This window comes from Lepidothrix coronata, unplaced genomic scaffold (genome assembly GCF_001604755.1).
Source record: "Lepidothrix coronata isolate B3197 unplaced genomic scaffold, Lepidothrix_coronata-1.0 Scaffold70, whole genome shotgun sequence".
NCBI classification, from domain to species: Eukaryota; Metazoa; Chordata; class Aves; order Passeriformes; family Pipridae; genus Lepidothrix; species Lepidothrix coronata.
The window spans coordinates 101390-173478 of record NW_016690250.1 but is presented as its reverse complement, the minus strand read 5'-3'; the positions used below and the strand labels follow the sequence as shown (position 1 = coordinate 173478).

General features: G+C 37.8%; 2 protein-coding genes across 4 annotated transcripts in view; both read right to left on the bottom strand.

The window, feature by feature from the left end:
• Nucleotides 1-42140: 42140 nt before the first annotated feature.
• Nucleotides 42141-66751, bottom strand: FHL5 (four and a half LIM domains 5). Of its 3 annotated transcripts, none has more exons than XM_017818714.1 (6): nt 63785-66751; nt 52605-52786; nt 50186-50360; nt 47640-47809; nt 45798-45984; nt 42141-44570 (listed from the first exon to the last, which is right to left on the bottom strand). In XM_017818714.1, the coding sequence occupies exons 2-6, from the start codon at nt 52761-52763 to the stop codon at nt 44419-44421; spliced, it is 843 nt and encodes a 280-aa protein (XP_017674203.1). In that variant the 5' UTR covers nt 52764-52786; nt 63785-66751; the 3' UTR covers nt 42141-44418. The 3 variants fall into 3 exon arrangements, with proteins under 3 accessions (XP_017674203.1, XP_017674202.1, XP_017674204.1); XM_017818713.1 differs by having other exon boundaries at nt 63510-66750; XM_017818715.1 differs by lacking the exons at nt 50186-50360; nt 52605-52786; nt 63785-66751 and adding an exon at nt 48670-48778.
• A 2097-nt stretch (nt 66752-68848) lies between these two features.
• UFL1 (UFM1 specific ligase 1) overlaps nt 68849-72089 on the bottom strand; it is a 20777-nt gene continuing 17536 nt past the window's right edge. Inside the window, exons 15-19 of the mRNA XM_017818712.1 lie at nt 71447-71577; nt 71225-71305; nt 70404-70489; nt 69788-69968; nt 68849-69088 (exon numbers count right to left, since the gene is read on the bottom strand). Coding sequence (XP_017674201.1) covers nt 68876-69088; nt 69788-69968; nt 70404-70489; nt 71225-71305; nt 71447-71577 — 692 coding nt within the window. The 3' untranslated portion in view covers nt 68849-68875. The remainder of the gene's footprint in view (nt 69089-69787; nt 69969-70403; nt 70490-71224; nt 71306-71446; nt 71578-72089) is intronic.

Genomic DNA, 72089 nt, shown 5'->3' with positions numbered 1-72089 from the left:
CCAGCTGAAGACATTGGAGACATATCCTCATGTGAAACTAATACAGAGGATACTTCCTTTTGAGAATAATGGACTATTACTTTCAGTTACTGTATATTATACCCTCAGATATTTTATAAAAAAAGGCACTCTATCTCCAGTAGGAATTAGGAGCTGGGAAGCATCCACCATTGTGCAACCTGCAGGAAGTATATCCAGTTCTACCACTCTGAAACATTAGTTTGACAAAGCAGTGAATTGAATTTGGACTTTTTTTTCTTGTTATTATAGGCTGATGGGCTTTACAGGAAACAGGCTGGATGTCTCTTAATGTTTTTGGTGTGAATGTCTTGGATCAGCATGATTTTGTGTGGGTTTTTTTATGTCTTACAGTGAAATGCACACTGCTTTAACAGGTTTGTATTTGGAAAGTAACAATGGGATTCATTATGGTTTCCTGAACATTACTTTGTGTCTTCCTTCTGTAATAGCAAAGTGAGAAATAACAGAAACAGTAACATGTTACTTTGTTACTGCATTTACCTGCTTGGTACATGTCTTTTAATGGCATTTGCTTTGAATTCTGTCAAGAATAAGCTGTAACTATTTGTCAGCTTTTCAAAGGCAATGTAATTCTAGCAGAATGAGGCAAATTCATGCATCTTCTTTTGTAATTTTTTTTCTTTATTTTTTTATTTCTGGATTCTGAGAAATATCAGGTAGTTACTGTATTAGAGATTCATTTTACCTAACTTTCAGCACTAATAGATGAGGGATCTAATCTAAACTACTTCCATGTGCTCTCTAGCTATCTTCAGGTGGTGAATCATCTTTTCTATCCAAGAAAATTATTTTAGAAGTATGAATCATTCTCCAGAAATGCCCACCTGCTTCCAGTGACTCTCGAGGAGGGTAAGCCTAAACGGGGGACACACACACACACACTAACTTTTGAATTTCTCAAGTGTGGTAAGACAAGGTTCATTTTTTCTCCCTCTCTTCAGCTGTGACTTATTTATTACCATGGTCATGTTTGTTTCAAACAGAGAGAAGAACAGATTTACACCATGGTTATCCCGTGGTACTTGTTCAATAATTTTACTGAATCAAATCCTCTGTGGACAGGGAAGTGAGATACCTCATATGGCATTCCTACTGTGTTCTGAATATGTACAACAGTCCTCTCTACTCAGATGTATAAAGAAGCAGTGGATTGCTTTAGTTCAAATTTTGACTGGCCAGGATTGTCTCATCTTGGGATCTTTTTTGCCTCTGTGTGAGCAGCAGAAATAATGAGCAGCTTGTTTTTCTCCTGTCTGACATTACTTAAAGCTTGCAAATGACCCCTTGAGCTTTTAGGTGACAGTTCTCAGTTCTCAGACTCTCCAGTGTTATTCTTATGACAGGCCTTGCAGGCACTCACCCTCACCCTTTTTTCAGGACTCATCAGATTTTACTTTCTTCCAGTAACTTGATCCATTAATTTTGCCTGTAGCTAACTTACTGTATGTTTGCATCATTGCCATAAGATTTTGACTTTTAATGTTAAAAAATAGGTCAAAGCTTTTGTTAAGGTAGATATTCCATCATTAGTATTAGTATTAATGATGATGTTGCTACCATCACATTCTCGATCTAATATTTATATTGCTAGTTATATTTCGGTACTATTAGACTGCTTTATAGCAGTCCCTGTTATGGTATGGGTATATTATATTGTTTTAGCTATTTTTTAAAAAAATTATTAATATAAAATACAGCACAGAGCAAAGCTTGCCTAAAGGTTTTTCACTTAGCTCCAAGCTGCGTCCAACAGCATTTCTTTTTTTCATCCAACCTCTCCAATGATATTTTTAATACCTTCAGCAAATCAGTCTTTCAATTCCACCTACAGAGAGTTGTCCTCACAATCTGGGACCTAAATATAGCCACAACACATCTTGTAATGTAGTGTGGTACATGAGTACTGTAATAGTTACTGTAATGTACTATGGGACTGCAGTACATAGCCCAGGTTACTTTAACCTAGTGCTGTGTTAAATAGGCAGAAGAAATAGTGTCTCATGTCATAGCATATGGTGTTATTCCCAGCAAGTCTGTGGGGTAAGCAAGATGAATTTCTAAGAACTCTTTCTAAACTTTAACAAGCTGCCATCAACACTGGTGCTCTTAGGCATACTGAGTTTGCAGATGCATCAGGAGGGTTTTCTGCAAGGTCTGTCCAGGGCACCAAATAGTTCTTCATCTATTGATTACAGGTCAAAATGGGAGTTGGTAACCAGGCAAGAAAGGAACTTCTTCCTTGCTATAAATGCTAAACGGCTAACTGATTTTAGCCCTCACAAGAACTGGTAAATTTGTTTGAAAACAGATGGAGCTGCAAAACATAAATTTTTTTGAAAACTATTTGTGCATGAGGATGCAGGTTTTGATCTGTCAATGTAGCTTTACTGTCTGAGCAAAGACAAAGGTGAAAATGGACAGAAATTTAGACAAATAATAGAACAGGATAATCCATATTTCTCTGGACATAATCTTATTAGTGAATGTCAACCATGGGAATGTGTAGGCAAACTCATTTGTGCCAGATATTGCTGCATGACTCCACTAGTGCCAACAAAGTCATACAGCTAAATTCATACCCCCACTGCAAGGAATGCAGTGAGGAACATTGTGCTCAATTCCTAAGCAGGCTGTTACATCTGAATGAAATTCTCACCAGCACCACATCCCAGGTCTGCTGTACATCCAAGGGGAGAGGAATAAAGAAGGGCATCTGAAGTAAGGGAACAAACTGAGTCTGTGAAGTAGTCATTGCCCGTGGCAGGTCCTGGAAGCGCGCTGGCTGCTTGGCTCTGGGTAGGTACATAGCTTGCCCCAGAAACAGTAAAAGAGGAAGCAAAGGAGAAAGTGCTCCCAGCTCCCTTTCCATCCATTCCACTTCTCTATAAGGCTGCCTTTCTGTTTTTCATAGAGTAGTGTCAATGGCTTATTTTCAAACTTTTTTAGCAGCTATTTCATTATCCTAACTAGCCTAAATAACTGGAGCTGGAAACTTAAGGATAAAGATGTCTTCCATTTTGCCTCTAGGTATGAAGAATCAAAGTACCTTGTTAGCCAATTCCAGTGCCATTTTAACCTAACTTATTACACTGGATCACGGCATACATTTCCATTGGTCATAGTTTCATTAGTAAATGGTGACTGTGCTTCTAATATTCAAGATGAAGAGAGTTTAATAAAATTTGAATCAATTGGAGTGGGTTTCAAAGTAGATTTCTGAAGCTATCAAGTAACAGGTGGTTCTTCCAAACTTAATATCAATCAATTTTTGGTATTCATTTCATGTGTAGCTTCTGTAGAGTTCTGTAGACCTTCACTTTTCTCGAGAGTGCAAATGATCACAGATCACATGATCACTTGTTTCACTTGAACATAAGAGATGTAGAGCTTTCCACACCCTGCCACATAGACAGCACATCATCTTTTGATGTCTTGCTTTTGTGTTCTTGTAGAAAATTATAAATTAGGGAGGGACAAGTTTGGATTATATTTTTTTTCACTGTGTTGTAATATCATTCCTTACCTTTCTGTTCAAATTAACAACAGAACTGCATGTTACATTAATGGGTACAGGCTGGACCATCTTTGAAATGAGACTAAAGGGGCTTTACAGAATTTTGGGAAAAAAAGGTGGAGATGGGGAGGCAAAATATTGTCCTTAGCATTTGTGCAGGAAAATACTCCATTCTTTCAAATTGTCCAGGCAAGTTTAGTGAAGCATTATCTGCCAATATGGAGGAATGTAGCAGATATTCTCTGAAGATGGGTGAAAACAGGTTTTCTTAAGCATTTCTTCTTGATGAAATCTGATGTGTAGTGCAAGTCTGATGTGGGGTTTCAATGTGCTTATGATGCTGTTTGAGTCACAAGGTGGATTGATTTCAAGACTGATGTGACTTTAACCCTCTGTATCCTTGCTTCATGCAGGGTGAGACTGGGTGTTTGAAGAAAAACATTCAAAACTTCCTACAATATCCCACAGATATCTTATTTTCTAATTAGAGAACCTGATATTAAAGAAAGTCTGTTCTTTGTTTTTTTTTTTTCCTACATATTCAATAGGCTGTGGCATTGTATGATGCTTTTCTAACTTATGATGCCTTAAAGCAGATTGCCCAGCAGTCAAACAGTGGACAGAGTATTTACACTGATCTGTGAAACAGTGACCTAAACACTGCTGTAGATAAGGCATGTTATTTTGTTATCTTTAGGGAGATTTTTTCAGAAGAAATATTAGGTAGGGCTCCAGGAGATTTTCTAGTCTTTCTGAGAGCTGCCCAACAAATTTTATGCTATATTAAACCTGAAGTGAATACATTACTGTCAAAGTAGTTCTTATTGGTTTACCTCAGTGTACTTCTGAGCAGAAACTGGCACTATAGATTCTGTCTGGGTGGGTGCTAAAGATGAACAGATGGATGCTTTTGGCCACATTTTATCTTAAGCACTGAATGAAATGGTAATGACGTATTTGACTACGACAATTTCTGTAACTGGAAGTCTCAGAAACAAAAAATGTTATGTCAGTGCATATCTCTTCCTAATTTATAAGATATTCTGGTTTGCTTCTTGATGACTGAACTTTTCTGCTTTACATGCTAGTCTAAATTTACTTATTAATAATATCACCACCTAGGCTAGACTTGGAAAGGAATAATTATTCCTCTGCTTGGAACCACAGGCAGTGTTTGGCATTATGTTGGGATGATTTATCTCCATCACATTAAACTGAATACTTTGGGTGAGCACTGGATTGTCCAAATCAAATAAGTCATGCTGTCCTGGAAGTTAGTGGGGTTTTTGTGGCTTTTTTTGTTTGGTTTGTTGGTTGGTTTTTTATGTGTTTGTTTGTTACTTTTTCCTAAATAGCAAGGGAGACTACAGAACTCCTCAATGCAGGAATGAGAAAAGCAAATGCTGCTTTGATAGGGAAACATTAAGCAAAATTTGCAGGATGGCTGTGCAACTTCTAAGGTGGAAGAAACTTTTGTCTATTAAGGTTGTTATGCATAAAAGATTTTCCAATGCCTCATAGGCATATTTTATTTTAGAACTGTATTTTAATAAAGGCAATTAATGATAAAATAAAACTATACAAATTCACAGTCTGTTACGGTTTTTCCTTAAAATTGAATTCATTATCAAATATGGCTGCCATCAGTTTCTAATTATGTCTCTTAATGTAATCTTTTATAATAATATTCATGAAATAGCCATTAATGGTTGGTTTCCTGTATTGCCAGTAAAATATCTGTGTGTCAAAGTGTCAGATAGATGATTTAGATGCTGCAAATTGTGCAAAAGAGATCAAAGTTAAAAAATTAGTTAACTGCTGCTCTTGATATTTTTATCTCCCATGTGTTGCATTTTTTAAAGAGATTAATAGTTTAGTTAGAATTGGCAATGACAGAGGGTGACCATCACTGAAATAGAGGTGGGAAAAAATATCTCCTTATTTTAGCTATCTGACTGTGTGGTTTTTTTCTTGAGGTCCATCTGCTACCGCTGGCTCAGAAATCTGATTCAGATGCATCACAATGCCCTTCCATTCCAGAAACTACATAAATGCAGTATTGAATCACAATCTTAAATCTAAGTGGGTGGAAAGCGCATTTCATTACACTACAGCTCGAATTCTTCAATTTCCTTTCTCTTCCTTCTGGGAAGCCTGAATGCTTTGCTATTCTAGCAGTGGAATTAGGCATAAACCTTAAAAAGCCTTCTTTCCTTGAAGGGAACACTACAAGTTTCCTGGTTTTTGCTCTGGTCTCCACTTCCTTTAGACACAGCCATTCATCTCCAGCTTGCTTCAGCTGAGTGCAAAGCTTTGCAGAAAAAAATTCCATCTTGGTGTTTCAGGGACTTTTCATGTCTCACCAACATTGGTTTCTCTACCCACACTTCTCCCCCAACTTGTCTGCATCCCCTCTCCAGCATCACTTATATCAACTCTCCCCCCTCTTACTGGCAAGGGTTCAAGGGTTGCAAAATTTTCTCATCTTTGACACACTGTTCAAGCAGCTGGTCCCCAGCTACAATACAAAAAGGCTGTGGCCAAACTTGGGACATCTGTTCAAACTTTGAGGAGCCTGCCCTCATCATCTGGAGCTCAGCGTCTGCCCCTTCAGGCTAAGGAAAAGAGCTGTTCATAGTTTCTGTAGATGACAGACCAGTCACAGACCAGTCTCCTGCAGTGGATGAACACCTCAATTATGCAAGCAGAAAGAACTTTAGGAAGAAATTCTTTATTGTGAGAATGGTGAGGCGCTGGAACAGGTTGCCCAGGAAGGTTGTGGATACCCCATCCAAGACCAGGTTGGATAAGGCATTGAGCAACCTGGTCTAGTGGGATTGGAACTAGATTATCTTTAAGATCTCCTCCAGTCTCTATGATTCTATGATTCTATAATCTTGTAACTTAGAGAAGCAGATTTCCAGATGTGCCCTACCTGGATTTGTCCTAGATATAACCTCATACTTCTTTCCAGACACTCTCTGAGCTGAAAATAAATATATGTGTCCTTGATGGGTTCCTTGTTGGCAATGGGTATAATACTGGAAAAGAAATGAGTGGTACTCTGTGGGTCTCCCCAACTATCAGGGAGCTGAGACCCAGCATGTGTGAAACCATGAAGCTGCTGGAGCCAACTCAAGCTATTTGGGTGCCAAAGCCTCCCCATAGAGCCCCCTTGGATCTAAATGGCAGCCAGAACAGACTCTGACTAAGCTAGACCTGTTCACGTGCTGGTTGGGCAGGTGGTTACCACCGGCCCATATAACACACCTGAAGTCTCTGGGCCCTCTTTTCAGTGGGGTCTTTTTTTCTGGGTTTCTCCCTAGCATATCTCAATGCTTTGCAATGTTTCTAAGTATAATTTGAGTGCTTCTTCCTGAAAAACCTCAAACAATGAATATAATCTGACAGATTGTGTAACAGAATTTCTGAAATAAAATGCTGATGCTGACTAAAGCAGCCTAATATTTCCCAGCGCAAGTATTGTTAACAAGGTTTACCCCAAACTCAGTTGTTCTTTCAGTCCAGACAGCTAACAGGTTTCATTAGAAACAAAAAGATCACAATAACAAAAGCAGATTGCCAACTTAAAGACTGTATCCTCTCAAAACCATTTAAAAACACTAAACTATTGTGATTGGAAATAAAAATAAACACTGCTTCTTACAGGTCAGTGAGAGAGATGACCTGTCTAAAGGTCAATTACAGTTTGAAAGCAATTGGGAAAATATCTTAAATATGTGCCTTAGTTCATCCAGCCACTCTGAGAAGCAGAGGACACTGACTGTGGCAAAAGGCCACCAAACTAGTTATCTGCATTTCCCCTGGGTGCTCCAGAAAGTCAGAGACATGTGTCCATGGCCTTCTTCACCTTATCTCCAGCCCAGTCTTTTGCACATTTTTCTGCTCCTTGCCTTCCTGCAAAATGAGAGCAGTTGAAACTACAGATGCTGTACAGTAAGTCCAAAGATAAAATATGAATTACTCTCTGTTGTAAGTCTAATTCTGGCTGCTTCATCCCTATCTGATCAACAAATGATTACCCCCCCTTTTTTTTTTTAAATTTTTTAAAGTATGTTCCATATAAAATTGGCAGGTAGAGTGGAGCTGTAGCTAGATCTACATTTTTTTCTGAGAAACTTTCCACATAATTGGACAATGTCTATTTTACAGAGAAGGGCATCTAAAAAAAATGTAAGTGTTTCATTTTTTGAAATGCCTTGTGATATTTTCTATAAAAATCTTATCTCAGAACCAACTTGACCTAGAAATGGCGGTATATTGGAGATCCTTGCTAGTGTGGATTTTGGCAGTCTAGAGTGTCTCAGCAGGCTATAACAACATTGCCAAAAGTCCTGCTGAGAAAATTAATCTCTAGCAGAGCCAAGTTGCTTTGGAAAATAAACCAGGGCTTAGCTGATTTGCTATTGTGAAGCTTCTTCTGTAATTATAAATAACCTGCCTTGCTCCCCCTCTCATGTCTTTCTGACTGTGCACTTGACTGAAAATTATTTCGTATGTCTGGAAACCTGTGCCATCATCACCTCCTTCATATGGTTGAGTGAGTGAAAGACCACGACAATTTTTGGTTAAGATAGGGCAGATTTCACTACAGAAAGGTTACAAAATTGGGCAGTTTTTATAATTTTGTTACCCTGCTACAGTAAAATTGAAAAGAAGAAATCTAGGTCCCATTTGGCTTCGCTGGGCTTGGGGAGGAAGGTTGAGCTAGTCAGTAGTAAATAAATGGAGTATGTGGCAAGACAAGAAGTGGCTGTATCAGCACAAATATATGACCTTCTGTTGTTCCTCCAAGCTTCTGTTTCACAGAAAGCTGAAATCATTTTGGGTAAATAGAGCTATAAGCTATAGATAGACAAAAAGGCATAAGAATGAAATAATTCAGTGGGCAGAGAAAGCAAGCCTGCTCTCTTCAGCTTTTTTCCATCTGTTGGTCTCCACTGAGAAACTGAAAAGACAGCTGCTGGGGAGTCCTGATCTGCTGGTACTCCAAACTGATTATTTGATTTGCTTTCACACTGTTGCAGTGCTGAATCTCTGTGTTCCAGCAGGAGCTGGGTTTATTATTTCAAGCCTTTTTTAGCTTCACAGCCATTGTTTTCTCCTAAGGCTTTGGTTTTCAAAATATTCTGTAATCTAACACAGTGTAAATCTAAAGAGTATCCAAATTTAGATAACTTTAAGCTTTGGTGAGGGAGGAGAATGATACAGCTATTTTCAGTTTGTGCTAGGTTTTTGTAGCTTTGAGTTGCAGAAATAATAACAGTGTTTAAAGGAGTCAGCAAGGTGCTGTATTAAGAAAAATGCCTTTCATGGCTATGAAAATGCTGTCCATGTACTGTTGTGTGATTCATTCAAATTCACCATGTGTTGCATTTTTTTTCTTATAATATTTGTTACAGTTTGCAACTGTTCTTTCTGTCAGAGGAATCCACATATTTACTTTCCCAAGGCCCTCATTTCTGTGGACTTCTAATACTGAAGTAGATCAGACTGATATGACTGATGTTTATTTTCTCTGCTTATTTCATGCACTTTCTCTGTTCGTTTCTTACTGTGTAATAGTTACAGCACAACCCCATCCCACACACCAAACAAAGATATATTAAAGAAAACCACTTGAAAGAAAAATATTGCCTTCCTCTCCAAAGGACATCTTATCTCCTGGATTCATATTCTTAAAAATAGAAATCAGAGCAGAACCATATATTGGCCACATTTTCACTTACATGCAGACTTTGGCCTCTTCAGGCATCTGGTTGGTAGAGCATGGGATAAAGCCCTGGAGAGAAGAGGGGTCCAAGAAATCTGGTTGGTATTCAAGGATCAACTCCTCCAAACTCAGGAGTGATGCATCCCAAAAAAGAGGAATTCGGACAAAAGCACTAGGAGATTTGCATGGATGAACAAGAAGCTCCTGAACAGACACAAACACTAAAAGGAAGTCTACAGAGGATGGAAGCAAGGACAGGCTGCCTGGGAGGAATACAGAGATATTGTCTGGGCAGCCAGGGATCAGGTTGGGAAAGCTAAAACTGTGATAGAATTAATTCTGGCCGGGGATCTTAAAGACAAAAAGAAGAGCTTCTATAGGTACATCAATGATAAAAAGACGACTAGGGAAAATTTGAGCCCTCTCCGTAAGGAAACAGGAGAACTGGTTACCTGGGACATAGAGAAGGCTCAGTTAGTCAATATTTTTGCCTCAGTCTTCACCGACAAATGCTCCAGCCACACCACCTGAGTCACAGAAGACAAACTCAGGTAGTGGGAGAATGAAGAACCTCCCATTGTAGGAGAAGATCAAGTTTGAGATCATCAAAGGAACCTAGTCTGTGGGACCTGATGAGATGCACCCACAGGTCCTGAGGGAACTAGCTGATGAAGTAGCTAATCCACTATCCATCACATTTCAGAAGTTGTGGCAGTCCAGTGAAGTTCCCACTGACTGGCAAAGGGGAGACATAGCCCCCATTTTTAAAAGGGAAAAAATAGAAAGACCTGGGGAACTACAGTCCAGTCAGTCTCACCTCTGTCTGGCACAATCATGGAGCAGACCTACCTGGAAAATATGCTAAGGCACATGGAAAATAAGGAGGTCATTTGTGACAGCCTATATGGCTTCACTAAGGGCAAATTGTGTCTGACAAATTTGGTGGCCTTCTGTGGCAGGGTTACAGCATTGATGAATAATGTCAGAGTAACTCTCATCTCCTTGGACTTGTGCAAAGCATTTGGCACTGTCCTGCATGACATCCTTGTCTCTAAACTGGAGAGACATGGATTTGATAGGTGGACCTCTCGCTGGATAATCAATTGCTGGATGGTCAAATTCAAAGTGTTGTGGTCAATGGTTCAATGTCCAAGTGGAGACCAGTGACAAGTGATGTTCCTCGGGGGTCAGTATTGGGACTGGCACTGTTTAACATCTTTGTTGGTGACATGGATAGTGGGACTGAATGCACCCTCAGCATGTTTGCAAGTGACACCAAGCTGTGAGGTGCCTTTGACACGCTGGAGGGAAGGGATATCATCCAGAGGGACCTTGACAAGGCTTGAGAAGAGGGCCTGTGTGAACCTCATGGCGTTCAACAAGGCCAAGTGCAAGGTTCTGCACCTGGGTCAGGGCAATCCAAAGCACAAATACAGGCTGGGCAGAGAATGGATTGAGAGCAACCCCAATGAGAAGGACTTCAAGGGTGATGGTGGAAAAGAAGCTTGACATGAGCTGGCAATGTGCCCTTGCAGTTCAGAAAGCCAACCATATTCTGGGCTGCATGAAAAGAAGTGTGGCCAGTAGATTGAGGGAGGTGACTCTACCTCTCTACTCCACTTTGAGACCCTACCTGGAGTGCTGTGTCCAGCTTTTGGGCCCCTAACATAAGGACATAGAACTACTTCAGCGAGCCCAGAGGAGAGCCATGAAGATGATCAGAGAACCATAACCACTTTGTCCATGAAGACAGGCTGAGAGAGTTGTTGTTCAGCCTGGCAAAAAAAAAGGTTCTAGGGGGACCTTATAGCACCTTCTAGTACCTAAAAGAGGCTTACATGAAAGCTGAAGAGAGACTTTTTACAAGGGCATGTAGCGATAGAGCAAAGCATAATGACTTTAAAATGAAAGAGAGTGGGTTTAGATTAGATATATGAAGAAATTCTTTACTCTGAGGGGCACTGGAACAGGTTGCCCAGAGAAGTTGTGGGTGCCCCATCCCTGGAAGTATTCAAGGCCAGTTTGGATGGAGCTTTGAGCATGCCAGTCTCGTGGAAGGTGTCCCTGCCCATGGCAGGGAGGTTTCTTCCTCCAGGAAGGGATTCCATGGGAGTCCACTGTGACAGTGATGATAGGGTTGTGTGTTTATGGGCAAGAACCGGGGAGAGGGCCAACAGGGCAGATACCATGATGGGAGTCTGTTAGAGACCACCCAACCAGGATGTAGAGGTAGAGAAAATATTCCATATGCAGCTGGGAGAAGTCTCACAATTGCTAGCCCTTGTTCTTGTGGGGAACTTCAACTTACCAATGTCTGCTGGAAATACGACACAGCAGAGAGAAAGTAGTCTAGGAGGTTCCTGGAGTGTGTGAAAGATAACTTCCTGACACAACTAGTGAGGAAGTCAACTAGGGAAGACACTCTGATGGACCTGCTGTTTGTGAACAGAGAAGGACTGGTGGGTGATGTTGGAGGTCATCAAAATGATAATTTTCAGTTCTCAGGGAAGTAAGGAGAGGCACCAGCAGAAATACCACTTTGGACTTCTGAGGGGCAGGCATGGCCAGCTTAGGAGTCTGTTTGACAGAGTCAGGAGGCAGTCCTGAAAGAAAAGGAATCCAGGAAAATCAGACATTCTTCAGGAACGAAATCTTAAAAGCACAGGAGGAGGACATACACGTGCTGAAAGATGAGCCAGCAGGGAAGAAGACTGACCTGGCTCACCAGAGAGCTTTGTCTGGAACTCAGAGAAAAAAGGTGAGTTTATGACCTCTGGAAGAAGGGGTAACAACTCATGAGGTCTTCAAGGATGTTGTGAAGTTATGCAGAGAGAAAAGTGAAACTAGAACTTAATCTGGCTACTGCTGTAAAACATAGCAAGAAATGTTTCTAAAAATACATTAGCAACAAATTGATGGTTAAGGAGACACTCCATCCTTTTTCAGATGTGGGGGGAAACATAGTGTCAAAGATGATAAAAAGGCTGAGTTACTTAAGGTCTTCTTTCCCTCAGTCTTTAACAGTTAACCCAGTTGTTCTCTGAGTACCCAGCCACCCTCTGAGCTGGGAGACTCCACCTTGAGTTCTGTGTTCAGTTCTGGGCCCCTCACTACAGGAAAGACATTGAAGTGCTGGAGCGTGTCCAGAGAAAGGCAACGAAGCTGGTGAAGATTCTAGAGCACAAATCTTATGAGAAACAGCTGAGGAGAAAAAAGGAGGCTCAGGAGAGACCTTATTGTTCAGGTAACAAGCAATAGAACAAGAGGGAACAGCCTCAAGTTGCTACAGGGGCACTTCAGATTGGATATTAGGAAAAATGTCTTCATAGAAGCATGTTGTCAAGCACTGGAACAGTCTGTCCAAGGAAATGATTGAGTCACCATCCTTGGAGATATTTAAAAGATTGTAGATGTGACACTTAAGGACATAGTTTAGTGGAGGACTTGGCAGTGCTGGGTTAATGGTTAGACTCAATAATCTAAGAGGTCTTTTCCAACCTAAAAAAATCTATGATTTGATGAATGAATGGTTAAGAGTCAAGGGGACAGAAACGTTTTAATTTTCATGTTTGAAACAGGAAAAGATTTAAAGTTCTCCATCCCTATCTGAATTACAAAGTTCTGTGATAGTTGACAATCATGTATGAACCTCAGAATGAAAATACATGACAAATTTCAGTTATAAACAATAAACTGAGAAAAAATGATGGGTGGCTCTTATATCAAGATCTAGGATGAAAGAAGTGAACAGGAACAGAGACTAGCTCCTGGCGGTACTGACAATAGCATCCTCTTGACTCATAAATCCTGAAGGTGAGCCTTGTGTTATGTGGTGGGCTTTGTACATGTTCACTCTTCACATGTGTAGAGTCTTACCAGCTGAACTCAAGTTGTGTGTGGAGTTGCTGATCTGGGACTTAGAAAATCACTGGCAACTGATTTGAGATATCCACTCAAAGTGACCAAAGTCTTCTCATGAAGTGCAGGCATTGCTGAATTTTGCTATTCCCCTGGCCAAGGACTTAACAAATTGTCACTTTCTCACTGTGTGGTGAGGATTTTTTGTAAGAAGGGAAGTGCTTTTCTTCATGACGCCAGATATGCAGGTGATGTAGCCAGGACCCTAGAGAACAGCCTGTGCCTAAACCCAGCATTGAGATGCCTAAATTAGAAGCTTAATCACACAGCCTTGCAATTTAATCAGTGTAGAAAGACAGACACCTCCAGAGAACGGTATAAATCTTAGTACAAACGCATCCTAAAAATAGCTGTGAGGAATCCACACATGAGCCTGCTGTATATGAGTGGCTTTTCTGAAGTGGACAAAGGAAATCAAGTGAGGCATTTAAAAACACAAGAAATTACTGCATGTGCTGGGAACAAGGCAATAGTGTATTTAGAACACCCCCCCCCCCCATTTTTATCTCTTAAGTAAATTCGCAGAACCAAAATAATTGGGAAATTTAAATAAAATAATAAATAATAACAACAGTGCAGTGTAATACATTCATATAGAATAAATGCAAAGAAATATGTAGATCAGAACAAAAGAATAATAATTTACTCTGTTTTGAATTTAAGAAATAATGAAGTATGAGAGCTGTACTACAAATGAGTGAACACCAGATAATAACATGGAGATATATAGAGATATATATATATACACCAATGATAAGTTTGTGTGTGGGTATATATATGTGTATAAATTTATAATCAGTTTTTCTTGCTTTCTCACAAGATAACAAAGCAATGAGCTAACTTTGAATACCAAACATGCCTAGAGGAAGGCAGAATATAATTGTACATATTGGAGAACCTTGTAATCTTATAGTCATAATTCAGATACCTCATCCAGAAGAAGTGATTCTTTGCAGAGTTTCAAGATGAGATTTGGATGGATTTTTTTACATAAAGCCCTCAGAATGTAGCACAGTTTTTTTCTATTAAATGTACAAGTATATTTTATGGGATGTAGTGGTGGTTGCAGACAAGCCAAGACACTTAAAAGGGAATGATATAAAGGTGTAAGGAGCCTCAGGATGTCAATGACTTCATGTATACTATTTTTGTGTTCTCGCAACATTTTTATCTCATTTCTAGTCTTGGTTCTTTTGTGTTATGCCAGTTAATAAGCTGCTCTCAATCTATTACCTCTGTTCAACCTTCAAAAGTAATGTTTCAAATTAGGATAGAGAAGCAGGGAAGGTATAAATGTCATCTGGTAGTACAAATCTCCTGCTAATACAGGGAATCTTTCCAACAAAGAGAAGCATGCTAGTTTGATGGTTTTATTCTGAGTGAGATGTCAAGTTTGTGACTGACAATAATATAGGAAGTTTCTTAAGACTTAAATGGGCTTCATAGTATTCAGGAACTTAAGAAAGAGGAAAAAAATTACCATGGCATTAATGATGCATCTGACATTTGTTTATGCATTCCTATGTCCAGTTTGCATGTAGCAAATACTCATTAAATAGCTCTTGGTCTTACTGTCACTATTTAGTCAAAGAGGCAATTTTAATGACATCTACATACGTATCTTACACACTTTTATTGTACATATGGAAATTGTGTAAACTTCTCTTACATGTTTTATAAATCCTTGAAATTTTAACACCTGAAGGAGTTGAATAAAGCTGGCTAGATCTGTTCTATTTATTCTGTGTGTTTGTGTTTTGCTTCTGGACTGCAGCAGGGTTGCAAAAGCTCTTTAAGTCTCAGAATAACCAAGCAAACTTTAGGGAATCAGAAGGAACAGTGCCACCTTGCTTTTCTCCAAAACTAAGATTTTGCAGCTTTTTTTTGTAATACTGGTCTTCAGAATGGAAACTGATACTAACCAGAGCTAAGGAACTGCACTTGGATTTTATTTCTACATCAGGAGGACAAGGGTGAGGCAGAACAAATACCATTGCTCTGGAAAAGCTCTTTCAGGACTTATAAAATGAGCATGGTCTAAAGCCAAGGATCATTCTGGTGAGACCATGGTGGAAGAAATGCAGCTATGATCTGGGGATGTGGTGAACCTGGCCAAGCCCCTGTAAAGCCTTACCCATTGGTGCACAGCCTGGCACCTGGTTTTAACTCAATGTCCCTCCTGTTAAAGGTTCAGCCTGTTGTCAAAGGCATTGACTGTTGTTGTAAGGTTCTTATAAGGAGAACCTGCTCAATGGATTCCTTGCCTGGACACATATGACCCTCAAGGACAAATCAAGGCTTTCCTCCAGCACAGGAAAGGCACAAGGAAAGGAATGAGCAAAGGCAGGGCCAAACTTTTGTGATCTTGAATGGTGTTTCCATTTTCTATTGCCAATCTGTTGGGTAGAGTAATTTTTATCCTCTCTCAGTTGTATCCTTTCAACCAAAGTATCATGATTTATTCAGTATTTCCTTGTCAGGAACCTATTCCAAAGCTCTTAGGAAATCATTTCCTATCTTCCATCATCTCTGTCATCCTTTCCTCTACCCTTTCCCGTTATTTTCAAGATGAAGTGACCAAAACTTTATGCAGTGTTCAGGAGGAATTTACTAGACTTTTTCTTTTCTTCTCAATTATTTCTATAATAATTCCTAATATTCTATTTTTCAAATGCTGCATTGTTTTAGGAACATGTTGCAAATGATTGATGGATTTCTCTGATTAAAAATACTATCTTCTTAGAGTGCATCACGGTATGTTTATAGTTACAGTTGTAGAGAAGCCATTCCAGTCTGTATGATTTTTTGTCAACTCTAACATTCTTGTGTATCCCTGCCAGACTTGATCTTCTTTATTGTTTAAACCAACCTTCTCTACATGGCTTAAGACATGGATTAAAATAGCCGATGTACATTATCTTTGGGCAGATCCATTCATTCTGTAGCAAGGTTGTAGAACACGAATACTTCTCTGGTATCCATATGTAATTCCACAGAAAAAGGAAACTAAATTTTCCAGTCCTTATAAAACTAGTCTAGAGCATCTTAATACACAGAACCAATGTCTAATCTCTCAGACTCTTATTTTCCAATGCAGAAAAAAAAAGGACAAAGTTATTAGACAGGATTTTGCAATAAGTATCCATGTGGGCTAGATTGGATGCTTAGATTTGTGTGCCAAATACAGATCCTGCAATTTAACAGCTCAACTCATTTAAGGGTATTTTAAGTTGTCTCAGTAGCTCTCTAGATGTAATTCATTGTATGTCTGGTGTCTTTATATTTTATTTAGAGAATTTCAGTCTGGATATACATATCTCAGTGGTCTGTAATTTGCAAGTAATTAACATTGTCAAGTGATATGTTCCTTTTTTTTTTTTTTTTTTGAGGAAGGAGTTGTTTTTCTCTTTGTAGAACTTATTTATTGTTTACTTTGTCTTTATCCATAGCTCCTAGTTTGCCTAGTGGCACCACCTCTAAAATAAGAACTGAACTGGGAATTGCTTTGAATGTGGGTTTGTCTCTTGCCTTAGATTTTATGATAAAGTGAAAAAATTTTTAAAGTGGAGTGACGTCTAGGCTATGGAATCAAATGAAGAGCTTTCCAGGGCATCCCTGGAATTCATGTAGGAAGTCAGAGCTCTGCTTTCGGGTTTTCCAGTCTCTAATGTGTCTTTCCTGAACCACTGGAAGCTTTATCTCATTCAACTTCTTACTGTCTGTGAACCACTTGGCTGTATACATTAAGTCCACCTTGCGCTTGTCCTTGTTGAACCTCATGAATTTCACATGAGCCCTCTTCTCTGTCTTGTCCAGATCCCTCTGAATGACATCCCTTCTCTCCAGCATGCTGACTGCACCACACGGCTTTGTATCATCAGCAAACGTCAATCCATCCCACTGTCCATGTCAGAGACAAAGACGTTAAAAATGCCAGTCTCAAAACCACCCCTTGAGAAACTCCGCTTATCACCGGTTTCGACTTGGACATCGAGCCGTTGACTGTGACTCTTGAGAGCTGTGTGAGTGAAACCGTCCACTGAGTGGTCCACCAGTCAAATCCACTTCTCTCCAGTTTAGAGACAAGGAAATCATGTAGGACAGTGCCAAATGGTTTGCACAAGTCCAGGATTATAAAGAATCATATGGAAAAACACTGCGAACATGAATTCAATTCAGTTAAAATTTCATAACCTTTGAAAATTAAAGGCTCAGTTAACACTCTGAAAAATAAAATTGGAGGACCTTCTACTATTTAAACCCTGCTGCTACTCCAAATCTAGGACCATACTGTACAGTGTTTCTGTTTTAAACCCCATTTCCCTGACTCTGTTTTTTTGCTTGTCTGGGGGTTTGAGTATATACATTTATTTCCTTATTATTTTTGCAGTTCTTTGTACTCTAGTGCTAAAAATGGGTTAGATGATAGATAGCAAAACCTAACATATTTTGACCAAGTCTGCTATTAAGATCCACTGTTTCTAGTATCTAGTGGATTTAATTTTTTTTTGCTGCTCAAGGTGCAAATGATATAGAAGCACTCACCATCATTGACTTGACTACAGTGAGGCTGGAAGAGTGAATAAAACACCAGTGAACAGTAAAACACAGTGAAAATAAATTTCACCACTGCAGTATTTCACATGGAATTCATACTATGAGAAGAAATTTCCTTCGTATATAATGGTATTTTCCAGGGATGCAGATCATACTATTTCGGTTTCTTACTTTTCTTGTGCACCCACAAAATATATTATTTGGAGGAAATTATATGGTCTAACAGAATTGGGAAATGAGAGTTATTTTTTAACTAAAAAAAATTATAATATTATTAAAATAGAATTTGTGTTTATGTGCAGATTTTGGCATTGAAAAATAGGATTGGATTTATATCAACGTATGTGCTTTATATTCTCTTGAAAACCTCTTTTGAAAATATGGTATAGTTATATTAATTACTTTTAAAGCAAATTGATGTCTGAAGACATTATCTGTCATAATATTTATAGGCAATACCTATGCCTCTTAAAAAATAGTCCTTATCCTGCAAATACTGAGGCATGCTATTGCAAAGATTTTCTTTCTAGCTTGAAAAAGATGTTTTTATACTATAGCATCTCACAGAAATAATCCTAGATGTGGAAAAAGCAGATGAAAAAAATTTCAAGTAGACAATTTTACGGCATCAGAGAAAACTGGGCATTCAGATGGCCTTGGTGGCTTTGTCCTTTGTGTAAAAGGGTCACAGAAATTTTCACAGAAGTCTCATGAAATATGCCCTGAAGATTTCCTTGATACAAGCCCTAGGGAATACTGGACTGTCATTATTGCAGGTGCATCAGTGAGCAGATACTAATTCTGCAGTTCTGTTCCCCTCCAAATGGGAAGAAGAGCAGAGTATCAGTCTGGCACGTCAGGACAAGTTTTGCAGGCATTTATGTGGCAATAGATGCAGACAGCCATCTGCCATGATGCTTAGGAGGAGTCAGGCACTTAACACCTTGACTTAGAAATAGACATTTAGACATATCGGAAAAGCTCAGTAGGTGCCTATCTCTACACCTTTTAAACCTTTAAAATCCAGCCCTGGGTTGATGTGTTTCCTTCATACCTGTCCAGTGGGGATGATAACACCTCCCCATCTTGGAACAGGGGCTTTAGACTGGCCTTTCCAGTCTTTAAACTGGAGCATGATATCACAATATGATACCAGCCATTACGTATGTCTGACTACAGCAGGTTTTTCTCAAGATCTGTTTCCTTTACTGAGATTTGTGAGCAATCACTGACAATTTAAACTTTTGTGAAGTTTTTCACAATAAAAAATAACATTTTCCTTTGTGTTTTATGTAAAGGTATCCACATCTCTTCTGGCAGCTAAACACAATTCTCCTTATGAAAATCTTCTTTAATGTAGAAACAAGAACTATGCCAGTTTTATGCACCAGAAACATGCACTATTCTTCTTCTCACTAGATGGAGGTCCAGTGCCATGTAAACTGTAGCTTTCTTGATTTTTCCTGTTAGTGGTGAGATTGAAATAATTGCCACAGTGATCTAGGCAAAGCTTTAAAGTGTATCTGTGTTCTCAAAAGAGGACACAGATAAAGGAATGCATATTTATAAGTATCTTAAAGCCTATAATACGCTCTGATAATAAAACATTTAGAAAACAGAATGTAAAAAATGCCATGAAATTGTAAAAATTTAGATGCAGATGTTTAGACGCAATGAAGATTTTATAAAATCCAGTTGTACTGAATGAAACCCTTTTGGCAAAAGCAGAGCTGTTTAATAGGCCTCATCTGCCTGGCTGCTGCTGCATTAATCCTGACAGTAAATTACTGTAACTAAACTGTTTTAATTAGGGAAAGTAAGGGCTGCCATTTATTTTGTTTTTCAGTTTTTTTAGAAATCATTCTGCAGTGCCAGTGCATTTAACTCTCATCAGTTCTGGTACTAGAACTAAAGGAAGTAAGACCCTTCTTGAGTGGTACTTCCCAGTTGCACAAATAAGTCCTATTTAACCTTCTTCAATCCTACTTTCAAGCTTTCCCTTTCACTTACCAGAAAGTCTGCATCCTTTTTGTTCTCTTTAAACCTCTTTAATGTCACGTTAAACTTCTCTGAGAATTATTTCTAGGACAGAAAATATAAAATCAAAACAAAGAATCAAGCAAGTAGGGACTGGGTTGGTATTGGTATGTTACAAGTTTTCAGGCTGATGTGCTGTAAGGGTGGATGGGACAGTGCTTTAAGTGATGGGAGAAAGAGGCCTAATTTATTTCTCTCCTCCAGATGTTTTATGACAGATCAAATCATATTGGCTCAAGCATGCAAATAATTTTAAGGCCTAAAATATCATTTTAGTCTGGTATTTAAGCAGCCAAGTTCAAAACATAAGTCCTGAAAATCAGATCTTTCTTAGCCTTCCAGTGACTGCAAAGTTTTACAAAATTCTTCACAACTACAGCTCTCAGTGTAGGCAGTATCTTCCTGATAAATGCTACATGGAACATGTCCACTTCATGCCCAAACCCAAAAAAATTTCTCAGATTTTAGGTCCTTCAGTATTTTTTTCTAATGCTCCTGCCTATTCTGGACTTGTTAGTTTTTTTGAAAGATACTTAAATCTCATCCATGGAGAGAGTCCTGGCTGTTGTGAATTCCTCACCTGTGGTGGAACTTAGATACATAAACATAAGTGCCAAGTGCCAGTGGAGATGTCCTTGGTTACCAAGTCATCAATGTGGAGCAGACAGAGACAGTACAGTATGTTTGGAGACGTTTGTCTTCCTGGAGTGTCATCTGGAGACAAGACAGGATACCCTAAGGCGTCTAAATGCTCACTGTCTGCCCAAGTATGGGCACTTAAATTGCTCAGCTTTGCAGAATAAAAAAAACCAAGGACCTGATGAAGATTCATGTATTCTGGTTAGACACATGGCATCTGAAAATTTACTGCAACAATGCTAAATGGCTTTTTAGTCATCTCCCTTGGTGGAGGTAACTTTAGGAGGTATCTTGCATGTAAACTGTACTTGCCTCTGCACTTCACAGAGATGAAAATAAATAGCTTGCAGTTTATGAAGTGCTATCTACCAAAGAAATATTGGCTGAGTAACTATTGTCATTAAAATAACTTAGGTAGTTATTTTAGCTCCACATCTCTATCCAGAATGTTTCAGCCCCACCAAGTCCTGTTGGGCTTGCAGCAGACAGTGCTCACTGCAAGTCAGGCTCAAGTTATGAGCTGTGAAAACTTTTTTACTTTAGGAATTAATGAACATTTCATTTTTCTGCATTTGGGATGGGCAAAAACCCATATAATAATAAAACAGAACATGAATGCTTCAACTTATAATCATTTTAGACCCAAATTCCTAAAAAAAAATAAAAATTACTGCTATATAATTTTCGCATTGATCCCTTTGCCAAGTCCCTTCCCCCCATTATTTTTGATATTGGATAATTTTAATCAGCTTTTAAAAAGGGTGGAGTACTCAAAGATGTTTTCCTACTAGTCTAACAGAAACAAATATCAGCATAAAGGAGAAATTTATGACTCCTCTGAGGAAGGCACAGCTCAGTCATTGTATTCCTCTTTCATAGCAACCTCCTGGCTAATAAGGCATGCACATAACAGGTTGGCCTATCCACATGGACTCAGCTCCAGATGAGTCATAGTAACTGATATCTTTTTCCCAGTGCATGTGGATGAGTTGGGGTGAGAAGCAGGACAAGGGTGAGACATAATGAAGATTGATGTTTCCAGGCCTCTTCTGTCTCTCTGTTCATGTATCATTTTCTTTTGTTATTGCTTCAGCAATTATTCTCATGTTTACTCATAAATTTTCTCTCTTGCTAATTATAATGTATTTACTTAGAAGCAGTAAATGTTTTCAATTATTTGATATTTAAGTCTACTCTCAAAAATGCAGATTATGCAGCATCTACTTGATTATGAAAGCAGGCTCATGGATAACTAGCAGAATTATCCTTAGTGCTATGTAAGTTATTTTTACCTGACGTATGTCAGACATATGCCTATAAAAGAGAACACTTCTGAAGTTTTTTAGAAATAGGCAAGGTATATTAGTTTTTATGACCCATTTCCAGTTGCTAAGATTTTTTCACACTTTTCCTGAACCCATTATGTCCTTTTTCCAGATTTATACTTTAACAAATGAATATGAATTATAACGTTGTCTTTATTAAACTAATTAGTCATGCCTTGCCAGCTGTTAACCAAAAATAATATGAATTCATGAAAATCAAGGCCTTCATTGTTTTTGACACTGCTTAACAAATCACTTATTCAAATATGAGAACTACTATTTGGGTTAGCACATTGTTAGGATTAATATTAAAAGAATCACCTTAAACAAAAGTGGAAAAAAAATATGCACAGTGGAGCAAATTCTGATTAATCCAAATATGAGATTAAAGGATCTCCATGAAACATTCTCTATATAAAAAGTTAATAACTGTAACAGATTTTTTTTACACAAGAAGAAGTCATTGCGGAGTACCCATGTGGAACTTACGTCACCATCTTCTGCTGAGATCTGAAGGCCAACACAAAAAAACAAGCACCTAGCTCATATTGCTGGAAAGCAGATGGAATTTCTTTCTGCTTTTTTTTATGGCATAGTTCAAGAGAGTGTTATGAAGCTAGAGAGAATTGCCAGAACAGTGAGTGGTATCCAGTGCTGAAACCCACACAGCAATAATGGAGAAAAGGGAGATAGTTTCCTTCAGACAGAGAGTGCAATATTTTTTGGCATAATCTCTGTCACATAAAGGGGAAATCTAGGGTCTGGTCCCTAGTCCCAGGCAATTTTGGAATCCAGGTATTGGAGTACCCTTTAGCACATTCTTGAACAGACTAAATTCTCTTCGTCCAACATTGTACATTTAGATGTTTAAAAGAATTAAAGAAGAAAAATTGTTATACACTCAAGCAGAATTCCATATCCCGTGCACCTTCAAATGCCTACCAGAGAAATACTAAAGCTGGAAAACCAGAAAAATTAAGTGTTAAGGTCTCCCTCATGTCTCTTACAATTCAACGAGAGTTACAATAAAAAAAAAAAAGAAATAATTAAAAAAATAAGAAGTTACATGATTTACATTCAAAGAATGTTTTCATTATACATTCTGTCATGCTGCTTCCTACTGTTCTTCAGTTCACTTTAGGCCAGAAAGGTTTAATTACCTACGTTGATACAGAAAGGGAGCCAGCCTGTCAATGAATGTGCAAGGTGAATCTCCAGGGAAGGAAATGCAATTATCCTGACTAACATTGTTTTACTTTATTTGTAATAAATACAAGGGCTTATATTGCCAAAGGACTGCATTACAGTTGTGTAAAGATTGAGTATGAATGATAAAAGACATAGCAAATATATCAGGGATATATACTGAGCCTCTGTTTTTCCCCAGTTGCTATAGTAATGTTTAGCACCTTTGTTAGCTATTCCAGCGAGCTCTCTCATGCTATGTCCCTGGGAGATTTTTCAGTTCAGGAAGACTGAGAACAATGAGATTGCCTCGGATCTGGAGACAGACCTCATTAGTTTTGAGGATTAGACACAATACCTTACACTGACACAGGTAATCAGCACACAAGCATGGAGAGGAATCTTAGGATACTTTTAAGGAGGCCACCCAGCCTGGATATTGGATTGCTCTTGGCACTCCAAAGACAAGTAGTTGTAAGGCTGGTTGGTGACTCTTTAGAAACTGCCATCCTAATAATATCTGATCATGGTTAATCCTAGACAAACCAGCTCAAAGCTGGTTTGCCAAAGGGGAGTTGCCTTGATATTCAGAGGACAACAAAAAATGTAAGTACCAAAAGGTTGTCCTTTTGTACCAAATGAAGTCTTTGGACCATTTTTGTTCTGAAAAGTCTAACTTCCAGAGGAATTAAAAAGGAGCACCAGCTCTTTGCAGGTGTTGGTCCTTTCCTTTTTTCTTTTCAATGTGAACTAAACTGTCAGTGTTTCCATGTAGTTGTGGGAGGGATGAGAGAGAAATGGCAAGCAGCACTGCCACTATTCTCCATTTTCCTGCCCAGCTTGTGGTGTAGGTTTTTTCCTTAATAACCAAATTTTTGGTTGATTCAGTGAGAAGATCAGATATTTTATAAAAGATAAGGCATGTTTCAGTTTCTCTGTGCTGTAGAGAAGTGTCCTTCCAACTTGTATGAAACTACTGCAGTCTTTGAAAGCTGAATGCTAACAAAAGCTACAGTACTAACAAAAAAATCATTTAGTTCTTGTTTTTAAATCCTTTTAATCTCAGGACCCAGTTCTTACAATTTTGGACTCTCTAACATTGGCCATACTCTGTAAATTTGTATGTTTTAGAGTTCCTTGGCATTGACAGGAAGATCAGTGAGAAAAAAAGTATTTTGAAACCTTTGCTGTCAGAGTTGGCTGCAGTTCAGGGAAAGGTTGTTCAGGGTACTGCCTGAATCTATTAATTTAGATAGAGCTGCTCAGGTCCACTGCATGGTTTGGTGATGGGACTAAACTGAGCTATCTCAACAGAAATGATTGCAAAAGAGGAGGAAGGGAATTAAGGTGTATCATCTGCCTAAATTTGGTGTCCACCTTCTCCCTTCATTTCAGATGCCTAGCAGTGCAGTCCTCCTAGAGTATATGCATAAGATCCCCAAATTACTGGTGAAATAACTTGGACATTTTCCAGAAGCCAGCTGAGGACCTACAAATAGTACTGGTGATTGCAGCCTTAGGTTGCCAACAAGAATTTGCTGTAAATACTGTAAATTTTAGATCTATTCTAGTGTCTGTTTGTTCCCATAACAAAAATAAAACTAAAGTGCAGGGAAATAGAACTCCACAATCAGACACAGTTACTAAGCATCCAATCCCTCACTGCACTGAACTTGAAAACCAATACACGTTTACAAACTATCTTCCAAAATGTGATTTCTTGTTCCACAGCCTGTTTAAGAAAGAAACCCAGTTTGGCAACTGAATGCTTCCCATGCATTGGAGTTAGCCAACTCTGAAGTTTGCTGACACTCATTTGGAACCCAGTTTGTATATGGCTTGGAGAGCATTGCAAGATGCTGCAGGAGGAATGAGGGGATGGTTAGCTACTGGAAGTTAGAGAAAGCTTAAGAACAGCTGGGACCAATATAGCTGAGGTTGGAGAAAAGTGTAGGAGGAGGGACAGAGAACTTTTGTGGATAATCAGAGCTGTCAAAGGTTTAGATTGAACATATTAGCTTAAAGTATTCAGTGTAGTCTGCTGCATTTAATATAATTGAACTGTATTTGTATTGCTCTTCATTTTGTCTAAATGTTTTAGGAAGCCCATATATTCTGGAAGGGTAGGCATTTGTTCAGTAGANAAGCTACAGAATATCTTGTTTGACTGAAATGAGATTTCATTTTCTACATAGACTTTTCCCTAGAAAAGTGGTGACAGCAAAAGCCTCATTTTGTTGCCCAAACTAATAGTGTTTGGATAGGGTGGAAATGGGTAGGAATGATATTATTCCTCTCCAGAATTAGAATCCAGTTAAAAAACTTGGAAACACTTACAGGAACAAATGTTCTCATATACAAGAGAACATGAAGAATTCTTTTTCTTTTTAGTTCAGTTGTATTTGAGATACATTTTTATTATAGCATTTTGTTGCATCTTTAATTAGGAACTTTAGAATAGAACTCCTTTACTTAAATTAGGAGAAATGTCATTGTAGGTTAAAAGGTACAATTCTCTGAATAAGTGGCTTGAAATGGGTTTTCATTAATTTTAATGTGAACTGAACACCAATTGCCTCTGTGAGTCTTGCCTGAAGCTTGGTTTTTCTTGTCTAACACATTTTGTCCTTCATTATATTAAATTTATTCTACAATTTTCAGACAATAATCACAATTTTTCAATTGTTGTTATTTTCCTATTGTAACCATTATCTGATATCTTGTTTCTTTGTTGTTGTTGTTGTTTCCATGTATGCCAGAAAAGACTAAATTGCATTAGACTTTGAAGGGGGAAAATATAAACCTCAGATTTTATGACAAATATATTATTGCATTGCAACAGTTTTTTTTCTTCACTTCCTCCTCCTTCTTCTTGATGAGAATGCCAGACTTCTAGATGCCAAATAGTGAGATGGTCCTGTCGGCTCTAGAAAAGGCCTTTGCCACTATATTAGAAATAAACTGGCATCTTTCAGCTAGAGCACGTTCAATTGCCTGCCTTAGAGCTTTTCTGCTTTCCTTTCCAGACATCTAGACTATTGTTTTAATGAGAGAGACTTTGGACTTCACTGTCCTAATAAATACAGGATTAACCACAGGAGATTTTTAAAAAAGTGTTTTGGTGATGATGTAGATCCCTTTAGTGAACACTTACATCCACTGAGAATTCATTTTTCTCATCTACTTTTCCACTACATTGCTTTTTCTTGACTAAGTTTAGGTACTTCTTAGTGTTAGTTCCACCATCCACCAGGCCTCAGATGTTTATTTCTCTTCAATTTTACTTGGTATATAGCGATGGCTCCAAGCTGTGTTAAGCAGAATGATCCAACCAGACAATGAGTTTTCTTTCGCTTTAGTAAATACATGGGTTTATTTACTCAATACCATATAAACTGCATCCAAGCAAAACTTAATTAGATGCTCTGCCAGAAAAAAACTATGAGAAGAGAGGACTGGAGAACAGCTGTTTCTGTCAGCTTTTGCAATCCTCAGACACACAAAGGTAAGAGAAGTATGACTGGCTTGTTTCCACCAAGGTTGTAAATAGGTACACAAGCATGCATCTTTCATTCAGGTTATCTAATCTAGTAAAACAGGAGGGAAGACAAGTCCGTTTGGTGGTAAGTCATATCAAAATTCATGTGCTGGGTCTAAATTCCTTGCAATTTTATTATATCAATAGATGAATAGTTTTTTATTGTGTTTGTTGTTTTTTGGTTGGTTGGTTGGGTTTTTTTGTTGTTGTTCATACAGTCCTAAGATGCATTGTATTCGAGGGTACTCAAGTCTTGATACTTCTACTTTACATATTTTACTACATTTCAATCTTGATGACTTTGAAAAAGCTGTTAATGTTGCAAATGTCCCTTTCCTCTTCTCCCCCAACACTTACAATGACAGCTGCTACATATACTTGCTTTTTTCCATGAGTACACATTATTGCTGCCATCCCCTGCGTGGAAAGCTGTCATTTGGTTCTTAGTATGTTGTACCTGATCAGGTTTGTGAACCAGAGGATCACCAGCTGAGAATTATTCCAGAATTAGCATTAAATTTAAGAGACCAGTAAGTGCTGTTCAGCAATGAGAAAACAATTGGTTAAAACTACATAATTTCTGGTGCCATAGACATGACATGACATTACATGACATGACAGTGTAAGTACAGAGTTGACGCTCTGGGCTGGTGCAGAAGATCAGCCTCTGAGACTGCAAAGCAAATGTCTCTTATTGACAGATTGACTATCACTGACATTCCCCCGATGATGGCATCTGAGAATATCCAATATAAACATGCTACAGTGGTCCAAAGTTGTTTACTTTGTAGCTTGTCCCATTCTTCAGTCAATCCTATTGTACTTCCATCTCAGTTTGGTCCTCACAAGCAGCCTCTTGACCAAAGTTTAAGCCTTTGGTAATGAATTGATTTCTCCCGTGTGTTTGTGCAACTGACTCACTCTACAGTGAGGTTTTACATGATTCTGCAGTGTGACAAATATGTTAATGTATGCAGAACAATGCTTCCAGTTCTGGCAGACATTTGCTGTGCTCATGCCATCAATAAAGATGAATTTTTTTTGTGCTATAAAGTACTCCAATATGACTATAATGCTACAGCTCACTGAACTTGCTTTAAATTGACTCTCTGCCTACTGATCAGACTATCAAAGCCCAAAGAACTGTTCCCTTTGCTTTTCTGTAGCAGTAATTTAAGAAGGCAAAACACCATTAAGTTCAATGAGGCGTGATTAACACCCAAACACACGGAAGTGAGAAGCCCATAAAGATGTGATCTTGCACTTAGTTATTATGTCTCACAGGTATTTAGGTGGTTTGGAGAAAATTACTGGGGAGAGAGAAACTGGATATCTTTCAGCTTTTCTGAAAAAACCTCTGTCTGACCACCTATTTAGCAGCCAAATATGTATTCACATATAGTGGCAGAATAACGGTTGATGAGATTTTCTATTTATGGGCATATATGTTTATCATGCCAGGCATAATTTATGTCCTTGCATTTTGCATATTTAAGAGAAAATCAAGTTGACAAAGCCTATGGAAAAAAAAATACTCTATGAAATTGTGTTTCTATGTTGGTAGAATAGCTCTTGAGGAGACAGAATGTTCCCAGAAGATGCTAAAACAAACATGCAAACAGAACTCTAAATTAGGACCAAGGCAAGAGTTCAAGTGCTTTATTTTCTTTCTGAGACAGGCGGCTTAACTGTTTTCTCCAAAGATACGGATCAAATAAATCCAAAAAGTTCCATTGCCTTGCTGAATCACTGTCTGAAAGGTTATTTTAAAGATGTTGGAATACAAGCTTGAGGTCCCACTGAGGGTAAGGTTTTTACTGTATGGAGGAAAGGCAAGGATAACCCTTATATATCAGTAGAAATTAACTAGAAAAGTTTAAACATAGAAGAAAGAAATGTCCATATTGATGGGCTCCAAATGGCATAGCTTCAGCTTTATCAATGATGTTAAGAAATTTTTATTATCAAAGGGTGCAAGTATGGGTTTAGATGATATTGGCTGAGGTAGCCTTGTAGCAGTGGCTCTTGAAAACACAGGAACTCTACATTATCCATATGTAAATATCTATGCATGCAAGTATTTTTGATATGAGAGACTAGATTATGTTCAACACAAAAGCAGTTTTCATGGTTTTGTTTAGCGCTCAGAGTTATGCAAGAATTTTTAATCATGTGAGTTTAAATGTATGTCTGTACTGAATGGCACCTGACAAGCTTCACAAACATCTCTAGGAGCAATATATTTAAAAAAATATGGAAAAGTAATGCATCAGCCTGTGAGGTCTAATACCATCTACAAAAGAGGGTCATAAAACAGCTGCTGGCATGTTCACACTTGCTGTACATGATCAAATGCGTATGTACAGTGATTAATATTGGTCAGAGTCAGGCTGGCTGGCAGCAAACTAAATGCAGCTGGGCTGACCACATAAAAGCCATTTCTCAAAACCTGGGATTTGTGCACAGTTCATTGAGGGCTATGTACTCCTCCTGCCTCTCTCAATGGATTCTCATGAAAGAATCAGCTCAAACTGACCTAATTAAAAGTCAACAGTGGGAGGCTGATGCCTGAGATGTATCTGGAATGAGCTATTGGAGGAAATTATTAATCCTGTCTGTAAGCAGAATGTTTTGTGGCATTCATTGATTTGTCAAAGCTTTCCTATAGCAAGTTGAGTTTGGGACACAGCAGAGGACATAGAAGGAAGGTTGCTGTCTGAGTGGTTATGGTGGCTATGATCAGTGTTTGAGCTTCTACCAGCAAAACCACTGGTGTTTCCAGATCATGGCACAGTCCCTTAGAACAAATCTCTCTACTCCACAGAGGATGCTTTCAGTTTAGCTGTGGTAACCACAAGAAGAAAGATGGACATTCAAATGGGAGGATAATAATAGCTTTAAACCCAAAACCTCAACTGTCATTGCTCTCACACAGAACAACTGCATAAAAACCATTTGTTCTAGTCTGAGACAAATGAAAGGCAAGCTAAACATTTTCTCCCTATTTTGAAATGAAAATAAGTATTACCAGGATATTGCAATTAATTTGATTAATTCTTGTTGTCGCTTGGATTAATACTTTTTAGAGGAAATAATTCTAGTTCTTGTGCTTTCATTTTAGGAACATATAAGTAGCCCTTTTTTTTATTTTTAAGTAAAAGATTTACTAACAAGTTTTGAAGCTTCTCAAGGGTTTGATTAGTGGTGCATGGCCACCATCAGTGCTGTGGCAGCATGTTTGGCTTGGTCTGTCTGACCGAAAGAAGTCAAGTAATTCTTCCATTCCCCTTCACCTTCTATCCTGGTAAATTCTAAATCTACAAATGAAGAAGAAGAGAAGAGCTGTGGACATCTAATTTATCTGATTCTTTTCTGAGTCTCAGTAGCTATTAAGTTTATGGAAACTCTGGCATGAAGCATTCTAAGCTCTGACCACTCTGTCCTGCCAGTTTTAGGTGTCTGAAGTCCTTTGTAGTTGAACTGTTTTACTACTTATGTGGCTATTGTGACTTTTCAGAAAAGAGAACTTCTCTAGTAGTAGTAGGAAAATAAAACAGGTGCCCTTTAATTGGTCTTGAAGTAGCTGATGATGCAGTTCAGCAGCATCCTCTGGCAAGCCATCTGTGGATGTGGGTGTAGTCGAGCGTCACTGACTGCTTCTGTTGGGAGTGGGCTCTGCTCTTCTCTCCTCTCCCACAGCAAACTCTGTTGTTGGGGGACTTAAGTTATTTTTTCCTTTTAGATGGATATGAAGGAGTGTTAGTAGGAAGTAGATATGAATTTTGTGGGTTTTTTTCTTTTCCTTTTGAAAGAATGAGAAAATCACATGAAATTATTATTTGTTATGTACCTGGGAAATGTCTTTTTAAGTTAACCTTTTGGGCTTGGGTTGCAGGTCTCTATCCCATTCTTTTCTCTTAAACATTTTCTTTTATGCTTTCTCCCTTAGATTCTTAATTCCATTAGGTGATATAACCATTTTTTCTTTATGTAGAGGGAAGGAGTTAAAGTTTTTCCATGCTCTTTCAAGTATCTTCCTTTCTAGTGTCTGTTTCAGAAATAAGAATGGGATAGAGACCCATTCATTCCACACTAGCATAGTCTCTCTTTTACTGGGAACCCCAGAACTGGTCACAGGACTCTGGATGCAGTATCACCAGTGCTGAAGAGAGGGCAAACATTGACCTGCTAGCACTAGGCCAAGATGTGCTTGACCTTCTATTGTGCTAGGGTATATTGCTGGTTCATGTTCAGCTTGATGTCCACCAGGACCCTCAGATCTTTTTCTACAAAGCCACAGTCTGGACTCCAGCCTGTACTGGTGCACGTGGCTATTCTGGTCTATTCTGCGTTCCTGCCATTGAATTTCATAAGGTTCCTGTTGGCCCATTTCCCCAGCTCATATAGGCTCTCTGAATGGCAATTCAGCCCTCTAGCATGTGAACTACTACCTACAATTTGATGTGATCCACAGCTTCTTGGGGTACATTCTCTCCTGTTACTTGGGTCATTAGCAAAGTTAAGCAATACCAGTTATAGTGTTTCAAAATGTGTCTACATCATTAAAAGAACTGTATTTTTATGTGTTGCTTTATTCCCACTGTGTTTCTAAAGATTTTGATTTTGTTTATGTTGCTTGCTAAGGTTTTTGTGAAGGTGAGACTTCTGTTTCACCACAGAATAAAGAATTGCAGTTATGTGTCCATTTTCCCCTGCTTCCCAACTGCCCATGACTCTATAAATACATCAATCAATTTATTTAGCTGCTATTCTGTATCTTGAAAATGTGGTTAACATTTTTAAAGCACTGTGAAGTGCTATACTGAAAAACTGCCAAATACCATTAAATAAAGATTTGTGCTTCTGGAATTTAAACATAAAAGCTTAATGTCTTAGATATGAAAAAGGGAAATCACAGTTAAAGAACTGTGTTTATGAACGTAATTCCAATTCTAAATGCATCAATGTCAGAGAAGCCTCCCTCTTCTCTCTTATGATGGTCCTAATAAAGCATTTTCTCTCCTATCCCAAGTGTTAAACTGATTCATGAGCATTTGCTCCTGATGAGCTTGAAAAACAAGCCCAGACCAGCTAGCCAGTACTGACAAGCTGAATGCAGAATTTCCCTTGACACTGATTAGTCCTCGTGACATGGCCACAAGTCTGCAGCTTTTGAGGACAGCCTCAAACTGTACTTTTTCCTTTCCAGGCAGAATACACAACTAGATCTTAGGTTTGCTGACAGACTGTCAGTAAGAGTTCATCCTCAAAGAGGCAATGCAGTTCTTGTCAGTATTAGCAGGACCTTATCTCTGGGCAAAGCTGGAGCTCCTGACTCAGGATAGTTTTATCTTTGATTTTGGCATTAAAGATGGTGAATGTTAGTTACCAAGTGGTATCGATATCTATGATGAACTACTGGCTTGATTGACAATTGATAGGGAAGTGACACATGAACAGACTGACACATGAACAGATTCCTGTAGTGGGAGAGAAAAGTACTGCACTGCAGGTGATGCTTAACCAATTCTAATAGACCATCCTTTCAACAGCTTTCCTTAGAAAGTTTTGCATTTCTACAGGATAATGGCAAATTAGCTGCATTTCTGCTTCTTCATGCTGAAAGTTGAGTTTCCGGTCACTCCAGAGGGCTGAGCGTAAAAGGCGCTTGCTCTGGTTTTTCATTACACTTGTCAGAACTGCCATCTCTCTTTCATGACATGACAAAACAGGCTTTTGAGTTCACTGAAGAATGCACTCTGGAAGGCTTGTTCAGCACCAGTTTGATGTGTAGGACAGCAGGGGGCTGCTGAGCGAGCTTCATGTGACCAGGTCAGGATTGCGTATGCTTGTCTCTGAGCCTTCTCAAGTGGCTGGCACATGCTGTGTGACAGAATACATCTGTCACTGTGGTGGTAAATAATTTATCATAGACTCATTTGAACAGAGTAGAGGATGGATTGCAAAGGTGGATTCAAAGTGGCCTTGCTTAGCTATCCAGCTAACTTTCATGTTTCTCTGCGTGCTGTATAACAACAGAGAAGCTGTGCAAGCTGCTTGCACCCTGATGGGCCATACTTGCATGCAGTGAGGTAAGGCAGGCTTATTGCTATCTGACTGAAGTCTTCCATATGTGAATGAAGAAACCAGTTCTTCCAAATTTTGCAAAATCAACTTTCCTGACTTTTTCCAGGTCACTGAGAACTGAATTTGTAACTGCTAGTGTGGCCACAAGGTAGGATAGCCAAAACCTCTTCAAAATTTTGTCCTATTTGTGTTAGGCAGGACTAAAAAACATTGAAGGATTTGCTTTTCATACACCCACTTGAACAAAGAGAACTCCATTCTTTGTGTATGAAGGCTATGGGACAAGTGAGAAATAAATATGTACACACATTTACCTATTTCTCCGGTTAACAAGATAAGGAAATCTGTGTGGTAACACAAAATGTTTTCATCAAGTGAAAGTAATCTTAGCTAGTGTGGATTAAAATGATAGACTTCTACACACACTCTACTATGGCTTAAATGATGCAAATACTAAGTATGCTGAAAATATACAAATCATTTATAGGGAGAAATATATTTAAATTTGTCAAGGCACTTTGTTGCATTAACTTCTCACCCAGGCAGGGACTGTTGTGACAATACAATAGACTTTGGCTTTTAGTTAGATACTTCCTTTTTATTTTCTTTCTTTTCCTCCAAAGATTACTGATTCATGTGGCAAGTATTCAGATTTGACATCACCTTTCCATGACTAAATTGCTACATCATTTTAAAATAAGAAAGTTCTGCTTTCAATACTGATTGATGCATTACTGTTATTTTCCTATATTTCATTTGCTTCCTTTCACTTTTCTTTTACTATGCTTGTCACTCTTGGAACATGTTCTGCATGTGTAATATTTGATATTCAGAAGAATTACACATATGCTTTTGGTTCAGTACTTAAAAGGATTATTCTTATAAATAAATCTGGAGGTAGCTACAACAGACCTATTTATTTGTTTTCTGTCTCATTTTGTTAGCTATTACTGCATTTACTTTTTCATTAATGCCATTCTTTTGTTGCTTACACCATACCCTTATATTTGGGAAGTTCTCATCCAGCTGGTACTAGTTCTATCCCCTTTAGTACCCATCAGAGATTTTACTAAAAGCAGTCAATTTTATCAAATAATTCAGAAGAGTAAAAATAATCCTTTTTAACTTAGCAATTCCTCTAACTGAGAGGTATTCTTGACAGTTTCCATTCTATATAATTTTAAAATTCCCATCTGGCCACATGGAATGAGAAGCAGAAATCAGACATGTTTAAAAGGTTTCCCAGTTGCCTGATAAAACGTAGGATTTTCCACCTCTAGACTGCCTATAGGAATGTGGTTTAAGAGGAGCTCTCAGGTTGTTTGATCATAGGCAGATCATGACAAACTTCCACCACTGTCAAATGACCCACCACCCCTTGTCTTGTCATCGTCCCAGCCTCTGGAAGTCCAGCAGCATCTCTGCAAACCCATTTCTCCAATGCTGTTCAGGAAGAGAGGCAGTTCCTATCATGGCCAGTATTTGAAGTCATGATATTATTGATAGTATTTCTGAATGAGCTAAATTTCTTACTTCCCATGTTTACTGTTTTGAGGAAATAAAGTTAATTGTTCAGAATACTGCAGCAAGTACTACTGATTAATAACCATAGCTGTGAACCACCATGCTGAAACTGGTTCTATGTTGTTTTTGGAGAGTGTCTCAGCTAAATCCATATCATGATGTCCATAGTCCAGCTTCAAGAGGTGAGAAGCTAAAAATGCCCTCACCCTATTGTATGAGTGTTCACAGAGGTAGTCTTTCTGCTGGAAAACTGCATGCGTGATTCTTGGGGCTGGTTGATACAGTCACATAGAGACTTGTCATCTGCTGAAGCTAGAATTGGATACTCCAGATTTCTTGGAGAGCAACATGATTATGTAAAGTAGAGGTCTTCTTACATGTTTGAACCAATGAATGTTTAATTAGTCTACATAATACAAAATTTTCTTCAGCAAGAAATGTCTTGATTCCAGAATGCACAGATAACCAGTGCTCAGGACAGAACACTTTCTTGAGGAAATTTAAATCCTTAATTAAAATTGGACAAAGAAGAGAGTTTTTCACATTTCTGGTGACCAGGCTCACTGCTAAATACTCACACTTAAAAAAATGGTAATGCACAAATGTCCTGTCAAGATCCTTGAAAAACTTGATAGTCCTTGAATATCTTGGTAGAGTTTTCATGGCTTTGAATCCCAAAGGAAGACATGTGCTGCTTTCCTGTCCTTAATGAATTGGAAATGACTTAGCCTATAACCTTTCCAATTTACTTAATTTTGGATAATTAAGACACTCCACCATGGTTGTTGTAAATTCTGATTTTGATCATGCAGCCACTCTGTGACTCTTAAAAGGAAGCCCATCGTGATTCCTCAGGACAGTGATGTCCTTGTAATCTAGGTAGTACAACACAGATTTTGTAAAACTAGATAAGATGTCTGCAAACAAACATTGGTATTCAGGGTATATTTTTCACCACAACCATTGCAGATGGTAGAGTATTTAGCAGTCTTTTCCATTACACTAACTGTCAGATGGTTATCATGCTTGAAAGAAAAGAATGTGCTGTTCTTGCTGTTCTTGTTTCGGGCAGCAAAAAAGAGATGTAAGACAGTAAGGTGTCTACCAGCTACCTTCCCTTGGTGCAAGTGCTCTGTTTGGTACAGAGTGCAAATCGCAGCTTGCTGAGGACTCCTGCTGTAAGCAGGAGTTAAATGTGAAGGGTAGAACAGGGATATGACCTTGCTTCCCTCCCATGATGAAATAACAGCAGTTGTTTCTGTACCATGAATGCAGCAGACTACCTAAGCCTCTGGGCAAGAGGTAGGAATCCTTTTAAGCCTACATTTCTCTTCAAGAATTCTGGCAGGTCTAAGCTACTCTTCTTTAACTAACAGACTATAATAGCAGCTGAATCTCCACCCTTCACCACTGCTTTTTGTCCCACAGACTGACTTTAATTTTAGTACTGAGAATCAATTAGATGCCCATAAAGAACAGTATCATAGCCTGAGTCTTTCCTCTGTAATTAACAGACATTTATTGTTTCTGATGGGATATCTCCATCTTCCAGACATAGCTCTGTGGAAATCAGAAGACAAGTGGAAAGAGAGGCAGCTGGGTCCAGTGTGCCTCACGTCTCGGTGCCTGACAGCACATCAACAGAAGGAGCAGAGAGCATTAATAAATCCAAAAGATAAATATCACCGCATTTTCAAGGCAATGAACTCATGAGCCTGAATCCAAAGGCATGCCTCTGCCTCAGAAGTGAGGGAAACTTCATTGGGTTCATGTAACTTCAAGGATTTATGAAGTTTTGGGTTGGTGGCAGGTTTGCATTGGAATGGCTGCAGTCCAGGAGGCCAACATGCCGTGCTGTGTAGTGGGGGTTAAGCTACAGCCTGGTGCTGTAGCTAATCCTATGCTCTGTTCTTGGCACAGGCAGATGGTAGAAATGCTCCTAAAGCCCTCTTTTGAAAAGCCGTATGGGCTTTGGTAGGTTACCAAAAATATTAAAAAAAAGTAAAAGTGATTAATCCTGGCAAATTTGGATTAGACTTTTCAGAGCTTCTTTCTGATCCAGATGAAGGTGCACTGAAATTAGAGCTTCCTCTGTGGCATCCTTACCTCTCCTGCATTGCACAAACTTTAAGCAAAATGGCACAAAGTGATTACTTTAATAGGGAACCGTTTCCCACTGTCCATGCAGAGCAGATCATGTTCTCACAATGAACACCAGCCTGCATTTGGGACTCTCAGCTTTCAACACAGACTCCATACTGAAGACTATTCTGAAGACAGAACTGGGAGCTCAGCTCAGAGGCTGACCTTGTCAGATCGGTCTCCAGCAGCCTGCTGTGACAGCGCTTTAGAGGGATCAGTTCTCACAATTATCTAAATTGATTTCTTTAAGGTGGGGACGTATATCCCTTTTACAGCTGAGGAACTGAAACATGTACCCAACCTAAAATGCTTACACGTGATTGTCACTGAGCACATAGTATCTTGACCACATATTTACCCTGTGGGAAATGTGTCTGCAGTTCCTTAAGGCAGAAGAGATGTGATTGGGAAAACTGGATTATTGTAGGGATGGCAGGAGACATCTTCACGAAAGAAATTTTTCCTTTTTGATGTCAATTCCAAAGCCAAAATCAAGCAAAACACCTGAATTTTTCAAAGAAAAAGATTCAAAGTTTTTAAGTGTAGAGAAAATGTTATATTTTTTCCTGTGCTTTGTTTTGTGAAGTGTAAGGTGGTTTTGACTGAAATCTTCCGAGAATAAAAAGAAAAAGGTGAAGAAGAAAGCAGGAACTGGCCTGAGAAAGTCTGGCACAGAGTGCAGCACAAAACATTTAACTTTGACTGTGAAAACATACCTTAAACCAAAGATCTTGGTAACCAATAATAGACATTGCCCCCCAGTCAGTCAGGGTAGATTTACGTTCCAGTGAGTTAAGACTTAAGATTACAACAACAATTTTTTAGCAATTAAAAAAGAATCAAGCTAACAGGGAATAAGATAGCTATTGTGAGAAAGCCAGGAAATTGAAGAGTTAAAGGCTGAAGAATTCTAAATGTTCAAAAACATCGGAATGTGATGTTAGGGTCACCCAAGTTGTTGTTTCTCCAACTTCTCACTTCTCCAAGGCCATATGAGAACAATCTGGCCCTCAAAAGGAAACTTAGTGTCCTGTGTTTGGTCCTTTGTCACAGGCTCACAAACTACATTGCAGGCTACCATTTCTGCTACAGATTTGTTATCAATTTTTTTTCATAATTTGACGTAAATCCTATTCTTCATATTAGTAACCTTTTCTGGCCATCTGCATTCATAGCTATAAATTTCTGCTCAGATTGCTGTCCTTCCAATGAAAATGTTTGACTAAGGGCTTGATTTGCTTTTTGTTATAAGTAAAAAGCTTTTTCTCAAGAAATAAGTAGTCCATTTTTTTCCTTTGGGAAACAAAAATAGCAAAAAATGTAATTTAGCAGAATCTGATAAACTGTTTACATCATTTTGCACTGTATTTTAATCCAGGGAAGATGTGCTTGAATGGAAGATATTTTATTTATTTATTTATTTGATAATTAGTCTAGCAAAAGCTAATCAAAAATCTAAGGTGAAGACAGAGATGGTTAAATGAGGATTTTCATCCAGAAACAATGGCTACCTGAAGTATGTCTTTGCTATAAAAGTACTCTAAGCTGAGCACTGTGGTTCAAACATGAGCATCTATCTGAGGCTGTTTGGATTTTTGTTACTTCCAGCTGAGCCAATCCTCTATTTAGTAAGCCACCCAGGAGATTCCTGAAGTTGGTTCATTATGCCAGACTGAGATCCTTTTAAAGCAGTCTGCTCTCCTGGTCACAAACAGAAATTATGAGAATGTACTTGAGGACAGTTAGGATATGAGGTGTTGGATGCGAGCTAACAAGTGACTTAAGAAAGTGCTGAGATACTGGAGTGAAACATCTGAACACCCAAAAACTTGCTCAGTTATTTCTTTATTTTGCTAGGTAGTCTTCTGCCTGACTCAGTTCCTTAAACATCTGAGGCCATGCTCCTTTCATTGCTCTGTTAAGTGATTTTATCTGAGTATTTTGGTGGTCACATTCATATCTGTGCCCAGGCTACAGACAGGAGCCGCGTGTTTCTTTGTTGTTGTAATGTGATTTGTTCCCAAAGCCTCACATAGACTATGCATGAAAGGGACTCATGGCTCCTGTTTTTCAGACACGTGGTGGTAGTGCAGCTTCTTGTATTCAATAACTTAAAATTCAGTTCATGCTGGAAAACCAGCAGTAAATCAGGTGAGTGCCTACAGTCTTCAATATCTGACTGGAGAGGACAGTAAAAACTGCACAGCAGAGGCACAAGTTAATAAAAACAGGTATTGAATTATTTCCAAGACAGAGATAAGGTTTATTAGCTTGGATATAATGCTGTGAAATGCTTGTTCTTCTGACACTGAATTAGTTTTCACTGAGTAAATTCGGGTTCTTATGGGCATTGTGCAAGTGTATGTGACTGTGCTGTAGGGTTGTTTCTCTCTGGCCTCATCTTCAAGGACCCCCAGTAAGGATTTGAGTGGAAAATGCAGGATGAGCATCTACAAAAATGGACACTATTGGACAAATGTTCTTGCTAAAAAACTAGGAAAAGCTTAATGATTCAGGCCAAAGCTGGTATCTCTAGATGCTCCACTGCAGCTGTGTATTGCCAATTGGATAACATCCCTGTGTTACATCCCTGAGTGCAGCCATGTCTGTCCTCCAAAGCACTTATCTCTGGTATTGAACTACTTGTACCTGGTGCTTCTGAATAACATGACTGTACTTTCAAATATGATGAACTGAAACATTGTGGTTATAGTAGTCTATAACCGTGCTAGGTGTTTTGTACTTTGGTTTAAATTGCCAGGTTTCCCGTGACTCAGTCCATTCAAGTTTTGGCAATTCCAGGTGAACAAACATGCATGCACACACACAGGTCTTCTTTGAGATATTATTAACAAGAATGTAGAGGATTTATTGCAGCATGCCTGCTTGATTGGTAAACAAGTTTGTTCAGGCTGTAGTTTTGAGAACCATCCAACTTTTTTTGTTTACAGAAATGATCTTTCAGCTTCCACTTAGGCAGTAATTTAACATTACTTTCCTTCAGCTATTGATATCTATCATTGTATAAAAATCACTGTGTTTTTACTTGTCTTCCTAAAATACAATACCCTGCTCTACATCCATTCTATATTGAATCAAGTGAGATTCATAAAACCTTTGACCAGGTGCTGACATTGATGGTCAGTTCAGTAGGGTATAAACACATACACATACATACATCCTCCCCCCATCTTGTGATGGGCCTGGCCCATGAAGCATTTGAAACCACAGGTTCAGAAGGCCTTGCAAAACCTTACTACTCCCTTTTTAATGCTCCTCTGATTGCACTGAGCCACTGTTAGCATGAGGAAAACTTGCTGTGTATCCACTGGTAGAGTACACGCATCAGTTGAACTTGCATTTGCTGAGATACTGCAGAAGAGCTACATTGTGGTATGACACCCTCTTCACTGACAGGGCCGGGCTATACCTATCTCTTCCCCAGTCTAGGCTCAGAAGGAGGGACAATGAAGAATGTCTAGGTTTAACCATAGACAGAAACCACGAGTCTGGAGCCTGTGAAGTGTAGAAGTGGTCCCGAGTTACAGAATCATAGAATCATAGAATCAGCTGGGAAGGGACCTCTGAGATCATCAAGTCCAACCCTTGACCCACTACTGCTGTGGTTACTAGACCATGGCACTAGGTTCTGACATTACTGTTGCTCTGTGTTGCCTGTTATAGCATCTACTAATAATTTGCCTGGATTTTAAAAGTAATAGTCCAGGAAAAGGCTGATATCTTGCTCTCACAACATGAACTTGCCTCAGAGTGAAAAATGTGACATTCAGAAACATGGGTAAAGAAGGGTCACTAGACAACAATACCCCAGGGCTTATCTTAATATTTTAAACATGTTATTTCTGGGAGTTCTCTGAGAATTAGGCAGTGGTTGAGGAACTTAAAGTATAGATGGAGGTACTGAGGGAGGTAATAGGGCACCTACCTCACCCTTAGTCCTGAAGGACAGCCTCTCTCCCAGTCTACTGCAATAACTGTGAGTACAGTGGAGATATGACCAGGGTACTAGAGACACCACTACATCTTAGAGAAATTTAGCTTGATTGTAACAAAAGTGATGTGATTATCTTAGAGCTGGGTTGCTACATGTGCAGGGAAGAATTAGATATATTTTAAAATAAAATAATACAATGTTAAAGAGAAACATGACATTAAAAATTGACTTAAAAATAAATCTCTCAAAATTCCACCCTCTGAAATTTATTAAAGAAAATTGAATTACTCTGGAGTCTATATCCTGGTCATCCTGTTGCTAACATCAATTCAATGTTAGCAACAAAGACTGAAGCTAATCATCTGGTTCATTTTGCCCCGTGCTTTTCTGTACTGGGCAGTCATGTTATATATAGCATTTAACACAGATATCAAGCATCACTTTAAAACTGACCACATAGATCTTACCTCTTGGTTCTGGAAAAAGGCTCTCCTGGAGCATTACTGCTTAGCAGCAGCTGTCACCTTCTAATTTCCAGTTTTCAGTCCTGAGGAGTTTACTTGCCTTTGTTCTTGAATCAAATGTATCCTCTTTGCTTATAGTAGCCATGTAATGCCTTCCACAATCTGCAGTCCTCCACAGGGACACACCGTTCCTTCTTGTAGCCCTTCTCTGCACCTATTTCAGTTGGCTTCATCTGCATAAGAGTAGTTGACCCAAATTGTGCAGAGCTGTATTGGGTTTGCATGACCAGGTTTTGGTAGTGAGGAGCTACAGGAGGGCCTTCTGTGAGAGATTGCCAGAAGCTTCCCTTGTCTCCAACACAGCCAATGCCAGACGGCTCCAGGATGGACCCATCATTGGCCACAGCTGAGCCCCTTAGTGACAGTGGTAGTGCCTCTGGGATAATGGATTTAAAAACGAGGGGTTGGGGAGGGTGGGGAACTGCTGTGGAAACAGCAGCCAAAGAGAAGAGTGAGAACATGTGAGAGAAACAGCCCTGCAGACACAAAGGTCAGTGAAAACGGAGCAGGAGAAGATTCTCTAGATGCCAGAGTAGAGATTCCCCTGCAACACATAGAGGTCCATGGTGGAGCTATCTGCCTGCTGCCCCTAGAGAACCTCATGCCAGAGCAGGTGAGTGCCCAAAGGAGACTGTGACCCTGTGCGAAACCTGTGCTGAAGAAGGCTCCTGGCAGGACCCATGGCCCAATAGAGAGAAGAGCCCATGCTGGAGCAGGTTTGCTGACAGGACTTGTGACCCCATACAGGACCACACTGGAGCAATCTGTTCCTGAAGGACAGCACCTCATGGAAGAGACCCCACACTGGAGCAGGGGAAGAGTATGAGAAGTCCTTTCCCTGAGAAGGAAGGAGCAGCAGAGACAACCTGTGATGAACTGACTGCAGTCCCTATTTCCCATCCCCCTGCACCACTGTGGGGCAAGCAGGTAGAGAATTCAGGAGTAAAGTTAAGCCTGGGCTGGGGGGAAGGTGATTTTAAAATTTTGTTTTACTTCTCATTATTCACTCTGATTTGATTGGTAATAAATTATTTTTCCCCAAGTCAAGACTGTTTTCTCTGTCACAGTAAATGCTGAATGATGTCTCTTTCTCCTTATCTAGACCCATGAGCCTTTTGTAATATTTCTTCTCCCCTGTCCAGCTGAGGAGGGGAGTGACAGAGCGACTTTGGCGGGCACCTGATATCCAGCCAGGGTCAGCCCACCACAAGAGTATCACTGTATTTATATTTAGGCATTGGTAGCTGGTGACAGAGACTAAGAAATAGCAATTTGCTATCTAATATAACTTTTATTCAAACTATTTATAGCAATAACATTTATTTCTTACTATTATTCTGAAGTGAAAATGCTCCATTTCAGATTTGACTGTAGTGTATTTACTGCAGAAGAAATAAGTAATTCAGTTGGTATTTCTAAAAATATAATTAGTTGATGAGTCAGAGAAGAATTTCATTTTCATAAATGTTAGGGCTGGAAGACTGGGTTTATCATGATCAGCGTGTCTGACCTGTGACTGCGTCATGTCTTAGGAGTCTGCCTGGTAATTCTTGCGTCAGTTTGTAATTAAGCTGGAATACTGTTCGGACAAGACTGAATAAAGGGCCCAAACCACATTCTTGCAATGTACTGAATGTTATTTCACACAAACAAACAAAAGGTACACCCCACAGACAAGCCTGAATATGGTGATTCATCATTTTAATTAAAAAATTGAGGACTATTAACATTTACTAATAGGCTAATCTCTGATAACTCAGTGCAAATTTTTAGAACATCATACATAACCATGAACCAATAAGTGTGTGTATATGTATATGTATATATCTGTCTATATACATAATGCAATAAAACATATTTCTATTTATGGGAGTCTAAGCCTTACCAAGAACTTGTATTAGCCATGTGAGATTAGTAAATAGAAAAGAAAGCAGCTGGGATAAAATGAAAAGGCATAAACTCATCAAAATCTAGAATGCAATAAAAACCATGGAAGAGGAAACTGAAAACCAAAAATGAACACCACATAGAGCAAAAGATAATATTTTATTGACTGGAAAACAGATTGCTATGTACTTGTTGGTCAGTCGTTATCTGTACTGATCTTATGCCACTGCAGTTCAACCTGGGCTTAGCTATGCACACATATTCTTTTTTTTTGTCTTTTTTTTTCAGTCTCCTATCTAAAGTAATGGCTGTCTTCACTATGAATAAAGGCCACTCAAGTCAGCCAAAAAATTCTATGCACTTAAGGTCAGAGTCTAAAGAAGAGTGACTTAAATACATGCTAGATGAAGACTCAGTGCTGAACAGTGCAGAACCTACTATTCTTAACATCACTGCTCCATTCACAATGGCCCAGTACATGAACCAGGCCACTGTAACATACAGTATGGAAAAAGGAAGAAGATATATGTTTGTAACGCAGCTCTGGATGACCTTTAATAATAGACAATTGAGTGCTGAAGCTTAGCAAGCAGATAGAACCTTCTCGAAGCCAGCTACCTAGAAACCAGGACCTTGTACTGCAAGCAAGAACTGCCTAGCTTGCAATGACAACATTACTAATTCTTGACACACTATTGGCAACTGCATGTGGCACATGGTAACATGAATTGAGTACTGGTTCTGGAGAGCTTATAGCTTGTTGTCCACAAGCAGGCATTTACAAGAAAAAAGATGGACTCTGAATCAAAGACCTAGCAGAATTGAAATGGTAAAGCCATTAACAGGGCTTTGATCGCTGTCAAAGAAGCTTTGAAGGGACAAGGTTAAAGGGACAAATGTGAGTGTGCTCTTGTGTCTGCTAATTAAAATATACACTTTATGCATGTATTTGAAGGTCTAGCGAAGACAATAGAGAAAGAGTCCTACGGTATATTAGCTATGGGAAAATGTACATTAGCACTATTCAATCTTGGGCAATTCTCACCTCTTTTTTCAAAATATTGAAAAACTTATATTGAATAACTTATTTATGTTCTAGAGCAACTATGTCTGAAAAATTAAGCACAGTTACCCAGTTTTGGGAAAGGACCTGTGTTGTAGTGTTTTGAATGCCTGAAGACTATGTTTTTGAGGAGCAATCGCAATCCCAGTAAGAGGAGGAAAGTGACCTTTTTTCCCCTTTATCTAGCCCTGGAAGGAGCATCTCTGACTCAGTGGCCCTCTGTGTGGAAGTATCTCCTCCTCACAGTTTCTGCCTGCTTTGTCAGCATCTTTTTGGCCTAAAGTGTGGACGAATATAATATTTATGAGTTGTTCTCATCGATTTTATGATCCAATAGAAAAATGTACGTGCCTAGCTCTCCATGCCCAAGTCTGCATCCGTAAAACAATGTTAATACCTCATCAATATTCATATACCATACAGACTTTTCACAATCATTGGTTTCATGGGAGATGAAAGGTAAATTTTTAAGCTTCTAACAGCAGAGTGCAGTGTGTTACAAGGAAAACATAATGTAGTTAGATTTAAAATATATGTGAATCTTTTCTGCATAATTTTCTTAACCAGTATAGGGCTGTTTAAATTTTTTTATAAGCAGTTATAGATATGATAGAATTAAACTGCTGAGGGAAAGTTACTTGAATGACTAAATAACTGTTACAACTTTTATGTGGTCTTCTTACAGCAGAGTAATGAACTGTGTTGTTACAGAGTGAGAATAATGCAGCTGTACAGCTTTCCACAGAACTACGAAGCAGAGGCACATTCATGGCAAAGGATGTCATCCTGCCGAGTGAGGAATTCCCTGCTCACCAGTGAGACAGAGCATTTTGCACAGTTAAAGCATTCCCCGTGCCACTGACGCTCTTCAAATGAGATATATTTGGCACTTCCGAGAGCTGAAATAGATTATGAAAAAGATGTGAATCCAGTATTTCTGAACATGGTTCAGAAATGTAACAGATTGCTTTCTGATGTGTGATCAGGTTGTCATGCATACAATGAACAAACAAATGAACAAAAATTCATAGTCTGAAATATTCTTTGTTGACTGAATTGAAAAAAAACCCATAACTTTAAAATTAAATACAGTGAGAAGTATTGTAAGTAAAGCCACAAGTCACTTGCTTGCTTGCTTGCTCATAATGCTTCCATTATGAGCTCTGAACACAATGGTTTTATCAGAATGTTCGCTCAGATTTGCTGATCTTCCCAACAAACTCTCATGAAAATTATTTGCAATATGCTTATACATATAGTTTCTATACAACATTTAATGAAATTTATAATTTCCACCTAAGTTTCTTCAAGATGGAGTCTTTTGGAAATTACCAGATCATGGAATTCCTAACACAAGTATCTGAAATAAAATCTCAAGGTTTGTGGGAATTTGAAAGTTTTTGATTTGTTAGTTGTTGTTGTTTTGTGTTTGTTTGGATTTTTTTTGTAAAACCATGCACATTTGATTGGGTAATCATCATTTTCTTTGTCCACTGACATATGTAGCATGTACCTGTAAGAATCAGGCAGTATTTTTTTCAACAGTTTAGTCCACACATAATAGAATTACAATGCAGAACACCAGTAAATCCTCTCAGAAAACTTCAGCAGTCATAGACTAGTGACATATATGTCTAATTATAAATCATCTAAGTACAAAAGGATGCATGTGATAGAGCTTTGTTGCATTTGGCAAGCTTTCTAATTTGACAGGTGTGCCTTACCAGCAGGCAATTAATCTGTGTTCAGCTTGATCACATTTGCATTTAAAAACAAAACTGAAGAAATTACAGACATGAGGGACTTGTGCGTACTGTCCTGGGAAGAGCAAAAAAAAAGCCTTTTCTTATATTTTTAAGGAGGAATTTTAGTGCAGAATCAAATCAAATGATGGAGGAACTCCTTTCGGCACATAAAACGACTCCTCGGCAGTTAGGGAACATGTGTAATCAGCATGTCCTAGCAAGATATATTACATGTGATATAGAGTGTGTCTCTCTAGTAGTGAACTCCTTCAGTCTTTCATTGTGATGAGACTATTTTTTAATGGTGTTTTCTAAAGTAAAGCTTTTGGAAGAGACTGATGATTCATCACTGTCTAGTCCCCTTTAAAAGATGAGACTCACCTGTAACAGGTTTCTTGCAAGCAGCACACTTCTTAGCATACAATTTGCTGAAACAGTCCACACAGTATGGGTACTCATCTTTGGAAATAAACCTTTGTCCATACAGCTGGGTTTTACACCCAGCACAAACAAAACATTCTTTATGCCAAGGCTGGTCATGGCAGGTCACGCCTCCAGAAGTTATTACCTAATGTATTGACAAAGAAGGATAGAGCAATGAAACAAAGGTGTGAATCAGGAAGGATTGTCCCATCCTTCATAAGTAATTCCACTTGTTTTCTCTCTTCCCATATGCACAAGAGGTGAGACTGTGGTCACATCAACTGTTTTTCATCTGTATTTTCAATTTGACTAACTGCAGTTGAGCTCAATGAGCTAGTGGTTTGTTTTTCAATTTTCTATCACAATATAGCCTCCAAATTTGTAATAATCTATTCTATAAAGATGAGTTGTAAGGTAGTGTTTCTACTGTCAAATCACATGCATGACAGCAAATGAATGAATGAATGAATGAATACAGTTGGAACAGGAGGAGAAAAAGTTGGAGAAACTTAAGTAGAAATAGCGCTATCATCAAATTTCCCTGGGGAATAGAGTTTCAGGGAAATAAAGAATAATACTGCATCATGTCAAACAATAAAAAGACTTAAATAGTTCCTGACCCCTTTAACATTCCAGTTTTGGGCTATTCCAAAGTCACGTTTGCTTTTCCATTAAAATCTAAAAATCACTGGCACAAAATACAAGGTTTCAGTTTGGCAATTAAATCACTTTGGACTCAATTCTCATTTATGGGAACTGATGCAAGTTTAAGAAGTTTCAGCTATTATACAGAGGGACACTTTGCATTCCTAGAATTTTTAAGAAGCAAATCTTGATTATTTCACATTGGTGCTGCTAACCTCAATGCCTCTAATAAACATCAAGCATAATTACTATAATTGCCATGTGATCATTTAATACAAATTAAAGGCTAGATGTAGAGACATGAAAATATATAAAAGTACTTTCAAAAGTTTAACTACGGAAGAAAAAAAAACAAGTTTACAGGTAAACATTAAATAACTGCATAACTTATAAGTTATTTGATGAAGTGAAAAAAAAAATTTGTTTTGCTTCCAGAGTGATAGAGGTACTAAAGAATAAGTTAAATTCTGCCATAAAAACCAGCTTAAAACAGTTCCCCAGAAAACAGTATCACGTTAGAATAGTATGATGAATAATATGATACTTTGAGTTTTTTTCATCAAGTAGAGACAATTTTAAAACGTGACAAATCAAGGGAGGGAAGAACTGATTTATTTGTACTTGGGGGAAAAAAGAAAAACTCATTTGAAATCAAGCTTTCTGGTAGCCACAGGTGTCATGTATTGAAGCAGTGGGACTCCTGACTACTGTTATAACAGTTGAATGTTACTTGAGCTGATAATTGCCTGATACATTTCAAGGAAAAAAAAGACAAGACTGTGGATGCCTTGCTCAGCTTAGGTGACTTGTACATGTGAATATATGCATAAAAATGACGGAAAGAGAGGCAAGTTTGCCAAGGCAAAAGGAAAGAAGGCTTTTACATAACTTTCTGTTTAACCTTTGCTAAAAATCACAATCAGTAACAAAAGAAGCCTAAAGCATTTGTTTTGGTCAATAAGTGTATTTCAAAGATAATCAGTCTTAGATTAATATTAACCAGAGCGGGCAGCTGACACTGTTGCAGTTGGCTTTCAGTGCCCAATGTCAAAAGGAAGACTCTGCTCTTATTCTTAGTTCACCAGATGTTTTATATGACCCAGCCCTTTCCACCATGTCTCATTAGGACAGTTTTTACATTACATGTTTAATTACCTTTTTGCAAGAGTAACAATGGTGAGCAAATTGCTTCTCAAAGCAGGGCACGCAGTAATTCTCATTGTCTTTGGTGATTAATGGTTTTGTTCCCAATGGTTGCTGACAATACCGGCAAACAAAACAGGATTCATGCCAGGAACTCCCCTTAAATTCCATTTTACGGGAACCTGAAAAAACCCAAAGTGAACAATTTCCCCCGATACAGCCTTGTAGTATAAGTTTTAAATGTTGAGAATACTCTTGTTTTCAACCTTCGATCTTAGTAGCAGGTTACCCAAGAAAGCACTTATCTTAAATTTAATAGAGCTTCTAAGAATGTACTTGAAATTTCAAGGACATATTCAGATCCATACAATCACCTGGCAAAAGATGTGCTACAATGCCTAAGCTGTGATTTCGAGTCTGTCCTTATATGAATCTTTTGGGGTTTTTTCTTTGTGATTATGCTTCAGTTACTCAGATTTTCTCTCAAGCCAGCCAACTCAGTGATAATGTTCAGATTCACAGCACTTTTATAAATTAGAAATTAATTTCTTGGATGCTTACTTCATCTATTATTGTCTTGTCTTTTGTCTTCCTTAACTAAGGCTCCTTCAATTATAAATGCATTATTTATCTTAATCAGCTTAAACTGGCAAGTGTTTAAAAGTAAATATTTTTTCTGTGATGCAGTGCATTACACGGCCTCTTCTTATAGCTCATAATTTCATCCTAGATCAACAGTTTTTTTATCATGTTTAACTAGATGCTTTTGATACAGCTCAAGGACAGAAAGTAGTTCAGCTAAATACCTGTCAGAGGAGTTTCAGAGATTTTATCTCTGTGTACAGGTGTCCTGTACACCTTGAGGTAGAAGCGTAAGTCTAAGATACGCACAGACAACTGAGAACGAATTATCCAGTGAATCTCCATCATAACTTCCTTCCCCATAGGTAGCATCAGACTGCTAAGACAGGTGCAAGGTAATTTACCATCTTTTCCACATGAAGAAGAGAATTGCCAGTATAACAGATTAATCCCACATTACCTGTTTCCTGGACTGTGGGGCTAGTGGAGAAACTACTGGTTGTATTCAAACAGAAAAGGTTTATAGCTTCATCCCAGCGATTCCAGTGATCAGAAGGCTAACTTTACTGTCTTTGCCTACTACATCTTTTCAACTCAGAGCTAGTGAGCTGAAGGAAGTTAATGATACAGAGACGGGCTGGTGTTCCCATGCCCCTTCAGTTCTCTGTTTGCACTGTTACCTTCAGGCACTTGCTGCAAGGATTTATACTCCCAGACTCTGGGGCAATACCTGAGACATGAATATACACCAGAAGACAATTATGCAAACCTGAGTAAATTCTGGTACTATTCTCATCACATCTAGCAAGGTGTGCCTATTTGACAACATTTTTGTAAACTATATACCATTTATACAGTATATAGTCTTTAAACTGAACACAACTATATTGCTACAACATTTATTTCCTCTAATACAGCTTTTACCTGTCATGAAGAGGAAATAAACTGTAAAATTACAAATCAGTGTTACAGGTTGAACATGACATCAATAACCTAGTATTTATACTAAGACAACAATTCTGCACAGCCTGGACCTTATTGTTTGGTATTAGATCTACTGAAAGAGAAAATTCCTGTGTCACTGCCAAATTTACTGATATCCTTCACCAAAAATTCCCAAGCTAGTAGTCATGAGTCCATAGCAGATAATTTGCAGCTGGTATTTAGAGTTATATGCAGGATCTGTAAAATGTTTTGACCATTGAGGGTAGTTATCTGTTCTGAAAGTTGAGTACTTGCTTGCCTAAGCAAGCAGCTTCATTTTTCCACATTCAGTGCTATGGCTTCTCCTAGGTGCCTCTGAAGAGGCGTCTTTTGGGCAATCTCTCTGCTGTATGAGCTTTACTGGTGTGGTAGCAATGAAAGGCCTAGAGGATGTCCTGAACAAACATGATCACAAACTGAGAGGCAGTTTAGTGGAAAGCGTAGAATTTTCAAGTTTGCTGATGGCAGGAAGTAAACTTACTGTAAACACAAATGTATTCTTTTTAGCAAAAATGCTGATAATGATTTGAAGGCAGATTGTCATGTTTTGGCAGTTTAAACAAAAATATTTCTGAATGAAAGGAATGGTATAAAGAACATAAGCTCAAGGTCTGGTTAATGTGATAGACAAACATGCAGATGTCCTGTCTCATCAGTCACTCCTGCTCACAATAGCTCAGTTTATCTACCCACTCTCACAGAGGGATATGCTTCCTAAGAACTACAACAGAATCAAGGACATAACATGAACTTGTTTTACCCAGTCTTGAACTCTTGATATTTTTTATAAGGATTCATCAGATCTGTCAGTGCCAGATCAGAGGTATCTGCCTGCCCTCTCCTCACTACCATGAGCGTACTACACAGAAAGGAGGAGTAGTCATCTCAAAGCTGTACTGAAAATCAAGGACCTTGTAGCTTGCTTTTCCAAGAAAGTGCTCAAAATTAAAAATGCAGCTCTATTTTTCACAGGAGGGTCCCTGTTGTCTTACCAGGCATAATAGTCTTCTGGCAGTGGAAACACTTAGATGAATACTCATCAGAGTAGCATTCCGTACACAGCAAGACCTCGTCCTTGGCAGCAAACGGTTTCTCCACCAGCGAGCGACTGCACTTGGCACACTTGAAGCACCTCTCATGCCAGTGGCGGCCTTTGTAGGCCAGATCCTTGGAGAAAGTAAGTTCATGTTAGTGAAAACATTTCTTCACAGTGTTTTTATCCTTCAGCTCCTCACAGAATTAAAATACAAAATGGAGAGCACTGCAGTGGTGACTTGACAAGATGATAGGTGAATCCAGCCAGGGGTGTGCTCAGGAATGATTTAAGTACTCAATGTCACGCTGTTTTGTAGATCTCTTGCAGAGGCCATTAAGAGCTGCTCTAGCAGATACAATGGTCCTTCCTTCCTTATGTAACATCAGAGAGACATTTTTATGGGAAGAATCATTTTATATTTTACAGTTGGCTTTCAAGGGGAAACAAGTTATAAACATTTTTAATATGCACAGACCACCTGACAAGAAGTCCATTCTCTATAGAATTTGAAATGAACCTCATGTATTTTCAATGTTACTTCTTTTTTTCTTCCAGCTGACACTGCATAACACTAAAAGAAAGATCACATTATTGCATTAAAAAAAATAATTAAAATCTCATTGAGAACAAAGTGATTATTAGGAAGATTTAAAAAAATCACTGCTTTTGTTTACACCTGATATAAATCCTCCTGAAAACTGAGTAGAAAAATGTTTATTTAAGGCTCAGCAGGCTTAGGAAATGAAAGAGCTAACAGTGTATGTATGAGACCTTGACTAAGAATTCAAAAAAAGACCAAACAGCATATATAATTTTTCCAAGGTTAAAAAAACAAGGCAAAACCAAACCTCAGCCCTCCTCTCCCAAACATAAACCAGCCTCTTCCAGATCTACTTTATAAGTAAGAAGCACAAAAGGGCACAAATCCAATCTCATTGTTCTCCTTTGTCAAGTCCCCACCTTTTAAAGTGCTAAAAATGAAAGAAATACCATGCTTCATTTCAGGAGGTGCTGAGCACTTAATATTTTAATTTGTTTTAGTTAGACTCTGAACCTTGCTGGAAGAAGGCTGTCAGCCCAGACCAGCCTGAGGCAAAGACTGGGTAGGAAGGAGGGGAAGAAAGCCAAGCTCTAACACCTTGGCAGAGGTGGGACATTAGCTGTAGATTTCTGGGGGCCATTTTTCTAGATTACTCTAACCTGTTGCACTCCTTTCTTGTCTCCCCTGCTTTTTTCTCACATTTTTTCCCTTCCACTCAGTCCAAATACACAACTTTTTGTGTATGATCTTTGATAATAGTAATCCTGTCATTAACTTTCAATTTTAAAAGTGAAATTATTGAGTTGAAAGCATATGTTTCCCAGGTGAACCTGACTGGTGCTACGTGTTCAGTTTTGCTGTTGGAAAAATGCTGATGAGAGTTTGAGGAGTGTCTTAATCCAAGCCAGCATTTTCCTTGCATGATTCCTGTACTCAGACAATGTGCTTTGAAGTGCTTTGGCTGGGGAAACCTACCAAGAGACTTATTTTAGTAACTTTCACCGTTTATTTCAAAAGAATGGAGGCAAAAGGAGCATGGAGAGAAGGTGAACACTGCACACTAAAACTGGGAAGGCAAAGGCTTTTTGCTAGGTTTCATCTGAACTTAAAATTTAAAGTCAAGTATATGTGCTTTAAATTGAAACATGGGGTACTGGAAACCCCTGTCAAAGACCAGAGAGGAATTTGTATTATTAATTAATATTGTAAGGAAAAGGAAAGTTGAAAGGAAAGCCAAGGTCAGAAACATTGCCACTAACATGCCATCTGTGAGATGAGCAAAGTAAGCATGGAATTAAGCAAAAATTAAAAAATACTTCATTTCCAAAACCACATGGAATGATATGTAAATTATAAACATGTTGTCTTTTCAGCTTGGCACCTGCATGTCAAAATCTACAGTAAAAGTAATTTATTCAATATACAAAATATTTTTTCAGTGGACATTTCTCAGAAATTCCAAAGTTTCATTCAACCTGATACATTGAATTACATCAGCACCGTATCATCTCTCCAGTACTGTGCAGCTTCTGCAGCCAGTGTGTGACTGGAGGTGAAGTCTAGTTGTGGTCCACACACACAGCCTTGCTGTATGCTTGAGATATACTTATATATATATATATATATCAGATTTCCTAATCTTTGGTCCCAGAGCTTTCCTATTCTGGGAAAATAGCACTGCTCCTGTCTGCTGTGTGTGGATGTACAGCCACCGTGCTTAGGTCTCCTCAGCAACACAGGGATATGCAAAGTATTGGATATAGAATCTGCCATTAAAGAAATTGGATTTGTGTGTAATTTAACAAAGAAGAAGAATCGAAAGCTAGATGTTTACCTTGGAATTGCACTCAATAGGTTGCTTGCACTCTTCACAGGGGTTGGCATACAGGCTGTCATAACATGCAACACAATAAGCGTTTTCATCTCTCAATGCATATTTCCTTCCACGAAGAGACTGCAGGCAGTAATGGCAGTCTGTGTGACTGCTGGTCATTCTGTTGGGGCTCTCCACGTGATCTGGAAAGATGGACAAATCATGTAATTCAGTGGATGGCCATTTGCTTGGTCAAATAATAAGTAATGCTGCATTACCTGTGAAAGTTAGACAGGCATTTTTTGGTCATTTGCAGTACCCTAGATTTCTTAATGCTGGGTCATTCTATAATAAAATGGTAGCCTTTAACAATGTATTGTATTGTATTACCAACATGATGGGGAACAAGAGGACTGCTTCAGCTTATTCTAGTCGTGCTAACACTATTTCAGGTCAGACACCTGTAAATGAAGCCATCTTCACATTCTCTGTGTACAGCTACTGGTATTATGAGCATTATAAATTGGATTTTAAGACATGGTTTATCCAGAAATCAGGTAATGGACATAGAAGCAATGATCCAAAAATGAAACCAACTGCAGAGTTATAAAAAGGCCAAAGAGAAGGGGCAAGTACTTTATGGTGTTTTCCTGACTTTCTCTTGATATTCCTGTCTTCTGTTCATTCCTTCCTTTTCAAAATATCCCCACATCTACCTAACTGAACAGAAGGAAGACAAGGGACTCCAGGATATATGACTGTTTTTCGCATTATCCCAACTGTGCTGCTAATATTTGGTGGCAATGTAAGGTCACACAAATACCCGTGGACAGCAAAAGAGTAAAATATAAAGAGAAATAAACTAAATCATAAGTCAAACAAAATCATAACTCAGAGAAAATTTCCCTTGTTGTTATTGGAAAAGATTGTTTTTTTCTTACATATTTCTTTATTGCTGGGTTCCATGTTGGCAGTACCAAAATAATGTGAGTTAGTTTATATTTCTGTGCCAAACAAGTGCAGGAAATACCACAAATCTATTGAGAGCCAGTTGTACAAATTTCCCATCCTTCAGTTTTTCAGGCTAAAGAGGCTTGGATAAGTATCCAAACCTCAGCTGCTTATAGATCTGCAATGCTGAATGTTTTAAGGATTGTGGAGATGAAGACTTATTTCAGTCTTCTTGTTGCTGATTGGATCATCAGCACTTTGCTAAAATTGGGTCTTGATTCCTGGAAATGAAGGAAGAAGAAACCAGAAAGTTCACAGTGAAGCAAACCCAAAAACATCTGCTGGACTCGTTGGATTGCACTCTTTGTTAAAATCACTGGATGTAGCTGGTTGCCGGCAGCACCAGCAACCACGAATTTTAGAGGAGTTGAAAACAATTGGGGAAGATCTCCTGAAGTATTTACATATCAGTGACTTCGGGCAGCTGAAATTTTTGCACTTTGAATAACAGTGCTAATTTGTTTATTTTAACCAGATGCAAAGCCTAAGAGTAAGGAAGAGAAGCATGTGGAGGACAAGATTTGAGGGAGTGCTTAGCTATGACAGAGCTTACCCCTAGTCCACTTAAGAGTTATGCCCTCCTACTTTTTACACACTCACTGCCTGGCTTATACCCACAGTTGAATTTTAAAAAGGCATTTTATGGGTTTCTGTTTCATAAAATCTAAATTGAAATGGTTGTTCAAACTGTGAGAAAAGAACAACTACTGCAGGTCTCCACCAGCACCAATGCATAAGGTCAGGCATTGACTGACCTATTCTGGGAGATGTAGTGGTAAAATGGTGGAAAGGGGTAGGGAGGGAGGCTATTATACTTGTTTCAGACCAAAAGTAATGACTTGATTGTTTGGTACAAGCTATGGAAAACTTGTTGCTCCTGTAAATTGAAAATTTTTAACATTTAATTGACTTACTGTATTTTTTATTGCCCTTAATATTTTTGCCAACCAAGATAGGGTATAGTAAGGAAATAATCTGTAACTCAGATGAGTGGGAAACATGCTTGTTTAAAAATATTTCAGATGTGTTTTATGTGATATCCTTGGAATAATAGTATACTAGTGTTTGAATCTGTAATACCTCAGGAACTTCTGAATTTGTAATATAATTACCCTCCTAAAACCCTATATGGATATGGGAGCAAGGTGCTATTACTTCTGTTATACAGATGACAGTGGTTGCTTGAGAATTTTAAAAAAGTACCCCCAAGACCAGAGGCAAAGCCTGAGGATGTCCTTGGGTAAAATGTCCTCTAGTAAAATGTTTGAGTTGCCCAAGGCTTCGCTTCAGAAAAAGTCTTCAAAGTTTGATCATGATGATATAAGATCATGTTTGGGAATGAAGCAGTGACGGTGTGAAAAAGAATGAAGATTTTTGCAAATCTTTTAGCAAAGGTCTAAGTAGCCTTTGAGAAGTGCTTTTACCATTAGTTAATGCAATAAAAAAAGCGAATCTCATCTCTCCCAGCACCACTTAGCCTTGCTCCAATAAACAAGTAATGATACGAGCACCACGTAGTTGAGTAGAATGTTTTTCTTGTGCTTTGATCCTAATCTCTAGAGAAATATGTTTACTTTAAGTTTGCTGGAAGCTAGACTCTGTGTTTTGAAGGTCAGTTAAGAAATCTCTGGAGATCTGATGCTATTCACTCTCATGGAATGAAACGCTGACTCCAGCATTCCAGCTGCTAACTTGTGTCCTAGGCACAAGGAAAGATTGCCGTGTCTTCATTCCTTGGGAAAAGATGATTTTGTTATTTAAATTGGAACAAAGCTAAATACTGTTGATTTTTATGTACCTAGTAGGCATGGATACATGATATCATTTGTAGTGTTAGAATATTCCAAGGAGGCGCAGAGGGATGTTGTCAAGGACATGAGGATATTGTAACTGGGGTCCCTGGGGTCAAATTCAGAGAATGCAGCAGTCTCATGGTACGAATAATAAAACAGATGAAAATAAAACAACAGAGCTGGCTAGTCAGCCTGCTGTTATAGCAGATTAATATAGACTCTAGCTACAACAAATAGAACAGGGACTTTCTGTAGAGTCAAATTATTTCCTATAAAATGCAGAGCACTAGAAGACTTCCAGTGAAGAAAGCCATAAGAAAATGGCTGTGAAGTTATGAATCCTGATAAATACAGAGTCATCAAGAAAAGAATGCTTATTTTATCACTGGAGCTAAAAAGCACAGCCACAATATTAATATATCTCAATAATTTATCTTGATGTTTTCTAGAAATACATGTTGATCCCCCTTATGTTATATAAGTATAAAAAGCCCAGAAACATTAATACTACTTAGATGGGACTTAATAAATACATCTGCTTGCAGATATATACATACAGGTAAAATATTACATCTTTCACTTCATGACAATTCTAATGGATTATTTCCCAAACTAAATATACCTGCCATTGAACTTCACCATCTTTTTATTTAAGAACATATAATAATTGGAATAAGCCTCCTTATTAGAGAGGTAGAAAGAAAGAAAAATGATGGCAAAATAAATCCTTGGAACAAGACTGAAGGATATAAAAAACCCAATTTGATCTATTATGAGGAGGACACTCCTGCGAGCCACCCAAGGTACTTGTTCATTTTCAGGTAAGTACAGGATTTTACCTTCTAACATGACTTTGATTATTTGCATGAACTTGCTAACTTCATTTTTGCACCTTTTTTTTTGTGAGAACTGCTGAACAATTCGTCACATACATTTGCAGACATTAAGGATGCTATAATTTATATGTTTCTAAAATTGGCTAGAGAAGCAGTAGGAACTAGGGGCATATATTACAAATCAAGGCAATTATCTACAGGAAAGCAGAGACACAGATGCTAACTTTGAACAAGCTGTTTTATCTCTGTGGCACAGCATAGGTTCTAGAAGCTTCTGAGTGAGTGCAGCGCTCTCACTGATGACATTCTCCTTGAAGCAGCCAAGATGGATGCCAACCAGGATGCTGCTGTAACAATCTGACTATATTGCTTCAAGGTTCACAAGTGAGACCATTTTGGTTGGCTGTCTAGGGAAAGCAGGTAATTTAGAGGTTGATCTGGTAATTTGTACTGAATTGTACTCTGTTTACACACCCCATGACTACAAGCAAAAAGGACAAGTGTTGTGGCTTAGCTAGGGGATCAAGCATCTCAGGAATTCCATAATTTTCTCCTTAATTGGTATTGCCTTCTGCTTTGTTTACACCATGCAAACTCAAATGTTGGTGTAGTCATCTAAATAATTTCTTTTACTTTTTTCTGATATAATTCTTACCCACATTTTTTGCAGGTTTTCACATAGTGTGGTAAAGCCAGTTTTCTCCTGTGCTCATTATGGAACTCATTCCTTTCTGACTGCTGTCAGATTTATGGAATAAAATGAAGTGATGAAATACTTCAGCTGTGCATTGGTGTACCTTGTAATGTAAAATCCTGTCAGTATTCTCAGTCATACTTCCCATATTAAACCATAAAACAGGCTTAAGGATTGCATCTGGTACAAAAGGGCCATGTGATAAAGTCTATCCAAACTAACTGATGAGTTAGATACTTAGAAGATATTTAGACAGTTTAACATTGATTAGCTTCAACTGCCTGAGTTCCAAAAGCAAAGCAACCATAAGCCCAAGATGTGGATGAGAAGTCATTAGTGAATCCCGGGTACAATATTATAAGAGACAATTTAGAATAATGTTGTTAGTGATGTACCCAGGGGCTGACACTGGGACCAATACTGTTCAACATCTTCATTAATGACTTGGAGATGGGACAGAGTCATGCCACAGAGTCAGGCCACAGCAAACTGGCAGATGACACCAAACTGAGAGGAGTGGCTGATATACCATATGGGTATGCTCTCTTCCAGAGGGACCTTGCCAGGCCAGAGAAGTGGGGTGAGAGGAGTCTCACCTTGCAAGGGGAGCTGCAAGATGATTCTGTGATGGACCACAGAAATGTGTATCACTGCTGAATGACAAAAGAGAGGGGATGAAAAAAACCCCTCAGTATTCCCTAATGGGTGTTTGAGCAGGAGTCAGCTCATTCCCATAACAACAAAACAGATTTTGTGGATGCCTTATTGTGAGTCCCTATCAAAGCTAGATGTGCACATAGTCTAAACACATGAGAAATGCTATTGCTGTCAGCTGAAACAATTACATACTTGAAGCTGAATGCATGCTGAATGCATATGCGCTGCCCATATCCTTGGAGAACAGGTTTTAAAAGGTATACTTAGAGATGAGTCCCCAAAAGCTGTGTCCTTTTAGATGGAAAGGAGTTACCAGCTTGTTTGTGGTATCTGGTTCACCACAGGAAAGATTTTATTATTTTTATTGTTGCAGGGTCATGCATGTCAAAACTCCTTTTCCTCACTAATCATTTTAAATTTTAAGCTGGTATTAATTGTTACAGACCAGTTTACAGAAGAGATGCAAAGGTCTGGATGCCTTCAGTAATCTTGGCTCTGTCAGAAAGAAATGTAGGCAGTACTCTGCTCTTCTGCCCTATATGGAGGAGTAAAAGAGAGCTTGGGATATGGACATCTACACTAAACATAGTCCTCACCAGGACTCAGCAGGGAAACTAGATCTAAAAATTATTTTGTGATGACAAAAACTGTATGAAGGAAAATATCTATCACCGTACATATATATATATAAATTTTTTTTCAGTTCAGCAGTTAAAGCCATCCTAAGGATGGCAAGAAACTCTACAAGAGATGGCTAGGCAACAACCTGCTCATGAGGAAAGTTTCCTAATCCCTTTTAGAGGATTAAATTCATGCTCTGAAACTTGAAACATTTGCAAGCTTACAAAACTAATATAAATAAAAAGTTATTGCACCTGGGTATTTTTGGAGAAAAACAGAGTTTTGCACTAAGCTTAATCTAAAATACTCTACTATTCTTAAATTTTTGCTGAATTTAAATAGAATATATTTGTGAAACACCCCCCCACACACACACACACACTTCATGGAAAATGACAGTTTGTTTCAGAAATGTAGGACTCAGAAAAGTGAAACTTGATTTAACAATATTGATCTAAAATGGATTTTAAATTCTCAACAGAAAAATTTCTAGTAAAATTTTAAATTTCATTTTTTATATAAATTTAAAAATTTTATTTGAAGAAGCAATTTTGAAGCTAATTGTGTTTAATTCTAGGAACAGACATGTTGATTTCATTTTGAGAGAAGAAATTTGGTAACAAAAGGACATTTGTGCTGGGTTATTCTTTCTTAATTAAAATGGTGGGAATGTAGAGAATAACATATTGTACTTATGTGGAAATATTAATGCATTTCCCTTCTATCAATGTACAGGTACTACAAGAGAAAAAGAAACATTAAGTATTTGGAGCTGAACTAGTTAAGATGTGACAAATACAGCTGACAATAATAAATACAACTGACTATGCAGTACAACTTTTTCTAGCTGGGTTATTTAAAACCCTGTGACCTAGTTAGAACTGCTTGAAGAAATAAAATGAGCAAAAAGAAAAAGATCATCATCAGCAGCAATGTTAGCAACAAGCTAAAATTGGAAAGAATTTTCATTACCCTATTTAAAAAAAATATACCTGCTTCCTCCCAGCCCAAACATAAATCCCCCAAGTGATAATAAAGCATCTGCTGCAGTGGCACAGGCTTTTCCTTTTCTCTCACAACTGTGCTATACCAACCTGACCTGGTTTTTTGAGAAAAGAAATAAACCTAACCACAGCATTCTTTTAATAAAAATATGACAACTTATCAAAATGAACCAAAGGTAGTTTTCTGATCTCAGTCCTGTTAAAAGATTGTGGTAAGTGAGGTGGTATTACAGCTTAGGAAATGCAAAGGCTACTATTAATAGTATTGGCATGTAAGATCCCTACTTCAATTATTGTTGTATTTTGATTTGTAGGCCAAATGAATGACCAATTTTGCTGCTTACAGTGCTCCATCAGGCTTGGCTGCTACCTTCTTATCAAGCTTTGCACTGAAAACAGATGATATGGTTCTGTAGACAAGCCCTGGGCTGCTTACTACAGCAACAGAAATCATAGTTTGTGATGCCACTGTTGTACACGGTTTTGCTCTTGGCACTATGATTTTCAGAGTGGATTTATTTCTACGATTATAAATACACACAAACTAAAAGTTGGTTCCAATGTAGGATTACCCATTTCTGATTGAAGGAAAATTAAGACTAAAGTTTGTCTGAACACCCAAGACAGTCAACATTTGATTCAGACAAATAAAAATCATCACTAAAATCTTGGAATGCTGGAGGGAATTTGATAAGAATGAAGAAATTCCTTTCTAACACTGAGGAACATTTTAAGAACAAGTTATTTAACTTAAGGATATTGTGGAACAACAAGACCATTGAAACCAGTAAAGTCTATTCAAGTGATGATGTGAAGAATGTAGCAACCACGTCGAATGGAATTGACTGGTTTCAGTACAGGATGATGCTCAGAGACCATAACTCTGACCTGCTGTGGGGAAAAATGTTGGTCTGAGGAAGAGGAGAGTGGAATACAGCAGCAGAAATTGTATTAAGGAACAAATACAATCCAAGACGTTTTTGCTAATTTCTGTAAAAACTGGTAAATGTGTTCAGTAAAAAGTCTAAGCAAGTGATTAAACAAATTAAGAATTCTGCTACTGTATTTTAAAAAATCCAACTAACCCAAACAGTTTTGAACTTTTAATTTGAAATGTTTCTCAGTGTTCCTCTGTTTTCAAGCACCAAACTAAACAAAGATTGACAATCAGAAGATCAGCATGAAATAGTTTTTTCTCTATACTTTTTTTTTAATGCAAACCAGACCCACAGAATTATAGTTAAGCCACAGTTTTGCATGTTTTAATACAAAAATGAATCATGATATGGCTGAATTTGAAACTTGAAGAGCTCACTTGAGAAAGACTGAGCTCCTGATAAGTACATTTACAGCCTAATACTGTTCTGGGCTTCTGATAAATAGAATTATAACCTAATCCTCTGAAGTATTTTACAGGTTTCCTTTCAAAGGTTTCAGAATGTTTTTCTAACAACAATAAAGCAATCTTAAAACACACTTGTCTACAGAAAAGGTTAATAAACTGACTTCCTCAAGGTCAGAGAGCAAACCTGTAGAGTGGGAACAAAAGAAGCCAGTCAGTTCACCTCTGCCACCAGATGGGTCTGCTCATCAGGCTGTATCCATGGCACTGGTCCGGGGTGGTTAAAAGCACTGTACAAAGGTGGTCAGCTTCTGGTGCCAGAGGTAGAAAGAACTTTCAAAATTAGCTGAGACAATAAAATGTTCCAGTTGTGAACTTTGCAAGTGTCCTTAATGACTCTGAGGTTGTGATTAATATTCTTACACAAAATGTTCTGTCAACAACTACACTACTCTCTGGCACTTGCTCAGTCTTGTTATCCATTCTGCTACCTATGTACAAAGACATTTTACAGGAAGATGAATATTTTTCTGAGCAATAAAGCCTCTAGGTGTGAGGCCAGCAAGTTAGGGCAGTGCGTTCAGATCCATTATCCACAGTATCTTGAGATGTGCAAGAACTTACACATATATATGTCCTTATATATGGATCTAGAACAAATTCAAACTCAAAATCAACCATGGCTGAGAAGAAAACTAACATACTAGTATGGATGAAGTAGAATCAAAGAAAAATCTTAGTCAAAGAAGGGGAAACAAGGGACAATAGCTGACGTATGCTGCACAGCATCAGAGAATGCAGATATTTACGAAAACTAACCTAAACCTTCCTGAGGCTAATGAGCAAGGCATGTTTTGTACTTAAAGGATTTCTCTCCAGAGTGATTTCTAGCAGAAATTAAGTTTAGTCATCATTATGAAGGCAACTGAGGCAACTTAGTTAGCCTTTGCAATAGTCTTGTCCTTCACTGTATCTCTGCTACAGAATTTTATGCCATGGGGTTTTATTAACTCGGGTTTTTTTGAGTAATGTTTACATATTTCCACAAAACTCTCCTTATTTCATCCCACTGAAATTTTACAGGAAAAAACAAGTATGAAAAAAAAGGTTCTCATAAGAGCTGTGTGTGTGCCTTGTTCCCAGAAGAATGAACTCAGCTGCAGGAGCCCAAGTGGAGCATCAGCAGCATTTTGCCACACCAACTTTCAAAATTAGGGCTTTAGAAATTTTAATAGAACAGTTTAACTGGAAATAATTAATTTTATGAGTGCCTTAGAATTAGGCAATAAGATATCATTTTACCCTAAACTGGCAGGGAAGTGTGCAGTAAAACTCAGCTTGGTTTTCTTCCCCAGGTGATCTAAAAGTCTTTACAGTATCTAGATCTCGAGTTGACAGGAGGGCTGTTCGTTCAGACAGGTTCAGAATTTCACCCTCTTATTTTGGGCTTGACATTTGGAAGCATGTTGGTTAAGACTTTTACATTTCTTTCTATCTGTCCATGGTGAGGTAATACTAAAAGTTTTAAACTATTCTTTTGAGAAATAAAACTCAGGTATGGAAAATAAAGCAAGAAAGCTGGGATTGTTGGTATAGAGCCCACAGAACACGTCTTAGCAAGTCAACCAAAAATACATGTTTTGTAAGTTATGATTGCCTGCAAATAACCTCGATACACCATAGGTCTCAGCTGATCAGAAGCTTTTTCAAGCAGCTCTTGATTTCATTATCCTCTAATCCTACAAGTTGGTTAGTAAGTCATCGAACGTTTCTACCAATTAAACACCTTTGAATCAAAGTGACTTTCCTAATAGTGTAATGAAATTACATGGGAAGACCATCAGCAACCTGTTATAATGTTAATATATTAAATCCACTACAGTCTGTTCAGTTGCTCAAGAAATGCCAAGTTGTTACATGAATAAGAAGAAAAATATGAACATAAATAAAACAAAGGCATCTGAAACTTGCTTTCTAAATGTAAGAGATTTTGTGCCCAGCTCCAGATATACAATCATCCTGTTTTTGAAAACAGGGATGGTTAAAGAAATATATTTTGAAGCATTTTTATTATTGAAGTGAAAATTACATTTGATAGTTTTCTCCAAGTTTAATTTTAAATCTCGTTATCAAAAAGACTGCCATTATGAAATCATATAGCAGTACAGTTAATGTACATAGACTGTAATTTAAGGACTATTGCCACTGTTACCCATAATTTTTTAATTCTCTAATAGAGACACATATTTCTAGCACCATTGCAGTAAACAGTGATATATCCTTTCAGTATTACTCTTTCCCTTCAAATTCCAAACATAATTTTGATCATAAAAATATGATAGCTGAAAGCTAAAGTATCTGATGGGGAGAGGACTGGGAGATGATACTTCTTGTTTCCAGCAATATTTTGACTTGTAAAAAAATCAGTTTGGAAACTGGTTTTACTTCCAAAGGCAAAAACCACAAAAAACAAGAACAATCCACATTCAGTGTTAATATTAGTTGCGCTAGAAAGAAGTGACTTAACTTGATAGATATTATCTAGAAATTCTTCTTGCAAAAGCAAATAGCTATGAAAGCTTGAAAGGAGATAAAAATGGGGTTTTAAATGTCACAGGAGACAGCATACGCATTTTTTTGTTGACTTGTTCTTTGGAGTAAACAAAATTCATCCTCATCCCATTACAAAGGAAACCTCAAATAATCTTTCTGTAAATTAGTGAGTGAGCCAATTAATACAACGTAAAGAATTGCATCCAACGGAAAGGCATGGTATTTCTTTTGGTACACACACACACACAAATATTGTTATATGTGTAGGATTCTGCATCTAATTTAATTAGCAGTTTTGTGTGTGAGAAAAAAGTTCCTGCTTACTTGCTCAAAATATTAAATTAGGTACCTTGTATACTACCACGTTTAAAGATTATCAGATAAAGTAATAACAGAAAAGAGTCTCAATACTCACGTTTTGTTTTAAGCTGCTTCTCTTGGTAACTTGTGTAGCAAAATAAAGGAAGAAATAATTACACGCCTTCACAGAAACAAGCATTCATCAAGTCCAAAAGAAACAGAACACTTTGCCAGAGCTATTTGAGGGTCCCATCAGAATTTGGCTGGATGGGGGAAGGCTGAGGGTCAGTTTGTTTCCCTTAGACCTCATGACATGCAAATATCTGGCTGCTTTGCCACTGAATCAAATCATTCTTTGACATACTGTGTTTACAAATTGCAAATACATACCATGTAGGAGGTTCTTAACGGAGCATATTTCTGAGAGTTGTCAAAAGGAAAAATGCATTTCTGTTAAAATATCTACGGAATCAAAACCCCCAGCCCCCAAACTATTCAGTGAAAAGAAAAAAAGAAGGAACATTATTCATCCCCAAATACACTTTGCTTCATGCATAATGAATCCAAAAAGTCTCATGTGGGTTTGTAAATCAGAAAAGTTCCAATTACTAAAGTCTGATTGTTGTGTACAGGAAATGGGTAGGCAAGTAGAAGCCTCCTTTAGTTTGAGAGAAGACATTCAGGGACACAGCAGAACTTCTCTGAGACTACTAAAGCAGTTTCTGGGCTGGATCAATTTGCTGAGGTGCTCATACAGTGATACCACCAGACTGGCAGCAATGGCCTCCTCTAGGCTCCCTCTCAGTTCTGGCCTTTGAATTGCAGTCACCTCCTTTACTTTGTGCTCGGACACAGCAGGGGCCAGCTAACTTTCACAGACAGGATCCCACATGCACAGAGCACACAGAGGTCCTTACACTTGGCATAACACTCCATGCAGACCTTTAATCAAACACAGCTGAAAATAAGAATATATGTGCCCATTTAAAAATGCCAGCTGAAGTTAAGCAGAGCAAAAAAAAGGATGGCTGCTTGTGGTATGAACCACGACTGACCTCCAGGCAGATTTTTCCACAACCAAGAGCCAATAGATCTGAATCACTTAGTCTATAACGTCAAGTGGGTGGGAGCTGCTTTATATCACAGATAGACAAAAGAAGGAAATGTTTAAATGTTGAAATATGTATTACGTTATCTAAGTACTTCAGTAAAATTGCCAAATCTGGACATGTTCTGGATGTTATCTGTGTCTAGGTAGTGTCTTGCAGTTAAGACTGATCCTCTGAATATTTTTGCCAAGAATTGATGATCTCTGCTTGTGTATGACTGCCTTGTTAAACCTCTGCAGACACTTATGTTATCATTACTTAAACTAGATTGAACTCTTTTCTCCTATTTTTATATGTGCTATAAGCTTTATTTATACCAAGCATCTTTTATTTCAAGCCTGTGATTTTTGCAGATTGATGACAGGACAAGTTAGGTGTGAATTTGAGTCCAGAATGAGAATCATGAATAGTTTTCTCTTGCCTTTGCTTCCAGAAAGAGAAAACTGAAAGTACAATTCTTAACCAAGTACCTTTTCTAGTTCATAAAGCAGATCAAGACAAAAGTATTATCCCAGACAGATCTCTTGAAAGAGCTAATGACACTTGTAACACAATATATTCTTTCCATAAAGGATGAGAACTTCAGACACCTCCTCCAGCACATCGCTTTCCTCATGCTTCAAAGACTACCCTCAAATTTGGCTAACAGTAGACAGAGATAATAACTGCATTGATAGAAGACAGGCCCAGAGAATCATTTAAAACAGAATCAGAGTTTTTGCCAACGGTGCAAATTAAGCACAACTGAGGAAGCCAACAAAAGTCTGCTGTTTCTTCAGAGTATCAGTTAGATGTTTCCCGCAGCTCTTGCATCTCTTCCGGAACTTCCTGAAATAGAAAGCAGCTTATTTTGTCTGTTTCCTGACACGACCCATCTTGACCCACCTTGCTCTTCATGTTAAGGATTTGGGAAATTCTTCAAACAAATGATGGTTCTCTTTAAACTACTGAAGTTACTCTTCCCAATTTAGAATATTAACTATTTAAAAAGAAAAATGCAAATAGATGGCATTCCTTAAGAACTCCTAAAGAAAATAATAAAAAAGTAATGAACTTGTTTTCCTGAGAAAATATCTTTGGCATTTACCGAATATGTTCTGTTATTTGGGCTAGTAGAGAATGGACTCTGGTCTCAAAGTACCTATAAAGTACAATTGTTTTCCAAAAAGTTTGAGTGCTTTTTGAGCCTCCAAATCCATGCTACACAAAAGGAAAAATCATTACATGCCTCATTGTTATATTCCTCCCCAAGCATCCACTTTGGGCCTCTGCTGGAGATACAATCCTGGGTTACACTGACTTTCAATATGACCCCCTACAGTCACTCTAGTGTCATCTGCAGGAGTACTAGACTTCCTATTAAATGAGAAAACCCATATCTACCCAGTTTTGTAGAAATTTCCATTTTCTTGGCCTACTGTTACTTAATAGAAAAAAAAAGTTCAAGGAGCAACCACTTCTTGAGTAGCCTTATGACCCTACACAGAGAACAGAACTACTGCAGTTTTATCTGAACAAGCTGCAAGATGGGTTCGTGCAGACAACAAAACTCAGTGACATTATTTAGAAACTTGTGCCAAGTTTTTTTTAGGAAGCTGTGAAACAAGGGAGTTGGAGAGAAGGCTGAAAGTTCTAACAGAGCAACAATTTGCTTATTTCCAGCAGACCTGCAAGTAATCAACTATAAAAGCCCCATTTTGCCACTTAAAAAGAACGGAAGGCGAGGCTGTTGCTGAGAAAGGTGTTACTCTACCTATGGCTAATGCACCCATTCCAATCTGCTGAGAGTAGCAGCATACACGGCTGTGAGATGAATGTTTGTAAGAAATTGTGTATAAACACACATGTGCGTCTTATACACATCGGTTTATGAGTCTAAAAATATAATGGAGATGTTTAAATACCATAGGTGAAGGGCATGAGAGGCTGACACTAAATACTTGAAACCAAAGAAGTGTTAATTTGTATACTTTGTAGTGCCTTTCATTTCCCAGATATTCCAAAGGGCAGTTTTGTTTTGTGAATTGCACCTCTGATTAATAAGACAATATTACTCTTCCTCCTGCATACATTTCTCCTACAGAGAAAAAAACCCCATGAATTAGCAAAATATTCAGGACTTTGTGAACATTCCTTTTCTTTCTCTTTCAAAATACTTTTATATCATAAACTGAAGACTGAATTTCCAAATTTAAGAGACAACAAAAATACCTGTGAAAGTTTTCCAACCTATGTCTCCTTGAATTCTGTTAGTAGCCAGAAGAAATTCTCTAAATTTTAGTGCTTCCCTTGTATCTACTTCAAAGAATCTATTTTTTTTTCTTAATTCTTATAACCTTGGCTACAATATAGCAAGTCAAACTTATGATAAAGTAAATTCTGTAGTAAGTTCATTATTATTCCACCATAAAAATATCAAACAAAAACAGAGGGACACTCAGAATGGGGTGTTAAATCAATTGGTGCATATTACCAATTGCTGTCTGAAAGCTGCAAGTTGCAAGATGATCAATCATTGCTGAAGTCAACAGAATGCTCTTTAAATACTTCATCATTTAATGTTATTAAAATAATTTCATAATTGGATACAGAATTTCATATGGCATATTATTTAAAAAATAGTTCAATGAAATATAAAATTGTTTACATTCATTATAGGAACTTAATAATTATTCTGGCTAAATAACAAGAAATCAAACCTATTCCCTGTATGCAAACTATTTCTTAAACGAAGTTAAACAACCTGAATATTTTTCATCTTATACTCCTCCTTGTCTTTTACTGTCAGCTAAGATAACCCCCAGCCAAAGAAAGAGGAAAAACTACCTTTACTTCTGCCTTACAACTGGCAACCTGTTTTGCCTTGCAGTTGGTAAAAGATCAACACTGATATGAACATTGTTAAACATTAACACCTTTTAAATATGTATAAAATTCTATTGTTTACCTTACCAAAATAACCTTAACCTTGGTTACTCTGTTACTGAGCTTTCACACTTGGCCTCTTCAATTGCCATTTGTTGCAATTTCAGGCTTGGGTACATTTATGATTAAGCTCACAGAACACATGAATTGTTGGAAAACAGAAATATTTGAACAGAGTAGGGCTTGCACAGAATTTGCTCTCAGCATCAACTTTGGCAAGAATGGGTGAATGACATTTTTAGTGAAAAGAACTCTTTCTTATTACTCAAGCTTGATTTTATGCAACTCCCTGTAATTACACACATGAAATCAATGGGCATTACTGAAGTCATACAACCTAAGTATTTCCCATTTGAAAATTATCTTCTCTTACAAATAAGGTAGAAGTATATTTGCCATAGAAGAATTATGTCATTAATAGTGGCAGAACTCTATTTTACACATTTTTGCACTTCCTGAAGATATAAAGTACTGCTAATGTAAAATTAAGGCTGGTAAAAAACTTGAGGGAAACACTGTAGCAAATATTTCAGTCTGTGAAGTTTACGTAGAAAGATCACAAACTAAATTCTTTTCAAGAAATTTGGGATAAACAGAACAAGTTCTCTCAGGAGCTGGAAAATGCAAACAAATGCTTCTAACTGCTATGGGAACTAGATAAGCACTCAACAAGCCTTCCAAATGAACATCTAGCATGTACAGTATGGCAGGTGTAACAGTATTTATCTGCTCCCAAAATACCAATGCAAAATCACCTCCTCTGTCTGAATCACAAGTTTTAAATGAACATCTATTTTGGACATTAGCAGAATACAATAATAGCATAAGTGTGCTGATTTTCCTAAGTTTTCAGTACATTTAGAAACTCACATTAGTACTGGCTCACTTTCTTTTAAGTTTAGCAATAAACACTTGCACACAAATGTTTTTACTGTTGCAGTCCAGTGAACAGAAGCCGAAAACACCCACTAATGTATGAGAGTAAAAGTGGCCTTCATTGGTATAGTATTAGGTATCAGTATATGTTTAAAAACTAGTGTTTGAAATTAAGATAGACAGGCCTTATCTCACTACAAATCCAAATCAGAGAAGTGAAACTATTAGCCTGTGTGTGTGTATGGAACAAAATACACTGTTATTTGAAGAATAAACATCTCTTGAGGCCTCATGTGAAGATACCAATTAGAACCCACTAATTTAATACCCAATGTGTCCACAACTGTGCTCTGCCACATCTACATTTAATGTGTGTTAAATGTACACTGTAGTGGTGTATAATAAAAACTGTTTGCCACCATCACCCAGCAACTGTGTTCCCTGGCTGTGATTTGCAATTGTTAGACGCCAAATTTTAAAGTCTGTGAAGCATTTTTTGTTGTTCTTTTCTACAGAATAAAGAAAATAAAATCTGACTATATCATGGAAGTAGATGAACTGAATAATAATTTTATTCCTCTGTTACAGAAAATTTCCTAGGTCTCAGAACAACATCTTTGATAGAGGCAGTGATTTCCTGGAGCTCTTTTCGAATGGTATCTGCTCCTTCCTCCTCTTCCCTGTTATCTGTTGTGTCACTCTCTCCATGTTCAGTTTTCTTAGTCTGACTGATCAATTGTTTCACCACTAATCCCTGGTACTTGACTAACAGAGAATGTTGATCCTGAGGGCAAAAGAAGAGAACAAAACAAAGGGATGTCAATGTTACAGAGCAGGTAGACAGGTCTATAATTAAAGATTAAATTTTTAAAAAAGCATTTCCCCATTCTTGCCCAAAGAGGGTTAGTGATACATATTTTCATCAAGGTATTTGACAACCTAAATTCTGACAGACATTCAAAGAGGCAGAAAAATGAAACTGCGTCCATGCTGCAAAAACAGGACATTTAACAACTGAAGCAGGAAAGCAATGCAGTTAGTAAACATCACCAGTTTTGGCAGCATAAAATACAGAATTTCAGTATTTTTGCTTTGGAAGAAGTGTATCTTTCTTTAAAACTGTATTAGACAATTTTAAAAAGGAACCATGCTATAGCTGAGAAAAAAGAGAGTGTAAAAATGTTCAGTTATAAGAACTGTAACTTCCCCCAATACAGAGCTGCCTCTATGAGTAACAGCAAAGTACTAATAACAGATTGATTTTTAATTTTATTAAAAAATATTGATGACAGATCCATGAAAGGAAAGGTTTGAAATACAGTACAGGTCAGAGGGATTGGACATTCTGTACATAAAGTAATGATCAGATATGAAATGCAATGGTGCCAGGTTTATGCAGCAGAAATAAATAGCGTCAGGCACAACTTTTATGTTCTGTCATAGATAAAAGGTAATTTCCCCTTAAAAAGCTAGAAAAGAATACCTCTGGGATCTTGCCACTTAGGAAATTAATGATCTGTGGTACTGATCTTCCTGGTGCATGAAGCATACAGTGAGTTGAAAACTGAAATAACAGTACTGATGTCAGGTGCAGAACAAGAGCTGGATCTTCTGTGACTTTCAGCTGTTCAATCAAAGCTTGCCTATGTTGAAACAGGACTTGCCTAAGGAACAAGAATGCATTAAACAAAAATATGATTCTATGATTCTATCATATAGTAGTTGATCATAGACTCTAAGCCATATCTAACAACAATTATTTTAATTTTCTCCTCTGATCAACCATTTATTTATGTGACATTCCAGAATAATAATAATCAAAAAGAAGCTAGCACTGGTGTAGCTCAGATTTTTAAAGACCCCTAGAGAATTTATACACTATGTTGTAGCAAGCAGCGAGTCAAGAAAACTAGCTAAATGTGAATGCTCCCCTCCTCCGTTTTCCATGGATTTAGGACTGCTTGACTTAGTATTTTTCCATTAAACAGTTTGGAAAGAAGGACTGCCTCTTTTATATAATCTGTGTGGCTGCTACCAAACTATCTAGCATTTGTGCAGCAGTATAGCTACAATTCATAGAATAAATAAAATTAAGGTACCTTTCCTTCTTTTTGTCTCCTTTTTTCACCATAATACCACAAATATCCACTGCAGAATCAAGGCATGAAAGAAAATCTTCTACACTCTATTAAAAAAATGATATAAATATTTAATCTCTGTCAGCAGATTATAAAAAAGTTTAGGCACTGTTCACAATTAATCACACAAAGAGATGACTGTGAATACACTTGAAATAAACTACAGAAAAAAAAGAAAGCAACAAGTAGAAATTAACTTAATTTAGTAGAAATTAACTTTGTTCACTTTACAATAGTTTACACACTTAAATACTAACCCAAACTGTAATTCATTAGTCTTAAAAATGGATACATGTTCTAGAATTATTTACAGATATATTTTTCCTAAGAAATATATTGTCATCTGTATAAAAGAATTAATAAATAACTCTCCTTTGTACCTACATTGCCATAATCTGAATGTTCGTTTTCTTAAAAAATATCCATTATTTTACAAGTTAAAAAAAAATATGGGAGAACAATCAGGAACTCTGGGAACAAAATACAAGAAATATCAACCACTTAACACAGGATAGTCTCTCTCAGTTCTGACTTTTCTCAGCTGCCCATAAAAGATGGTACATATAGGATTCCATCTGGCAGCAAAGAGCTAGGTGACCATCAGTATCAAAACGTAAGATCACCTTTTCACTTCTGAAAATTCAACACACTCTCACCACCTTACACAAATTCAAAAGATTATTTTGCCTTTATTCTTCACAGCAGCAGGGCTTGTGTACTACACTATGTATGTCAGCTATTTGTTAGAACTGTATCAGCAGAACAGAAAATCTGAACTTTACCTTGCCATTCAGAGAAGCATGCAGTTTAGTTAAAGGACCTTTGGTGTCTTCTGGCAGTTTACCTAAAATCTTGGTCCTGCCCTGTATGGGACCAGAATGGAAATAATCTGTAATATTAATTATAATTTTAGGTGTAGGCATATCTAAACAGAAGCAATTAAATACCAAATGAACATCACTGATCTACTTGAGACTGTTAAAATGCAACTGTTATCTGTGTACCTCACTTGTGATTGTAGAGTAGTTTTCTGTTGTCATCATTGAATCAGATGCTAAGAAGTTGAAAATAAGATTTGTAATGTCTGTACACACAGTCTTCAACAAGTGTTTGGCAAGGTTAGTCTGAGTCTCATCTGTTAAAAGAAATAAGTGATTAAATTCACTTAGTATAGTTGTCTGATTCCTATGACATTATCACAGCACTTCCTAAAACATGGAATCGACCATGAGCAGTATGAGAAAGCTATCTGGATACATGAAGCTAACATCCCTCATTTGTTGGTTCTAAAGGAACATTCTTCAGTAAAAAACGTGAGCTTTCAGGTCTGTAAGAACATTGTAATGCATTGTTAGTATTTCAAAGGTGTACCTGTATAAGCAGTAAACTAGTCCTTCTATAATCCTCCTAAACCAGTAATGAACAACCAGTGTTATCCATCAAGTAATAAGTTTGTAAAGGAAAATTTCTGCAGGATAAGCAGTCAAACAAAAGAGCAGACTTTAAGACTGAAATAGTAGAATTTAAAAAAAAAACAGGCTATAGAATACATGTCCAAGAACAAAGGTTCATGAGAAATAATTCCATGTATTCCAAAGCATAGGAATATCAGGATTTTTTTGCTAGTGTTTCCTTTTCTTAGAAGTT

Coding starts and splice junctions, on each gene's coding strand:
- FHL5 (XM_017818714.1), bottom strand. CDS start 52,763: ATGACCAGCAGTCACACAGACTGCCATTACTGCCTGCAGTCTCTTCGT. Junction 50,361..52,604: donor CTATTGAGTGCAATTCCAAG/GTAAACATCTAG, acceptor ACTTTCTCCAAG/GATCTGGCCTACAAAGGCCG. Junction 47,810..50,185: donor CCAGAAGACTATTATGCCTG/GTAAGACAACAG, acceptor GGGTTTTTTCAG/GTTCCCGTAAAATGGAATTT.